At 31.7% G+C, this 50,484-nt stretch overlaps 4 protein-coding genes across 7 annotated transcripts in view; 2 read left to right on the top strand and 2 right to left on the bottom strand.

The window, feature by feature from the left end:
• Nucleotides 1–3,896: 3,896 nt before the first annotated feature.
• LOC11436557 (thymidine kinase a) lies at nucleotides 3,897–6,118 on the bottom strand. Its single transcript, XM_003601532.4, has 4 exons — nucleotides 5,757–6,118; nucleotides 5,475–5,619; nucleotides 4,530–4,651; nucleotides 3,897–4,420 (listed from the first exon to the last, which is right to left on the bottom strand). The coding sequence occupies exons 1-4, from the start codon at nucleotides 5,891–5,893 to the stop codon at nucleotides 4,144–4,146; spliced, it is 681 nt and encodes a 226-aa protein (XP_003601580.1). The 5' UTR covers nucleotides 5,894–6,118; the 3' UTR covers nucleotides 3,897–4,143.
• Nucleotides 6,119–15,798: 9,680 nt separating this feature from the next.
• Nucleotides 15,799–20,207, top strand: LOC11436556 (N-acetyltransferase 9-like protein). Its single transcript, XM_003601529.4, has 5 exons — nucleotides 15,799–16,213; nucleotides 16,315–16,402; nucleotides 17,310–17,442; nucleotides 19,179–19,217; nucleotides 19,920–20,207. Exons 1-5 carry the CDS (start codon nucleotides 15,943–15,945, stop codon nucleotides 19,998–20,000), a joined length of 612 nt encoding a protein of 203 aa, XP_003601577.1. The 5' UTR covers nucleotides 15,799–15,942; the 3' UTR covers nucleotides 20,001–20,207.
• Nucleotides 20,208–33,677: 13,470 nt separating this feature from the next.
• LOC11437353 (threonine--tRNA ligase, chloroplastic/mitochondrial 2) lies at nucleotides 33,678–39,273 on the top strand. 2 transcript variants are annotated; one of them, XM_003601527.4, is made up of 8 exons: nucleotides 33,678–34,039; nucleotides 34,900–35,046; nucleotides 35,156–35,303; nucleotides 36,259–36,512; nucleotides 36,698–37,075; nucleotides 37,592–37,900; nucleotides 38,340–38,540; nucleotides 38,631–39,273. In XM_003601527.4, exons 1-8 carry the CDS (start codon nucleotides 33,779–33,781, stop codon nucleotides 38,889–38,891), a joined length of 1,959 nt encoding a protein of 652 aa, XP_003601575.2. In that variant the 5' UTR covers nucleotides 33,678–33,778; the 3' UTR covers nucleotides 38,892–39,273. The 2 variants fall into 2 exon arrangements, with proteins under 2 accessions (XP_003601575.2, XP_024635238.1); XM_024779470.2 differs by having other exon boundaries at nucleotides 33,901–34,039; nucleotides 34,892–35,046.
• Nucleotides 39,274–47,985: 8,712 nt separating this feature from the next.
• LOC11438947 (uncharacterized) overlaps nucleotides 47,986–50,484 on the bottom strand; it is a 7,116-nt gene continuing 4,617 nt past the window's right edge. For 2 of the 3 annotated variants that reach the window (XM_024779471.2, XM_003601524.4), the window contains 2 exons: nucleotides 49,684–49,758; nucleotides 48,889–49,156 (listed from right to left, as the gene is read on the bottom strand). The gene's annotated coding sequence lies outside the window, so the exon portion shown is untranslated. Of the gene's footprint in view, nucleotides 48,201–48,888; nucleotides 49,157–49,683; nucleotides 49,759–50,484 lie in introns of those variants that run through there. The other variant, XR_003010430.2, reaches the window with a different exon arrangement.

Raw genomic sequence — 50,484 nt, 5'->3', positions numbered from 1 at the left:
TTTTATTCAAAAATATGAATTCTATATATGAGTTTACTTTAAAGGATGAACCAAAAATGAAGATGAAAATTTTAGAGGGACTAAAAGTTGAAGGAAAATTTTAGAGGGACTAAAACGAAAAGTTGGTATATTTATAGGGACCAAAATCATATTTAACCCTTAAAATGACTCAAATAAGAATGATAAATTATAAATTAAATGTGTAGGTTTTTTCTCCAAGTCAAAAAAATAATTGTGTAGTTTTTTTAATAATAAATAAACTTTTCTTTTTGAGAAAAAAAAAAAACTATTATTTGTGTACCTGAATTTAAAGTTAGAGAAGGAAATTTATTTAAAGAAAAGTAATAGTTTTCCTTTTATTTGTGTTTATGACTTGGGAAGAAGACTTTCTCCTATGCAAAAGAACTTCTGTTTAATCGAAAGATAGATAAAGTTTGGTTAATAATTGTGTTATCCATAAATTAAATTTTAGTTCTTCGGAACAATTTTTTTTTATAGAATTCTTTAACCACTTGAGTCGCATTGATTCTACGATAATATTGATTTAATTTAAATAAAAAAATTGATGATAAAATCAAATATTTAGACAAAAGAGAGAAATCATAATTATGATTATAATCAAATTGTGATATTTGAATCCTCTCAATTGTGAAAAAACTTAAGAATTATGTAACAATTATACCATTAAAATACATTGGACCTTACTTATTTTACTTTTATAAGTCGTAGCACCCAATGCATTTCAATGGTGAAATCATTGGCATAATCCTCTAAGTTTTTTTCACAATCCAAATCCCAAATTGTGATAGGTGGATTAATGAAATAGATACATATTTATACTAAAAATTAAGAAGAAAAGGGGAACATTTGAAAGATAAGGGGAGCATTTGTAGCATTCAAAGGGAAGGAAGCTATAAGAAAGGGGAACTTCTATGGTACACTCATAATTTTGAGTGTATCGGTACTCTTGTTTCACAAAATATATAAATTAAAGATCACTTTAATGAAATAAAAATGTATTTGTCAATATTTATATTTTAGAAAACATCATTTCATAAGAAAAATCATAATTTCATTGTTTATAAGGATCATATTACAAAATTTATATTTTGTCATAAAAAATAATCAATATTCATTGTTATGAGTAATAAAAATTCTTAAAAATTAAATTTTATTTCGTCAAAGTTTTTGGTATATAAAATTTAATTATCTTAGTTGTCAATGATAGAAAATAATTATTTTTCTTCAAAAAAACAACTCATTTATTATTAATTTTACGACTTGGTGTACCGATACATCCAAATTTATTGGGTGTACCGTAGAATTTGCCATAAGAAAGACGGAGATGTTGGCTGATATGTTGTTCAATTTAAGGCCAATAAGTGTCGATTAATCATTTTCCATATTATGGCGATGTCTTAAAACAATTTAGGTAGCGCCACTCTACTTCAACTGGATTTGAGAGTTTTATTTATCTGTCTTTGTTCTAAGTATTAATGTGATTTTTGTGAGGAACTATTATTGTTGTAGAATTTGTGTATACTAGTACTAGTTAGTTAAGTTAGACAGTTGACACTGACAGTGTGATTTTTTGTAGTTTTTAATATGGAACTCAGTAATGGTTAAGTAATTAGTTCAAAACACAGACCATTGGCTTCTATATGTCTTCACAGTGCTTCAGGACACTGGTTCGCTGCTTATTTTTAAAGAGAAATTAGTGATATCTCTTTATCTTGAACATACGTAAATTTTGTTGTTTCATGGCCTAAGAGGAATACTTCAAAATAAGGATAAACAAAAATTGGGGGATTGAGCAACCAAAGATTTTTTCCCATGGACCAAAAGCCTTTTTTCATAATGTGCCAACAAGGAATTCTTTATTGTTCTAAAAAACAGGAATTCTTTATTGATTTAATTTAAGTAAAGTATAACATGACAAAAAAAGAGCTCAAAGGAACTCCACTATATACCACAAATACACAATTAGAAGTGTGATGATTAAACAAATAGATATGTGAGACCTAATTCAACATGGCTTGTTGGACAAACTTGTTGAATTACATGACAGAACCAAGTAAACATGTTAAGGCTACTTATAAACCAATTCCTCTCAATTATTAAACAACTAGAGCTTCCTCAAGAAGTGAATCACTTTTTAACTTTTTGAGATTCCAACACACTTTTGGCAGCTTCTACAACAACTTGACCATTCACATAATGAGGGCGGCATACGGGCGTTTACAAATCAGCCCCGCCAATTAGTTCAGTTTGTTTCCCTTCCATCTTTCTTAAAGTAAAGAAGGCATGTTTACCGCATAGCTCACAACGAGCCGCCAACTTAGTTACAATATGAGCAATTGGTGTTATGTGAAGCACTGAGCCAAAGCTTCTCCTGAAGAACCAAAACACACAGTTTGAAGGGCAACATCTGAAAAATGTAATTGACATTTCTCCTTGTCGTCTTCCATATTTTTTTTAATTGATTCAGAGGGTAAAATAAAAGATAACAGAAATAAACTACAAAATCATCTTAGTCATGCCACACACATACAATAGAGGCCAAGCAAGGGGGCAACAGTCCCAAAGCTGCAGCCAAGAAGATGATAAGACACCTTCTTAGCAAGTCAATCCGCACCTTTGTTTCTTTTCCCTGTAGTATGATGGAGAGAAATGGTCCACTGTCTAGACATAAGCTATGTAGCACCGGCGCTTCTAATCAATGACGTGCTTAGTGTCTGAAACGTGTGTCAGCGTCTGAATTGATGTATGCGATTGCAGTCAATCATGTCATTTTCAATGTCTGTTTCTATGTCAATACTTCACAAGACATAAGTCTACAATACTGTCAATGAGAGGTACATGGGGATGAAACTAAGGAGTGGTTGCAACGAGAAGATCCAAAAACATTTTGGAGTCGGACTCAATAACCACCGTCTTGTAACTCTTGTCCCAAGTTGTTGATAACCAGTCTTTGCTGAGTACACTGCATCTGCACTAGCATTCTAAATCAAAATATCGATACAAGAGTTATACATAAAATGCTCCAAATCAAAACTAGTTGTTGATGTCTACATAACCAAGCTCAAGTATAGTATTTGGGCTAGTTGGAACATAGAATTTAGTGATAATGCTCCAGCAACATTTTTTTGAGAGATGTAGGTAAGGGGAGTTGATGGAGGTTCCATTCCCACATACATATTTACAAATTAAATACTGTCAACAACTATGGTTCAAAATGAATGCCATAAAGATTGAAAATTTTCTACTATGGTTCAAAATGGTGGTCAATGGATAAACTATGACACAGGCAGACACTAAAATAGAGAAAATAAATGTAATAATACCATAAAGATTGTAAATTGTTCCCCATAATGTATTGCATAAAATTGCTGAAACAGTGATGGAGGCTATGAGAAAGATGGAAATGGTTGCTGATATGGTCAGGTCCTGACAAATGAGCATTGATGAATCACTTTCCATAGTATGGCAATGTCTTAAGACAGTAAAGGCTCAAATCTGTTAAGAGTCTGGCTTATTCTAAACAGTGATGTGCTTTTTGTGAGGAATTTTTTATTGTTGCAAAATTGATGCACTAGGAGGTTTAAGTTAGACAATTGACATGAGAGACATGGTTGACTTGTAGTTGTTATTGTGGATCTCAGTTATGGTTAAGGAACTTGATCAAAACACATGCCAACAATGGCTTCAATAAATATCTTCAGGTTGCTTCAATAGACTGGTTTACCTGCTTCTGTTGGAGGAAATTAGCAGTATCTCTTTAACTTGTACATACATAAACATTTGTTGCTTATTGTTTTCTGACTTCAAAATAAGGGTTACCAATAATGGGGATTGAGCAACCAAATATTTTTCCCATGGACCAAAAGTTTTTGTCATAACTTGTGAACAAGGACTTCTTTATTGATTAGTAAAGTATAGTACATTATGACAAAATAGGAGCTTAAACGAACTCCTGTATATATCACACACATAATCAGAATTCAGAAGACTGAAAAAGGTAAAAAAAGAAAAAGAGATAGATTATGTGAAACGCAATGAATCACACAACACAGATACACACCAGAATCAAGTAAACATGTTAAGGCCACATAAAGACCATTTTATATTCCTATTAATTATTTATTAAACAACTGGGGCTGTCTCAATAAGGGAACCACATCCAACTTTTTGAGATCCGAAGACACTCTTCATGGCAGCTTCTACAACAACTTGACCATTCACATAGTGATGGCGGCAAACAGGCATGTATAAATCAGCCCCACCAATTAGTTCAGTTTGTTTCTCTCCCGTCTTCCTCAAGGTAAAGAAGGCGCGTTTACCGCATAGTTCACAACGAGCTGTTAACTTAGTTACAGTATCAGCAATTGGTATTATGTGAAGCACTGAGCCAAAGCTCCTCCTGAAGAACCAAAACACACCATTAAAAATTTAGAAGGGCGAGTTGTAAAAGAGGAAATTTGAGTAAAACTAAACACTAAAAGCCTTGATAATTTTTCTCCAAATAATACCTCATGTAATCACCATCCAGGCCTGCAACAACAACAATTTTACCATCTTCATCAGCAGCCTTGCAGCAAAAGTCATATAAGTCCTCAAAAAACTGAGCCTCGTCTATACCAATAACATCCAACTGCATCAAAAATAATAACACATTCAGCAAATAGTTTATGAACAAAAGCTATAACTCTACATCAAACCATATATTATGTTATTAATTAACAATTAATGCTACCAAGATTTTAAAAAACCTTACATCAATTTTAACCACAACACCAAATTTCTAATATATCCCCAACCACATCACTGACATAGTAACATTAAGCAGATATTATATGAAAAGCTATAACTCTACTTCAAATCATACATTATGCTATTAATTTACAATCAATGCTATCGTGATTTAAAAAACCTTTAGTGATACCAATTGTAACATCAAGATTTCTTTTCTTATGCAACCACAACCGAATCACAACCATAATAGCAATTGCAACAATAACACTTTACTATAAGCTTTCAGAGTATTATAAATCGCAACATAAACAAAATGACATTGGCAATTGCTTAACATTGAGCCCTACTTTTTTTCTTTTGAAAACTCACTTTCCAGCCTAAGGACCAATTTATCCAAGGGGTCCAATCCAATCGTCCACTTGTGGAGCACAATTTTAAGCCAGAGATATGGACTAGACCACTGAAATTGACAACGAAAGGAATTGAACCCAATACCTTATGGGGATCACACTCCAAAGTCTTAAGTCAACACCACAAGGCCAACCCACAGTGGGGTTACCTTGAACCATATATCGATCACAATTTGAATCATTGTAATTAAAATTTCCACTGAGATATGATTACTCCAACACTTGTAACTACTAAAATTTGTATCTTTACATTGCAAGACAAATCAAAACTGCTAAAAAATCAGTATATGATTGATAGAACATTGAATTTACCTTTTGATAGGCTTCGTGTCCGTATTTATCTTTGAACAACATCAAATCTGGCAATGCCCAACAGGGAAATTTAATCCCATCATGGGTCACAACAGAGTCAACTGCATATCTATTATCTTTGCTCGATTTTAACATCGCCACATTCCTTCACAAAAAATTATAATAATTAACAATTAGAAAAATAGATCAGCCTAATAATCATAACATTTCATCAAAATCGAATAAAAAATTATTTAATCAGGACCAAGAACAAAAAAGAATGAAGGAGTGAACGATGAGTACCTGCCGTTATCAACCTCGGACTTAATACGACGAAGAAGTGATGTCGTTTTGCCAGCGAACATGGGACCCACAAAGAGATGGATCTCGCCGGATGATGAGTGAGAGTGAGAAGAGCCAACACCCAAGGAAGAAGCCATTTGAATTTGAATTTGAATTTGGAGAGAAGAAGGTTTGTGTGTTGATTGGGTTTGTGGTGGAAGAAGATAGCATATATAAAGGAATGGATTTTAGGCTTTGCTTTGGATTTGAATTTGTTTGATTTCAGAGCTAAAAAAGCGTGGAGGGAAAATTGGGATTTTCAAAGAGACGTGCCGTTTGGAGGGAACTGAAAATTTAATGTAAAAGTTGTACAAAAACAAAATAGTGAAATAACCAATTCCGGTGGATCTAGATTTCAATTTTGTATACAGTGTATGTGATCTTGACACGCCTGCAACACATGTCTTACGTGAGAGAATTCAACAATTTTTTTTTTTTTTTTTGGTGGTGAATTCAACAAATTTGTTTATTACTACTATTGTTTATCATTTGAGGGGTGTTCCTTTGTTTATTTTTGTTTTGAAGCAAATGTTATTATTGTGTAATTGTATTTTTATTTTTTTTTACGGCATAATTGATTGTTGTGCTGTGAATGACTCGTTTGATTTTTTTTAGGGAGACTCGTTTGATGATTGAATTAATAAATTTTATTTCATCTCATTTATTTTAAATTAAATATATTTTTTGTCCCTATAAATATGTTAACTTTCGTTTTAATATTTCTTAAAAAAATTCTTTAATGATGAAATGCAAAAACAAATTTGTTTACGATGCAGCACATATTTTATTCGTGTATCATAGCATTATTTTAAAATTGGTTTAGAAGTTCACTATTCACTCATTGTATTAAAAAATTAAGGTGCGTTATTTAAACAACTATTTGCATAACAATTTTTGGGACAATCATGAATTTACAAAGAAAATATATATATTGGTGTTGAGAACCTGTGTTTAAGCGTTTGGAAACTGATAGTAAAGAACACAACAATTGGACTAAATGACTCAATTTTATTAATTGCAATGTTGGCTTAAATAGCCATTCAACACACGATAAAAAACACAACTGAAAGCAACCCACTTAGCTAGAATAAAGGCTAGTGGTGAGTGGCAACTGAAACAAATTAAAACAAATACAAATTAATTTCTTAAAGACCAAGTCCTATCCTATAAACTAGGATTTTATTCTAACAGACAAATACTACTTTAACTCTTTCATTCCCTCCCTTAAACTAAATGTTGTACAGCAACTAGTTTAAATCAGAAATGTCACATACTCCCAGCAGCTTTCTAAGGTTCTGAAAAACTTCAAGCTTCAATGGTTTGGTCATTATGTCTGCAACTTGATCTTGACTCCCACAATGAAGTAGTTCAATTTTACCCTCTTTAGTAAGATTTCTTAAGAAATGAAATCTCACATCAATATGCTTGCTGCGACCATGCATAACCGGATTTTTAGACAGCTTGATTGTTGAGCTATTATCACACATCACATTTATTCCATTTCCACAAGTATGTCCAAGCTCCTCTAAAATTCTCTTCATCCATATTCCTTGACAAACGCATACTGCAGCAGCCACAAACTCAGCTTTCGTAGTCGACAAAGTCAAAATAGGCTGTTTTTTTGAGCACCATGAAACAGCCCCTGAACTCATTAAGAATACATAACCAGATGTACTCTTCCTATCATCCACGTCTCCGGCATAGTCGCTATCTGTGAACGCTAACAGCTTGCCTTCTCCTCCTTTCTTATAATGAAGTCCATAGTTCACAGTCCCTTTTAAATATCGAAGTGCTCTCTTTGCTACTTGCAGATGAATATGCATTGGTTTGGTCATATATCTACTTATGAGACAAGTAACAAACATCATGTCAGGTCTTGTAGCAGTAAGATACATTAAGCTTCCCACCAACTGCTTGTAGTATGTTTCATCAACCTCCTTTCCATCTCCATCTTTGCTTACTTTAAATCCGGGAACTATTGGACTGCTCACTGAATTACTTTCCATCATACCAAACCTTTTCAAAACCTCTGATGCATATTTCCTCTGGCATATATAAATACCATCAGATTTTTGCAACACTTCTATCCCAAGAAAAAACCTCATCTTCCCCAAGTCAGACATGTCAAACTCTCTTAACATAGAGCTTTTAAATTCAGACATCATAATTTCACAATTTCCAGTGAAAATTAAATCATCAACATAAACACTTACAATGATAATTTTTCCTTCTTTGCTTCTCTTTGTGAATAAAGTCTGCTCACTATCACACCTCTGAAATCCTTCATCAATAAAGTGTGCTTCGATTCGACTAAACCAAGCTCGTGGGGCTTGTTTTAATCCATACAAAGCTTTGTGTAACTTGTAAACAAGATGCTCACTGCCCTTTTTTTCATACCCTCTTGGCTGTTCCACATAGACATCTTCATTTAATTCACCATGGAGGAAAGCAGACTTGACATCTAGCTGAAAAATCTGCCAATTCTTGTGTGCAGCTAGAGCAATAATCATTCTTACGGTATCCATCCTTGCCACCGGTGCATAAACTTCCGTGTAGTCCACTCCATGTTTTTGAGAGTACCCTTTAGCAACCAAACGAGCCTTGTACTTGTCAATATTTCCATGCTCATCGTATTTGGTTTTGTAAACCCATTTTACTCCAATTACTTTGGCCCCAACAGGTAGTTCAGTGAGTGTCCATGTCTGATTCTTTTCAATGGATTTGATTTCATTGTCCATGGCTAGTCTCCAATTTGTGCTCTTCACAGCTTCTTCAAAATACAATGGATCAGTTGACACCAATAGAGCCATGTTAGCTTCATCATCAGATAAACCCTCTCCGCTAGCATAATCATCCATCCACCCCGGAGGCCGCCTCTCTCTAGGTTGTATCATTTCTGTCATTCTCTCTTCACCATCACTGCCATCCCCTATTTCTCTAACTTCCTCATTCATAATTTCTTCATTCTCATTTTCACTAACCCTTTCTTTATCCTCGCCATCGTCCCATTCTAAATCTGGTACAGTTTGTTTTTCATCCCAATCCCATTTCTTCTCTTCCTCAAAAATCACATCTCTACTCACAACGACTTTCTTAGCAATTGGATCAAACAACCTGTATCCTTTTGATTCTTCACTAACTCCCAACAAAATACAAGTAGTACTTCTGCTATCAAGTTTAGTCCTCCTAGCTTCTGGAACATGAACATGCGCAATGCATCCAAAGACTCTAAAGTGATCAACTGAGGGTTTCAAACCAGTCCACGCCTCTTGTGGTGTTACATCCTTGACTGCTAATGTAGGACACCTGTTTAGTACATAAATTGTCCAGTTAACCGCCTCTGGCCAAAAATTCTTGGGAATGCTTTTATCAGATAACATGGAACGAACCATGTTCATAACAGTTCTATTTTTCCTTTCGGCAACACCGTTCTGTTGGGGAGTATAAGCGGTGGTTAACTGCCTTTTAATACCACTTTGCTTGCAAAAATCATTAAACTCATTTGAATTAAATTCTCCACCTCTATCAGTGCATAGACACTTAATAGACATCCCAACTTCCTTCTCAACCATAGTTTTAAAGCATTTAAAAGAATTTAAAGCCTCTGACTTCTCTACCAAAAAATACACCCATGCTTTTCTACTATAATCATCAATGAATAATAGAATGTACCTTTTGTTGCTGTTTGATATAGGACTGATAGGACCACATATATCTGAATGAATAAGTTCCAATTTCTGAGTTGCTCTCCAATTGCTCGTCCTTGGAATAGAGTCACGGTGTTGCTTTCCATTTATACAGTCAGTGCATGTCACAGTTGAGACATAGAGTTCAGGAAGTCCACTAACCATATTCTTGTACAACAATGTTCTCAAGCCTTTGTAACTTAGATGCCCATACCTTCGATGCCATAGATGAGACAAATTTTGAGCTTTTGTGTGAAAGCATTGATCAGATTTTGCTTCTGAAGAGGCTTGAGATTGAGGCAGCAAGATAAACATCCTATTAGCACTCATGTTGGTTTGAATTATCAGACCCTTCTCTGGATGAAATATCTTGCAAACCCCTCCCTTGATCAAAATTTCCAAACCTTTTTCTTGTAATTGCCCTATACTTAAGAGATTATTTTTCAATTCTGGAATATAGTATACTTCGGTAACAACGAGATTCATTCCATTCAGCAATAACTTCACACTTCCTTTTCCCATCACATTCATCTTAGTGTTGTTTCCCAATTTTACAGAATGTCGGAATTTTTCATCAAGTACATTGAACATAGTTCGATCACCGCACATGTGATTTGAACATCCTGAATCAAGGAACCATGCATCTTCTCCTTTAGCTTCAGACATCTCCACATAAGACATCAAAAGCATTTCTTCTTCATCAATTTCTGCATAATTAGCTTCTCTGTTCTGAGGACATTCATACCGAAAATGACCAAGTTGATGGCACTGGTAACACTCTATGGTTGCCTTGTTGAAATCTGCTCGACTTCTTCCTCTTCCTCTTCCTCTATATGCACCTCGACCACGACCTCTTCCTCCTTCATATGTCACTTTCAAGGCCTGTTCCTCACTACCGCGTCTTTTGAACTTCTGTTCGTGCACTATTAATGAGCTTTGCAACTCATCAATAGAAAGAGAATCAATGTCTTTTGACTCTTCAATAGAACATACAATATAAGTAAACTTCTCTGTTAAAAAGCGTAGAATCTTTTCCACCACTTTAACGTCTGACATCTCCTCTCCATAAATTCGCATTTTGTTAGCCACTGTCATGACCCTAGAGAAGTATTCTGTTACTCCTTCACCAGACCTCATTTCAAGAGTTTCAAAATCTCTACGAAGAGCTTGAAGATGAGACCTTTTCACCCTTGCATTTCCTTCAAACTTTTTCTTCATAGAATCCCATATTTCCTTAGAAGTATCCTTCTTAAGGATGGTATCAAGCACGGTTCGATCAATCGCCTGAAAGAGGTAGTTTTTTGTTTTGAGATCCTTCAACTTCATCTCTTCATTCTTTTTTCGTTGTGCATCTGTCTGTACAGCTCCGCTTTCTGGCTGAACATAGCCAGGCTCAATCAACTCCCAATATTCCTTAGATTTGAGAAAATTTTCCATTAGCATGCTCCAATGATCATAATGACCATCAAAACGTGGAATTGCTGGTTGTACAAAACTCCCTTCTGTAGTCATTTTCTTGGTTGCTGCAAGAATGTCAAAGGTTGCTGCTTTGATATATCAGGCCCAGTGGGGGCTCTGATACCAAATTGTTGAGAACCTGTGTTTAAGCGTTTGGAAACTGATAGCAAAGAACACAACAATTGGACTAAATGACTCAATTTTATTAATTGCAATGTTGGCTTAAATAGCCATTCAACACACGATAAAAAACACAACTGAAAGCAACCCACTTAGCTAGAATAAAGGCTAGTGGTGAGTGGCAACTGAAACAAATTAAAACAAATACAAATTAATTTCTTAAAGACCAAGTCCTCTCCTATAAACTAGGATTTTATTCTAACAGACAAATACTACTTTAACTCTTTCAATTGGCACGGAAATTAAAATAATAGAGAAAGAAAGTAAAAATACAATATGAAAGAAAAAATTGTTATAAATTGATTGTAAAAATATAATATAATTTTTCTAAAAAATTATAGCTCTTTCTTTATCAAAGTTATATTTAATAGAAACCAAAACAATTGAGCTCGCGTGATAAATGAGTTTTACCAAAGACGAATCATTTAGAAGAACTCGAGTTTGAATTATGGATAGAACATTTCTTGATTAGACTATCTTTATCTCACGGTCGAACTCTATGACCTATTTTCCCTAGAATCGAATGGTCAACGTAAAAAAATAAAAGTTATATCTAATGTTTTTTTTGTGTAATGTATGTAATGGTTTCTACCAACATTAACATTAGTACAAGTGGAGATCTCGTAAGTGTGCGCATATGTGTATATATATATATATGGAGTGTATATGGTGAGAACTCGTACCTATTGTAAGAAATGAGAACTATTAATTAAAACCACATGATTTAATTTAACGGTGAGGATTAAAAATGTATCTACTGCGTTTGTGTCCACCTAATCACCCCTCGTTCCTTCACTTTCCCAAATTCATCATCATCATTCATTAAAACCATTTAATTCCTTTTACTTTTTTAATAAATTAAAAAGTAGCAATTTCCCACCATAAACATACCATGACCACCCTATAAATGCATCACATAAATCAAATTTATATGTATGTATGCATGCGCACACGCGCACATCCTTACCTACACTGGCGTTCACACTTACACGCATATTTTGTATGTATGTGTGCGCGCAATGCTACAAATTAATATAAATGTTTCCCTCACAACTCAAATTTTATGGGTTTGACATTTGTTAAAAGAATAAACATAGATTGATGTATGTAATTAGTTAAGTTAGGACATATATAGCTTATACGAGATCCACTTTAACATATAATATGCACTAAACTCAAGTTTAGGGGCACGTTATTTTCTTTGATTTAGGAGCGTGACAAGTATATTGATATCTATGACATACAAAAAAAAAAAAAAAAATACTTGCATAGAAGCGCACCTAACACCTCATTTTTGCACACATCCAATAAAAAGATTCTAGCACACTAAATAAATAAAATTTAATTAAAATTTAAAAAACAATAAATAAAAAGTGATTAAAATTTGAAAAAAGTCATTTCGTCTTTCTTCCTTTTCATAGAAATTTTTCCTTCTCTCTTAGAAGAACACGACCACCATGGTCCCTACGTCGGAGCCTCCGTGATGCTGCCCAATGAATATCGAGCAACCACCGCTCTAGAATCGTGGTTCAGCCACGCTTGAAATTGAATGTCGACAACCTTATAAAATAATGCAGATTGCAGAATCGAAATCACCGTCCACAAGGGTGTTAAATAAATAACACGTGTTTATATTCATATTATTTAGAATCATATTGGAGATAAATTGTTGAAACAAGAAGATGGCTTCAACCGTATAATGGGAACTTGAAATACACGATATGTAACAATATGGAGAAGAACGATGACCGTTTCCATTTCTCATATTAATTAATTTTCTAAAAATAATAATAATGACGTGTCATGTTATTATCTGTTGTTTTTAAAGTCTACCTGTTATGTTCGATCCCAGGCAAGTATTTCTCCAAAAAAAAAAAATATTAGAGACGAAATACATAAGTCAATATTAAAAAACAAGTCAAATACCTTTTATAGTTCTTTAAGTTTAACATTTTTCTCGAGTTAGTTTTTTAAGTTTTAAATCGATCTTTGAAGTCACACAAAGCTTGCACCGTTACCCTTTTCCGTCCAACCATGTTAAATTAGGCTTATGTGGTTGTTAGACGTGACAAGAATAATTCATTAAAAAATATTGTCCTGGGTTTTCTATGATCATCATCTTCTTCCTCTTCGTATAAATTACAGACATTATCGTCATCTCACCTTTTTCAAACTCAAGCTCGTTTTCTAAAGTGAAATTGTTTGTGGCCTTGCGCGTAACGATTGAACAGAGAAAGAACCATCAAATGACGCTTTTTCCTTCTTTCTTTTCTTTAAATAATAACATAGGAAGAGACAAATACTTATAGCAGTTACATATTCAAATATTGCCACTCCAACCAATATAGCTATTGTTTTGAATCCATTGGAGTTACTCGCTTGAGGATTTGATGGCAATGGAAGCATGACTCATCCGGGTTTAATTATCCAAAAGTAGGTTACCTTCAATGATAACTTCAACACTGTCATGAAACTTGGGCAATGGAGGTTGAAAACTGTTATCATTCAAATCCAACAACCACGATCAAATATTTTAATTTGGTAAAACTGCCTGAAATTTTACCAGTTAAGTTGTTTCTTGACACTATATAATTGCATGTAGTGAATTTAACTTACCAAGTGAATGACTCAATGTGCCATTGAGACCTTCTCTAGGCAAATTGATTCTCAATAACTGTGTTATTGTAGATCACCCCATGCCATGCTTCTCCACAAAGATTGTTACTAACCCACGTAGCAAGAAGAGATGGTGGATAGTTCAAATGATGGAGAAAGATCAAAGAAAATGATGAATGTTGATATATATGAAGAGGAAGAAAATGAAGATCATAACAAACCCATAAAATTTGAGTTGCGAGGGAAACATTTATATTAATTTGTTGAATTGCGCGCACACATGCATACAAATATATGTGTAAGTGCGCGCTCGCGAGCGCGTAAGGGAGGAAGTGCGCGCGCGCGTGCACATACATATAAATTTGATTTATGCCGTTTTTCATATTTTAAAAATATTGAATTATTTTATCATTTTAAATGTTAAACATTGACAATTTCAAAAGGGACATGAATTAAAATTTAATCCTCCTCTGTGTGGTGTTCGTATATTATTTATCAACTTCAACAATAAAAATAATTGTTGGGGCCAACTTTGTCGCTAATAAAAACAGAGCTCGAACGTTCTTTTCACTTTGTTCGAACAACATTCCACTAATGATGGACGAAGATACATTGATGAAGCTTGTCCCATCTTCGTTTGCAAACTGCCTTTGCAGACATCATTTTCCCCGTACCGGGAGGTCCGATCAATACACCTTTACATGACTTCCAAAATCCATCACCTTTTAATAGATCTAACCTTTTAAGGGAAATTAAGCATAACCGTTCCTTGAAGTGATTCTCTGCCATCATTCAAGGAACCAATATTTGGAAAATTCACTCATGTATCCTTTGCCTTAATTTCATAGTAAGTTTTAATCGATCTCCACTGGAACGTGTACTAGTGGGTTAGATGTTGCCTGCATGTTTTACTCTTGGTTTGTTAAAATGTATGGGTTTGTAGTTCATAAGAGCTAAGTGGTGAGGGATCGCAATGATCAAGTTATCCGGCAAACCTTTGCATGTTCGTGTCAAGGATAGTGGGAGGATATGGGGCTAACTATGGACACCCAAAAGCACCAGCAAAACATGAAACAAGACGTGGGTGCAATGCAAAATTTCAAGTCCATTTAGATATTTTGTCAAGGCATTGGTATGTTACTGTATTTAAATTTGATCACAAACAAGATGTCGATCTAACGCAAAATTTTGAGTCCTTTTAAATATTTAGCCAGATATATTATAGAGTATTGAACCACTCTTCTTCTTTATCTTGTAAAATAAATCTTACTTGTCTTTGGAGTTTTTTTTGGTTTAGCAAAAACAATCCTTATATTTTTCTCAAAAAAATAATAATTAAGAGTCATTATCATCATTAAAAATTTATGTCAAAAAATAAAAAATCATTGATGATCTATCTATACATCGTTATGTAATAAAAAAAAGTACATTATGATCACGACCATAAAAAAAGAATACATCATTATAAATATAAAGTTTATTTGTTGAATTATTTTTTATTTTAAATAAATACATGGATGCCCCCAAAAATACGTAAAATAAATACATTTTGCAGGGGAGATTCTAAACGAATACATGATAATTATTTTTTTTTATATAAAAAACAATGTTTTTTTTAATAAAGGTTTATATACAAACTTTTCGTTTTAAGCCCTCTTAAATTTTCTTTAAACTTTTAGTTTTTATAAAATTTTTAATCACTAATTTTGATCCCTATTTTTAAGTTAATTTTTGTACTTTTTAATGAAATTGTGCAGAAATACGTAGAATATTGTAAAAATCATTTTAAAAAAAAAAATTAGAAATTTTTAACAAAAAGTTCATATAATAATTCATGTTTTGTTAAAAAATTCTATTTTTTATAAATATTCTTATACTATCATAAGTTTTTTTTATAAAAAGTTTTGAAAGACTAAAAATTGTTGAAATTTTTTAAAAGGATTAAAACGAATTTATAGGGACCAAAAATATAGTTAATCCTTTTAATAATAAGAAATATTCGCTAGAAAATATCGAACTCTTTTTTGGTAGAAAGTAAGTATCGAATTTTATCAGCTCAAATCAAAAGTTTTAAATTTTTATTTAAAAATCCAACAAGAAGGTAGCGTAAATTTATTTACTCCAAAAAACATAATCTAGCAAAAATTACAGAAAAAATAATCAATCAGTCCGAGAGAGGCGAGAGCAAAGCGCAGTGGCGGAGTTCGATGGCGGCGGCGGCGTGGAAGAAAGGAAGTGTGAGTTTAGAAGGAAAGAAGGTAATACTGGTCCCTTACATGGAACCTCACGTTCCCAAATATCATGAATGGATGCAAGACCCTTCTCTTCTTCAAGCCACTGCTTCCGAACCCCTTTCTCTCGAACAAGAGTATCAGATGCAACTCTCATGGTCACGTGATCTCAACAAGGAAACTTTCATTGTCTTGGATAAGGACTTGCTTTTTGGAACCTTCTCTCATGGTCAACCCCACGTTGAAGGTCAATAATGTTTTTTTGTTTGTTTTTGTTTTCTTTTATTATTTTGTTCATTTTTTTAATTATTTGATTTTTTAGTAGTAACAATGTGACGCTATTTGCAGCTATGGTTGGTGATGTAAATATTTTCATGAATGACATCAATAATCCTCAAATAGCAGAGGTTGAAATTATGATAGCTGAACAAACCAGGTACCTACTTATAAATTCATCTAATACATAAACTAGTTGCTGACTTAACGCCAACATTTCTTATTGAAGGTGTGTTGGTGTCGGACATATGATTACATTTACATTCCATTATGTTATTTTTATTCAAATAATTACCGGTGTCAACGTGTCAGTGTCCTGTACGTATCTGCGTTAGTGTTTCATAGTATTGTCATGATTGTAACCGATTGAGGATGTATGTGTTGGGGATTGACTTAGAAATGAATACCATGTCCAATTAAAAGCTAATTTGGTGTTGTTTAATAGCAGTAGCACTACCTATGTATAATTTTTAATCGATGTTTTAGTAGATACCCCAGATAAAAATTAGAGGCGTAAAAAATAGGAGAATATAGATGAAAATGACTTTAACTCAGGCCTTTATAATTCAAGTAGAGTATGTCATTTAGTTCACTCGTCTCTGTTTATGTCAACTTTATGTTCTGTTTGTAACTTGTCATCTCTAAAACATAAAAGGAAATGCTCAAAATTTGTATTTGGTCTCAATTGGTTCAAAGCCTTAGTCTCATATTCTTGCATATGTATACTTCTTAACTGGTGTATTTTCGTGTTTCCTTCACAATTCTAAAGATTCAATCATTTGCACTATGATGAACTGAGTTTATAAACCATTCCACAGACCATGGACAAAGTTTTGGAGAACTTGTATTCGTTGTTAGTTCTGTACTGTACCATCTATGTTCTAAATTTAAAATACCATCTATGTTCTAAATTTAAAATCTCTTGATTATGCACGTTCTAGATATAAAAGCTTTTCCCGAGTCCTTCATCTAGAAGTCTTAGGTTTTGGGTTGATTTAGTCTTTGACTGCAAAGTATTAAATCTCCTTGATCTCACTTTTGATCACTTTGTTTTTTTGTTAGCATAGCCGTGGCAAAGGACTTGGAAAGGAGTCTGTTTTGATAATGATGGCCTTTGCTATTGAGAAGTTGGGGATCAGAACTTTTCAGGTTAAAATTGGAGAATCAAATGTAGAGTCCATCAACCTGTTCAAAAAACTGGTCTGTCCGCTGCTTCTTTATTTTTTTTATTTTTTTTCATATTAAAGGCATGAGGTGTCTTACGACTGTAACACCCTAAATAGATAATCTAGAATATCACTTATGATACTAGATAACTGAAATAGAGTCGAAATACAAGGAGGAAAAAAAAACCGTCTTAATTCATAAGACAAAAGTACATTAAACAGGGAAATACATGAATCGGGCCAAAATGTAACACCCCAAATAGATAATCTAGAATATCATTTAGAATATCAATTCTGATACTGGATAACTGGAATATAGAATCGAAATACAAGGATAAATAAAAACCTGTCTTAATACATAAGACAAAGGTACATTATATAGGGAAATACATGAATTGGAATTCATAAGTATTCATAACTATACGAAGTATGTGTCTAATTTTCAACAGCTAAGCATTGAATTCTCGCCTTTTATATCTGTTTATCTGAAAAATAGAAATTGAATGGGGTGAGATATATTATCTCAGTGATTTCTTAACTAATCCATAAGCATAATCATAACCGCTAAACCGTTATGCACATGTTTCCTTGGTTAATGTGTATGCTACACTAAGGTTCAACTTGCACTTGGCAATTTCTCACTTTATCCTTAGTTATAAAAGCCAAGTTCTATAATAACCTTGACACACATTATAAATGGTAAACTTAATCTCGTGAGGACCATGGTAAATGAGCATTACTTCTTAATCTAATAGCTGGATGTTACAACAACTGTGCATTTAACATACTGTAAGTTGTTGTCAAACAAGTTTATCCATTTGATGGACAAGATTTTCAGTATTGCATGTAGTTCAAGGCACATATGCATTGTATCTAAGTCTGCTTGTCAAAAATATTAACACAGTGTTCATTTCGAAGGCTGTGGTCCAAAGTCATTGAATTGATCAATCATTTTACAATATTTATTGAAAAGAAAGTGTGTAGTATACATTAGACTCCCTTTTTGTAGTTTATGAAACATTTTATTATGAAGAATATTCTTGGAACCCTGGCTTCATATGAATTGATTTCTTGTATTCTAGAATCGAGAAGTGTCTTTCTCTGTCTTTGTTAGGAACCCAAGAATGGAATGGAATAGAAAGAACACTTTATTTAAGAAATATGATAGAATAGGAGATAATCTCTCCTCCAAGAGTTTCCCCTTCACAATAGAGAATACTCTATTCACAATTGCGTAATTCAAAGATGCTCTCTGCCCTTTGTGTTCTCCTATTTATACAAATTGCACTTTAACTAACCACCTCAACTAATCAACAACTCTTGACTACTTTAACTGCTCTAGTTAGCCATTATTCTAAATCTTAAGTTCCTAACAGTCTCTTGCTTCAAGTGGTTTCTATTCTACTTGTTAAATTCTCTCTGGTTGACTTAGCTTGCGGATGTAGAGGTTTGTGTTGAAAATACTAACACAGTGTTCTTGTATATTACCTCTGTCCCTCTTTCATTTTAAAGGCTTTGGTCTAAAATCATTGAATTAATCTATGAAGTTACAGTTCTTTTATTGGAAATGAAAGTGTAACATGATATTCTTTTTGTTGTATTTTATGAAAGATTTTGTTTTGAAAATATTCTCTTAGAACCATGGCTTTTATAGAATTGATTTCATGCACTCTAGAATTAAGAAGCATCTTTCTCTCTCCCTCTCTCTTCTCAAGTGGTTTCTACTTATTAAATTCTCTCCTGTTGACTTATCTTGTGGATTTGACGCAGGGGTTTGTGCAAACTTCACATAGCAACATTTTCAAAGAGGTGAGCATGTTTAATTTCAAATTTTCAACAGAGGTGCTCTAACTTGTTTGTTAAAGTTCATCTGCTTTGTTCTCTTTTAGTACGAATTACTAGCAAGTTGTTATCGTAATTTTGTTTTGACAAAAAGTTGTTATTGTAATTTTTAACTAAGGAATATAACTTCTCTGAATTTAATCCCAGCCTCAATTGTTTTGGCTATAAGTACGTGCTTTGTACTTATATTTAGTAAGAGTTACAAGCTAAGTGATTAAGGAAAATTGAAATCTGGAATGTCAAGTTTCCTTTTTAAAAATCAAACTTTTTGGTTTATCTTATGTACTTTGAAAAAAATGAGCACTTTACTTCAAGTCCTGTTGATTTCACAAACTGTTAACTGCAAATATTGTTGTGCTTTATTGAATGCGCGTCTATGATGTTATTCATTTTTGTTTTATAAATCATGTAATATAGCTAAAGTAGAATTTGCAGTTGTTGTGGTGATTTTGAGAAATGAAATATTTCTTGCGTTCCCTAAGTTTTTGTTTTAACCATTATTTAGAACATAACAAACGTTGTATCTTCTTTCTAAGTTGATTCAATAGAGTTGAAAAGATTTCACACATTTATGTGATTGATCATGTGTTTTAGCAGTTATATGCAGGTTTCTTCTTTCTGTTCTGTAGACAACGTTTGTTAATGTTTTGTTCCTAATTTGTTTGACAGGTGACTTTGGAGTTGCAAATAACACAAGCCAAGAGTGAGGAGATGCTTGGTTTGATGGGTACTGTGATTAAACACACATAAGCAACATCATATTATTTATTAGTAGTAGAATAATCTCTTTTGAATAGATTCCTTGTTCATGATGTGCGTATTTCAAGCTGTCTTACCATTACCAATACAAGATTATGACATTATTCATCCAACTGCTATTACCTTTCAAGTGTAAGAATTTGACATTAAAATTATCACTAGATTGCTAATTGCAATGCTCCATTTTATCCTTGTTAAGATGGGTTCACACGAAGTTAGCATATTTGTTGATGTGAGTTGCTAGGCAATAAGTTAAATGTGGTGGGAAACAAAAAGTCTACAGCGGGAAATTTATCTACATTGAAATCTTAATCACTCATTTATTCATATACTGGTGAGGATTTCGATTGAACTCCTTCTGGTGATAATTCCACGGTCCCAGTGTTGTAAACAATAACAAATTGAATTTTTGTATGAAAATAATACTTTTAAAATTTGGTAAAAAAAATTATATATTGATACAAACTTTAACCTTTTGAAGAGAGACAGGGATACAATATAAAGAAGGTAGAGAGGAGAGGGAAAGATAGGAAGAAGAAATACATGAAGGAAGAGAAGAATAAATGAGAAAATTAAAAATTAAATCTTGTTTTTGAAATGATCATTGAAAATGCAGTGTTGTTGTCACGTGCTCTTTGGTTGATGTCGTCATTATGCTCCTTTGATTGTTTGCCGTCGTTGTCTCAATTCATATTCCTTAGCTTGCATCACTTCCGTTATTTCTTTCAAACCAAATGGAGGATATGATAAAATCAAATAGGACCAACTAACATTCACATCCATTACCCGATCGCAATCAATATTATACGAAATCCAACTCCCAAGTTTACACAACATTCTCGCAGTCTCGAAGTGCATGTAACGTAGTTTTGGGTAATATACTAGAGATATAGGACACAAACTGGAGGATGCACAATATATGTTAAGCCTAAATTCATTTTTAATTTTTAAGAATATTCCACAAGAGGAACATGCTTCTAAATTGGATCACCTCCATTTGGTACCTTTTAAGAAAATTTCATAATATTATATAGAGTAAGTTCTACCTTCAAACCTCTGAATAATTGAATGTAGAACTTACTTTAAGTATGAGTGTGGTAGATATATTATAATGATCAGAATATTATATAGAGTAAGTTCTACCTTCAAACCTCATACTTACTTAGGAAAGACCTGGACCTAAAGAACATTAGGCTTAGTCCCCCCACTCCCCATCCCAACTTCTTGATGAAATATTTATTAAAGTTGTGATCCCTTAACCCTATCAACTTAGGTTGGATGAAGTTGTTCCAATAGATATTATGTAGTTTCTGCGCCCATCCGCACAAATCACTTTTCATTTTTTCTAGCTAACTACAAACGTGCATTGGGAGAATAATTGTTTGCATAGTGTACGTAAGAAGAGAAACCACCACTTATTGAGCCATTGCAACTCCACCGACAAAAGAAAGTGCACATGCATGCCAGTTACTAAGGCGATGTTGAGTGTTTTCCAACAAATGATCATATAACTCCTTTTCCCCCCTCATATAAACAGGGAACACTGAGTTATTTCCCTAAATCTTGAGTTAGCCGAAACCATTCATCCTACTCAACTCCGAGGCCCGCTGTGAACATTTTTTTGAGATCAAGAGTATTTAAGCATCACATAATAACCTCTATTTGATCATTGGAAAAAAGAGATACAGAGATAGGGGACATCATTGCCTTACTCCGCCCGCGAGAAGGGCTGAAATATTATTTTTGACGCATTAAAAAGCAAACTCATATGGGAAGTAGATATACAAGCCTTCAAAATCTCAATATAGTAGGTTTTCACCAAACTCAGCCTCATGCTGAGTGTCTAATAGAAAACCCACCTTACTCGATCATAGTAGGTTTTCTCTATATCCACTTTGATAGCAACATACCTCTTTGATAACCCACAAATATGTTGGTTAATACCTTTACTTTTTTCCCTAAATATTCTTTGAGTGATTGCACGACCTATTTTCCCTCTTCTATGTCTATTTAGGTGTTTATGAATTTAATTATTTACCTTTTCTTATTATTTTGTCATTGGAACAATATTTGATTGTTAGTATTTGGTTGAATGAACATGTTACGCATTTTGCTAAACGTGAGACCAAAGTAATAGTGTTGAAACGAAAGTTGTACAACCAAGATCGTAATAGTGTTGAAACGAAAGTTGTACAACCAAGATCGTCAAGTGTGAAAGTACAAAAATGGGTCCAACATGGATGATGGCTTAGAGTTAAAGTTTATGGAGTCTCGAATAACTGGAGTATGTAAGAAATATGCTGATTTATAATGGATAAGGATATCATCTTCCATGGAGATTACAAAGGACACAAAAAGAAATGACAAGAACGTGTGCCAAACTTGTACTATAAAAAGGATCATTTCTTTGTTGAGCCAAGGTTTCGATTTCTAATCCATTTTCAACATGGTTGCTAACTCTTGATCTCAACCCATATACTATACCACTTGAAGGCGTGATAGTCAAGTCTTAGAAATTTAGAGCCTCGAGGAATGCAAAGAGCTCACTTCTATGAATCCTCACTAGATTGTAATTGCTCTCATGTAAACTCCACTTCTTTCTATAGACTTAAGCAATTATGTTTATATTTATCATTTTTTTTCTTCTATTTCAATGTTTGTGTTTAAGCTCATTATAAGATAAACCACAATTGTGGTTGAGGAATTAATAGGTTATAAATATGTTTGCATATTAATAGTGGCCATGTGATGGTTGTTTTAATCATATATGTGCGGTACATTTAACTAATAGATTGACTTTAAATAAAAGATGGCCTAATGTAGTGGCAAATACAAGAAGAGAAAAGACATATAGAAGTAAACAATTGCATAAAAGTATCAAGAACACGAAAGGAAAATCTTTTCATTAATTCGAGTATGTTTTCTTACTCTCTTGTAGAAATTCATGGTATAGTGAAAATCATAATATCAAGATCTCAAATTAATTTTTCTAACAGTTAGTATCATATCATGGTGACTGATTTTATGATTTTCCATTAACAACGCTAATTGATATGAACCATAATATTATTTTTATTTTTTTTTATTATTTTGAGGGGAATACAAATGCTTATGGTATTTGCGATGAAACTGATTCATGAATGTTTGCATACCTTGTGGTTTTGAACATTAAAATGGTTTTCAAATTATATGTTAGTTTTTTAGAGAATGATAAATTAATTTTTATCATTATTATATTTTAAATTTTAAGAATTTTATAGCAACATATATTATATTTGAATAATTCATATAAACCCTCCAAACTCCTAAACAAAACCTAAATATATTAATATCAATTAACCAGTACATTAAGATAAATAAGATTGTTACAGTGTTATGCCAGTTTCGAAAATACTTGGCATACACATTTGATTATCATATTATCAAATTCCACACAAACATACCATTTTATTTAGAGTTTTTACTTGTGAAAACAATAATAAGATTGTGATTGATTTGGCTAAAAATGTTTTTGGAACTTCACATGCATCATTTATAAACAAAAAACTCAAAATACTGACAATATTAAAAGTTTACACGTATCATATATAAAATAGACAAAAAAAAACTAAAAAAATAAAATTGAAACTTCATAAACCTTAAAATAATTTAGGCACGTATATTTTTGCATCTTAAGAGTATTATTAATTTTGTTTTTCTCTTTATTACAAACTTACATATATATATATATATATATATATATATATATATATATATATATATATATATATATATATATATATATATATATATATATATCATCACAAACATTGCATGCATGTCATGAGTTATCATCATATTGTTTAAATATTGTGATTGATTATGTATAAGATAGTGTTATCGCTAGACCATGAAATTACTGCTTAAATTAGTGTTATATAAACACCATATTGTTCAAAGGTTATGATTGATTATGGAGAGGGTTGTGATTGCTTAAATTATTGTTTAATAAGCGTTGATCACACTTATTTTAGAGTTCCGTTGTTTTATTTAATTTAATATCTTCTCCTTTTCTCTTTTTTCATGTTGTATACTATTTTTCGAAATTTGTTTCGGTTTTTGTTTTTACTTGAGAATAATTGTTTTACTTTTTCCAACGGCTGAGCAGAGTAGTTGGTAAAAGTACAAGTTAGATATTCAAAATTCACGTGACTTAGAATTTATGTGTACTTATTTTTATCTTTTTCATATTTTAAAATAGACAAAAAAAAACTTTTTTTTTTTTGAAACTTTAAAAACCTTAAAATCTTAAAATAGGATTTGTGTTTTTGCATTTTGATTAAATGTGAGAATATAAATATTGAAAGTTTTAGCAGTAAAATAAGAAGAAAAAATAAATATTTGAATATGCAAGCAAAAAAGATAAAGATTAAAACTTCACATCCATTTATTACAAACAAAGAATCTCAAAACACAATAATATTTAAATTTTACACTTATAATATAAAAGAAAATCGACAAAGGAAATCAAAACAAAAAAAAATTGCAACTTTTTATAGAACTTAACATAACATTTGATTTAATTTGTGTACATTGTAACTGCAGAACGCCGATAGTTAACTATCGTTAGCGACAAAAACATATTTTATATGTTTTTTAAGCAAATTCTTATTTGAGAAAAACAATTTTCTCAATCACTATAATGAACGTTCAGAGTTTAGGGCCCTCCAAATAACTTTCAGATTTTAAGATTCATCCATTTTATAACTCCCTTTTGTAGTAAGTACATTGTTCTCCACTCCACTATTCCAAAACAACGTTTATTTTTTTTTCAAATAATCACTCTGTAACCCACATTTCTTCTCACTTTAAGGGTGTGTTTGGTTTAAAAGAAGGACCAAGATTGATTGTGGAAGGAGAGAAAACTCACAAACCAAGATTCCTTCTTTAGTTTGGTTCTCTAAGAAAGTGGAAGGACCGATTACTTTTTGCTGGGTCCAACAGGAAAAAACTTTCCTCGCCAGATTGTGAAGAAAATTGGAGGAAAGCATCAAAAGTGTTTGAAAGTACTAATGTAGCCTTGCCTTAGTTCAAAAATCTCAATTTAACCAATCCTGAAAGGCTATGCAACTTTTCATATACCATTCATTTTATACTATTATTGCTATCACCAATGCACAAGAAATGAAATGTGACCCAACTTTTATTTTTATTTTTTCTATTTATTTACATGATTTATTTTATGGATGAAATTATAGTGTCTATTTTTTTTTTATTCTTTTTATCACATAAAATTTGTGTATAAGGATATTTTTTTCCTTTTAAAAATACACATTTATGAACTTTTATCTTTATTTCCTTCTACTATCTCTCAAACCAAACTACTATAACAATGCTTTCACTTTCCACTCTCAATCTTTCCTTTTACAATCTTTCCTTCTACTATCTGTTTTTTCTTTTCTTTCTTTCTTGATTGTTCCTTTATTCTTCATTTTTTCTATTTTGAGTTTTAAAAGATCATAAAGTTTCAATCTTCTTTTTCTTATTTTTTTAAGAAAGATGCTATCTTAATATGATTATATGACGAACGTAGATTTTTCAATATTTTCTTTTTGAGACTATTTGCTTGTATGCAGGGAATATTAAGTGTCCATCTTTACTTATTCCACTATTAAAGCCTCTACACTCTTGGGTTGATAAAGTTGAAAAAGTTTCAATTTCTTGTTTTGTTTTGTGATGCTTTGTATATTTTTTTTGTATAATGAGTATAATTTTTTAATATTTTTACGATTTGAGTTTCTTTATTTATATAGAATGGATGTGAAGTTTCAACAACCACATTTGAAGCTCAATCTTACACCATTTTAGTTTTGTTTTTCACAGTCAAACATCAGATAATATGATGTGTGTTTGTTGTGTGTTCTGATAAAATAAAAGAAAAAACTTTGATAAATGCTTTTTTCTACTAAGTGTTTTTTTTTTCTTTCTACAAAGTGAAATTAGAGTTTTATTGATAAATTTGTTTGTGTTTTTACAATAGCTTCGTAAAATTGTCTCATCAGCTTTCATTTTCTTCCAAAAATTTGATTTTGTTGTCGTGTTATTGTTTTATATATCCCAGTTTTGTTGTATAAAACCATTTCAATTGTTTTTATTTATCTTCTGTGTTCGTATAAGTCAATGACATGATATGGAAATACTTATGCGTGGAGATTGGATTATGAGTATTGATATTTTAACATACTAAACTAGACAAATTATGGAACACTTGTAAAACCACACAAAAAACAGGAACAATTTATGAGAATTTTATATAATGTTTTCCCCCTCTCTCATCAAATTAATACTTGGTTTTATAAGTTGTCCAACTTTTTAGTTTAAACATCAATACTCTTGGAATATAAAGAAAGCTGCAAAATCTATTGTTATTTTATGTTTTTTTGTTGAATTTGTGAACTTAACAAAAGTGATAACATGATCTAACAAAACTTTGAAAAAATTATTGATTTAAAGAAATCATGAATAATTTATTTAAGAACAATATGAAAAGTACCTAAGAAAATGCACTGAGTTCCGTCAAATATCATTATGTGAATGATCACACATCTTGTTGTTTTGTTGCTGCTAGTTGTTATTGGAAAAATTCAAGTCCCACATCGGATAGATAAAACTCTTGATAAGAATCAGAAGATAGTTGTGAGTTCATCGTATTCTAGTGTTGACTTATATAAGCATCAAAAGATAGTGAGATATTGAGTATGCGTGCATACAATGTGTATCAATATATTAACTAAAACAGAAATTACAAACATCATACTTAATCATACGAAACTCCATCTTTACTTGAGTAGGCGGATTTTCAACGCTTGTCAACCATCGTTAATTAATATTTTTGTACGATTAAACTTGGGGTATCTCTTATGCTCACGTGGAGTCGTAAAACTTACAAGTTATTCAATAACGGATCAATTGATATTTCTTCATTTTTGTTCTGAACCCTACAACTAACACTTTGTGCTTTGTTATAAAAACGAACTAGATTTCTCTTTGAAATTTAAAATTCATGAGGAATTATAAAAAAAAAATTAAAACAGTTAATTCTGTTTTTCAACTTCTCTCAGATCAAAGAGACCCCAAATTCGAGATACCTTTACTAATTATATATAGTTTGAAACAAATACATCATCACATCTGTTAGCACATTCACATCTCTTAAGTTTAGTTTCTTTAGTTTGAAACAGATTATATCGATTATATATCAATTTTTTTACTCATTGTTTTCTTCTCTTCAAACTGTTGTTTTGCGTTTCCCATTTGTTGTGTGCTTGAGGCATTACACAACATTAAAAAAAGGGAGACTCTATACTTTTATCTACACAAGATATTTATAACAATTTGATAAAAGACAAAGAACAAAACGATAATGGGCGTACTCTTGTTGACGCAATTGATTGGGTGAGATATAATGAGTGTATTTTAGACACATTGGTTATTATGTGAGGAATTTCAACCGAGTTGACTATGAGCGCAAGGTACACTAATTTTCTCATTAGTATTTTTACATTTATTATTATCACATTATTTTAATTTGTTTTCTTCACTATTCTATTTAGGCATATTCAAGCTTCCATACTTTATTAACGATAAATCCTAATGACGACATGCTCTTCAAAAAAGAGAAAGATAAAATTGAAGGAGTGAAATTAAAAGGGATGATCAGGAAAGCACTAGTTACGACACATATGTTGTTGGTTGAAGCGTTGAATAGTTACAAAGGGGCGAGTGAAATTCAAACTATTTATTCAAATCTTAATTAAATTTGTGGTTTAATTTTATTTTATTAATTGTAGGGCATATATTCCGAAAGATCCAAAAGATTTTTAAAATAAAGATGAAAAGGAAGAGAACCATGCAATTACGATTATAGGTGTTGGACAGGAAATGAAAAAAAATGAAAAAGGAGAAATTGGTCAAATACTGGATAATCCAAACTCTCATGGAGATGAATGAGGGAAGGATACGCCAAGATCGACCAAGCACCATGTCATGACAGACTTTTGATTGATATGACATAGGCTCTTAAAGGTCTAACATATTATGACAAATACGGTTCATTGCATGAAGATGAAGATTAAGTTCTTACTTTAATATTTATATTATAAATGTTATGTATGACTATTAAGACATGAAAATTCCGAACACTTTTTTTTTTCCCTTTTCAATTTATATTAAACTAATTTTATACTGAATATATAATTGAATGAATCTATCCAATTTTATACTCCCTAATTTTCTTTTAAACTAATTTAAATCTATCCAATCTATATTCCTACATTTGTAGGATGAGCAAATTTGAATTTTCTGAAAATTTTTATATACTTATATCATTTTATAAGTTGCATATATTCAATACAAGATGCAATTTTATCCTAGTAAAAAAGATACACAAATATTTCGATTGATTTAAGATAAATTGTGTAAATGGTGCAACATTTCTCATTATCTTTGTTTTCCTGATTGTTACTCATTAAATTGTTCCATAAGTCCTGAGAAGATCATATTGTCCTTTTTTCCTCAAATGTGTTTGTTGTACAAAGTTTCTACAACGATACTTATAGTAAATTCAAAATATAGAATTATGCAAGTTTTAATATATGGTAACTTTTTTTTGTAAAATAAATTGTATAAGTTTAATTATATTAAATTATAATGATGTAATATGTAGATAAAAGTTTGTAAATATTAAGAAATATACCTTTGTCTACCTATGTTCTGACATGGTTTACATAGTCATTGATTATCTTCAAACTTTTCATGTGTTATGGATTCAACTTGAAATCACATTATGCAACAATAAATTACAATTTGGACGAACATTATTCTAACTTTATATTCATTATTACAAATATTAAAATAAACAAAACAGAAAAAAAAATTGTTGTACATTACACAACAATTTTTATAGTACCAACATAAATTCTTCTGAAAGGCAAAAGACTAACCAAAGCAACAAGCAAATCAAAATCACTACAGAGCTCCACCTCAATAAAACAAGGGTAATAACCATCACCTAACTAAAACCTCTGGTGTTTAAGTTGCAGAAAAAACATTTAGGAAAAAAGCATTTATACGAAGTTTATCTTTTGTAGAATCAAAACTGACACAAGCACATCATATTATTTTAGGTATTTTATTGTGAAAACAGGAATACGATTGTGGTATTGAAACATGTTGAAACTTCACATTCATTGTGCAGAGATATTTTTAAACACAAAAATGTGTTTCAGATGATATTAGAAAGTGGAGAACAATACTTACAAAGGTAAAACAAAAACAAATGTTTTTTACTACAGTCGAAAACTTAATTATCCGAATAAGATCCAATAACTTGGTGACTTGGAAGGGGCTTTAGCTTAGGCTCTAATTTTTTTCTATTTTCTTATTAGTTTATGGATAACACAAATTAATTAAATAAAATATTTTATCGATCATTAAAATATTATAAAATTATTTCATATATAAGTATCATTCTCTTATAATATGTAACATATCATATGAGAAAAATACCTTTATATATGAGAATGATGAGAATGATTATGAACCATTAGATTAAAAAGAATGGTTGAGATTAAAAAGAAAATACTCAGATTTAAACATCCATGAAAATAATCACGTGAGACTCTACTATTTTTCTCTTCTCCAAGATAAGGCGGAGATTCAACTATTCATCTTTAAGAGAAGAAAAAAACGTTTGATTGCTCTTCTATTACTAATTTATGCTATTTTGAAATTGAAATTGATTTAATTCAACTCAAAAGAGAGATAGGAGATTAAGAGTCGGTGGTTGGTTTGAAAGACTGAGGAGATGTAAATGTCATGTGAGAGAGATGGTTGCAAGGAAGTGAGGGAAGAGTGGTATGTGATGATGGGGGAGAGAGAATGTTGATGTCATCCCAAACGACATCTTCATTAATTTCAGTGTTGAAGCCTCTTAATAGCACCGTATATGTTGATGCTATCCCAAATGTTTCTTCATTGACCGGTATATGATGTCCTCCAATTACAGTTAATAAAGATTAAATTAAATGTTATGTTAAGTTTTCATTGAAAAAATGTATATGTTATAAATTTTACCCCATTTAGGTTCTTAAACTCTTTAGGCCATTTGATCTCTACCATGACATGTCCATTATACTTGACATAGCTCTCCATTTTAGCAAGTGGTACCAGTGTGATAGTCTGATTCTCATTTTAACCTACAATGTTATGAATCTAATTAAAAGAGATATTTTGATAAACTCAGCTTCAAATAAATTAAAATACACATTATTTAATTTTATTTAAAAATAAATGTGATTTAATTCTTTATACTTCTACTTTATTTTTGTTTTTCAAAGATTAAAATATTATTGAGCTAGAGATTTAAATCAAAAAAAAAAAAATAGTGTACCTGACGCTCAACAAGAGGTATAGGTGGTTCAAGCACCCTTTGTATGGACAATTTGCTTCTAAGACACAAAAATTCTCATTGATCCAGCTTAAAGTTTTGAAAATGCTACACCGTCCCTCATCATCTTTTTCTTTGTGGACACTCTCTAAATTGTTCCATAAGTCCCGTGGTACAAGATTACCTTTTGTACGGCCCCACTTGTTTTTATGTTTGTGGTGCAAAATTCAACGACGGCACATGCAGCACATGCATAGTAGCATTGTGAAAGTATTAGCACATGATATAAACTTAACTATTTTAAACCATGATAATGGTCACATGTAGACAAAAGTTTAGAGATCAAGAAAAGTACCTCCATATCCCTGTGATCTAACAAGGTTTAGGTATTCATTGTATTTTTAGTCTTCAAAGGATTCCTCGTCCATAGGTTCAATCTAAAACCTTATAATACAACAAAAAGAAGTTCCAGCTTGGATAAGCCAATTTTAAAAAACTTTACTGCACTGATTCTATAAAGAACATAATAAACCAATAAATATACCAGAAAACATTTACCATATAACACACTAACATGGCGCAAAACACCAAAAAAATATAAAAGAAAAATTGGGAAATCGGCAGCAAACAAGCACAAACAATCAACATCCTAACCTAAAATAGAGCTAAGACTATCAATACCGTCACTCATGTAGCAGCAACCAAACAACAAGATGTGGACAAAATCAAGGAAATCGTTATTAGAGGTTATTTGGTTTGCAACAATGTGAAAATTATGGAAAGAAAGAAACAACAGAATGTTTAATACTATAAAAAGTCCCATCTCCCAGGTGGTGGACAAGATTAAGGTTGTAACCTTTAGGTGGTTGAAGGTGAAGTTCGCTTCTCTTCCCTTTACTTATCATGGTTGGTGGCTTAACCCGTTTTCCATACTCGGTATAGGCTAATTGGTTCTTTCTTTTATTTTTTGTGTTTTTGGCGCTTGGTGTCGCCTTGTAAATATTACTGATACTTTTTATGTATTTCTTGGTGTTACTTCCTAGTACGTCTTGTTCTAGGAGGGCCAATTGTCGTGGTAATATATTTCATTTTAGCCTCTTAAAAAAAAAAATGTGGACAAAATTGTGGTGCATTTCCTTAAATACTTTTTGTATGGTTCTTAACTAAATTATTTATAATTTCCTCTAATCCATAATTTTCTCAAAGTTTGTTATAACAAAAAAATATGTAATTTTAGATAAGAACCATATGAAAAGCATCAAAGGAACCAACCTAAGTTTTATCCGAAGATATTATCCCATTTGTTAAGTTTACAAATTTAGCAAAAAGCATAAAATAAAATAAATTGTTCAGCTTTCTTAATTGTTATAAAGATTATATTACAAGAGTATTGATATTTGAACTAAAAAGTTGGACAACTTATAATTATAAAATCAAGTATTAATTTGGTTGAGAGAGGGGGAAACATTGTTATAAAATTCTCACAAGTTGTATTAGATATGGTTTTATAAGTTATCCCATAAATTGTCTAATTTTTTATGTTAAAATATCAATACTCATAATCCAATATCCATGCAGAAGTACTTATATATCATGTCATTGACTTATACAAACATAGAAGATAAGTAAAAACAATTGAAATAATTTTATACAAAAAAAAGGGATATACGAAACAACCAACACGACAACTAAATCAACTTTTTGGAAGAAAATGAAAGCTGACGAGACAATTTCATGAAGTTATTATAAAAACACCAACAATTTAGCAAACAAACTCTAGATCTCATTTGTAGAAAGAAAAAAAACCATTTAGCAGAAAAAAAAAACATTAATATTAATATTAAGTTTTACTTTTATATTATATTATCACAACCCCCCACACTATATTATTTGAAGTATTGCATTTGACGGTCAAAACAAGAATAAGATTGTGAAAGATTGAGCTACAAATGTTGTTCTTGAAATTTCACATCTCCCATTCTATACAAATAAAGAAACTCACATATAACAACATTATAGATTTGACCACATAATATAAAAAAAATACAAAGAATCACAAAACAAAAACAAAATACTTTTTGAATCTTTTGAATAAGAAAAATAAAGATTGAAACTTGCATAAGTAAAAAAGATAAAGACTGAAACATCATATTTATTTACACTCATCATGTAATCATATAAAAGATCGAAACTTTTTTCAAAACTTTCTTCAAAAAATCCTAATTCATGAAATTGATTTAATTCAACTCAAAAGAGGGATGAGAGATTAAGAGTTGATGGTTGGTATGGAAGATTGAGGAGAGGTAGATGCCATGGGAGAGAGATGGTTGCAAGGAAGTGAGGGGAGAGGGAGAAGGCGTACATGTGATGATGGGGGAGAGAGAATGTTGGATGAGAATTACAAGTGACATTAACACAAGACTAGCTTAATCTATGTTTTAATATGAACCATTCTTTTTAATTAAATGATTCATATTTATTTTCATATATCAATGTCATTCTTTTGTTGTTGAATTGTATGATCGGTCGATCATAAATTGTTGAATCGTGAATAGTAATTTTTTTTTTTTTTTTTTTTATCATTCTTGTTATTGTTCTTACTTAACGATCTCTAATGTTGAGTTTATTAGGAGACACACGAACGAGGTTGTCTATGCGTTTGTCAAAACAGCCGAATCCTTACCCATCTTCCCTCTCTTTGATGAAATTCTGACACATATTACCGATTTGATTAATAATTAATTTTTTTTACAAGGCTAATAATGAAATGCTATAACCTTTTCTAAAAAAAAGAAGTCTAACCTTATTGCTTATAATGCCACACACAGTTCTCTCAAACCAATCCCAAAAATCAAAATTTTCAATCGTTAGACCTCAACTTTGATCATTTAATTAAAATATCAAACGATATTCCGTTTGAGCAAATAAACATTCTCCGAAAAGGTTACAAAGCCTAAATTTTAGAATTTAAATAAGTATTCAATCGGTTCAATTTTACTAAAGAACGTGCATATGTACAAAAACATGATATGAACTTTTATCCAATCTTCTTAAAAAAAATAAAAAAAAAACTTGTATCTAACCTGTAATCAGGATCTCTCCTTAATGAAATTAAGTAGATAATTTTGTCTAATTTTTAACCGTTCAAGTTTTACTTCTAAATAAACGATCTCCATAACAAAATAAAAAACATAATTGCAAGTTGACATAGTCCAAAAATACATGAAACAACATATTATTATCCTGTGGATACAATAGAGATGAGGGTGGTGGACTTGGAAGTTCCACGGGTTAAGTCCTTCTTCTCTACAGACGATACTACTACTACTACTACTCGTCCAAGATGGCTTCTACTCTTTTCACCGTTCCCATGGCTACAACACTCTCATCTTCCATTCATTTCCTTAAACTCCATACCCCTTTTTCTTTTCCTTTTCGTTCTCTTCATTCTCCAACTCCAACCTTCTTCACCAGGAAATTCTCCACTCTCGCCGTCGCCACGAGCCCTTCCCAACCCGCCACGGTTTCCGATTCCAATCGCCAAGACCGAATTGTTCTCCCTACTAATGAATCATCCAACACCCTTCTCAGAATTCGTCATACGGTACTGTTTTCAATTCACATTCAATGAAACTTTTGTTATGTTTAGTTGCATTTTTTGTCGTTGACGAGCACCGATAGTAGAAAAGATGGTGGAAAATAGGCTTACCTGGTTTGGGCATGTACGTAGAGAGAGACCCGTAGATAGATTCAGTTGTAAGAAAAGTAATTTTGATAGAGGATAGTTAGATTATTAGAGTTGGATGAAAACTTAGAAAAACTTGAGAAACTATTAAGAAAGATCTTGAGATTAATGAATTTGATTGAAATATAGTTTATGATTGAACATTTGTCGTAATTTGATCTATGTAGCTGACCCTTCTTAGTGGGATATGACTTGGTTGTTGTTGTTGTCTTTCTGGAAAACAAGAATAATAGTATGTAATATGTTTTTATTTCAGGCATTATGATAATCTAGTTATTTATTATAGATGTTGTTAACTAAGCCAGCCACATTGCTCTCAGAAAGGAAAAAAAACTAAGCATGTCACATTGCATAGCAATATAATGTTTCACTTTTGTTATTTTGACTTTTTCTTTTGATGTTTAATTCAGTTCATTTAAGTATCATAGTTTAACTTAACCTGTAGTATATCGTTAGCATTACAAATTTCTATCATGAAGCTTTATTTAACAATTAGCATGGGTGATTTTAGTAGTTTAATACCCTTGATAAAAAACAAGTATCTCTGGGGTACTCAAATTGAAAAAAAGAGACTATTATCTTGCCTTTCTCTATGACATGAAATACTGAAACATATTTCTGGGGAATTATTTTTGTGGGGGTGTTGGTTTACATAAGTATATACTAGTTATTGAATGATTTTATATCTTTAGTTTCACTAATAAGTTGCAGGGTTGCAGTGTGCGCATGTGATGGCAATGGCCGTTCAAAAGCTTTACCCTCAAGCAAAAGTCACAATCGGGCCTTGGATAGAAAATGGGTTTTATTATGACTTTGATATGGAGCCTTTGACAGATAAGGATTTGAAGAGAATCAAGAAAGAGATGGTAAGTCCTTTATACTTGGTAGTTATGTACTTGTTTGTGTGCTTCGTGAATTCTGAATTATGCTACATATTTATGGTACACAGTTATTTATATCTTATATTGTCTGTAGGACCGAATTATTAGCAAAAATTTACCCCTTGTAAGAGAAGAAGTTTCAAGAGATGAAGCTCATAGAAGAATAGTGGCTTTGAATGAACCATACAAGATGGAGATTTTGGAAGGCATTAAGGAAGAACCCATCACAATTTATCATATTGGTAACCTTCTATCTCTTATCAGTTTTCACTTGTTTAATTCCTGCATGTTGAAGTTTAAAAGCTAGTGGGTGAAGGCTATGGAGGGAAAAAGAAATGGGTGCTTGCGTACTCTAAGTTCATGATTGTTCTGCTCCATGCATGTGTATAATAGTCATTCTGGTATAGAGAGATAATCGTTATTGTATGGATCTACTAACTATGTGGTTCTTAGGCTCTGTTTTTGTGTGTATGTATATCAGTCATTCTGCTGTATATTATAATATTCTCCCTCAAGAATAGGCATGTATGTTATCATGTGCAGCTTGTTACTGATATATTCTACCTTTCTCTAACAAAGTGCCTTGATCAAAATAAATTTGTTAACCGGTCCTCTCTAAGTCCTTGCTGGCGTTGCTCTTGGATAAAAGTGAGAATCTTCCTCAGTTTGTTTACAACAAAATTTGCCTAGACCTAAGTACTCCCTAAGCCAATCTCACCGTCATCCCCACAAGTTCACAAATAGTTTGGGCCATGGCATAATTCTTTGGTTCTCATTTTGTCCATGCCCCACTGCATTTTGCTTCTATCCTTGTTTTAATATGGCAAGATTATGTTTCTTGTTACCATAGTTTTAAAGTCAGTAATGGTGTTATGAGGTTTGCATGATCACCTTCAAACTAGTATGGAAGTTATATTTTTAAATGTCCACTAAGCCCAAGTATTTAGAGCATTGAACTTCTTTTTCATCTTTAACTGGATCAATTGCCATGCTTCAGCAGAATGAAAATGGACCATGTAGTGTGTCTGAAATTGGAAACTGTGAAGATGGAAGTATAAAGTAGAATAACAATGAAGAAGCAAAGATGTGCTCAGAAAGAGTACTTTTCAGGTCTTGCATTGCATTGAAAGAAAAAGTTATTGCCTGAGGTGTTTCATCTGTTTTTTTACCTGAACTTATGTTCCTTTTTCCTTGAAGGTGGGGAGTGGTGGGACCTATGTGCTGGACCTCATGTTGAATCTACTGGAAATATCAAAAGAAATGCTGTTGAACTTGAGTCTATTGCTGGGGCTTACTGGAGAGGAGATGAAAAGAAACCAATGCTGCAAAGGATATATGGTACTGCATGGGAGACTGAAGAGCAGTTGAAAGCGTATCTTCATTTCAAAGAAGAAGCTAAACGTCGGGATCATAGGCGCCTAGGACAAGATCTTGATTTGTTTTCTATACAGGTACAATTAAAAGTCCTGTCTATATTGTTCTGCAAGTTGATTGTGTTTCTATTTTGATTGTATTTATGAATCAAATGAGTTAGCATGTTTTGTGATTCCTAATTTTGTAGGTACATAAATGTTGACTCAACACAACATCTTGCATGTAATGTATTGAACTTTTGTCTTCTATGAAATTTATGCAGGAGGATGCTGGTGGGGGTTTAGTTTTCTGGCACCCAAAGGGTGCTATTGTGAGACACATAATTGAAGATTTTTGGAAAAAAGTTCACATAGACCGTGGTTATGATCTATTGTACACACCACATGTGGCAAAAGCTGATCTTTGGAAGATCAGTGGTCATTTGGACTTCTACAAGGAAAATATGTATGATCAGATGAGCATTGAAGATGAGCGTTATCAACTTCGGCCAATGAATTGTCCTTATCATATTTTGGTATACAAAAGGAAGCGTCATTCCTATCGGGATTTTCCTGTTAGGGTAGCAGAATTAGGTACTGTTTATAGATATGAACTGTCTGGAAGTTTACACGGCCTTTTCCGCGTTAGAGGTTTCACACAGGTTTGCTGTTTTACTTAGCTCGTTATCTTGTGAACTACAAAGATCACAATAAAAAAAATTGTCGATTCAGTTATGTTGATGTTAATTTTGTATGCTTTCCACGACTCTTACATAATAGATGGCGAGCTTGCCAAGACTAGTAAGGTTGCATGACTCCTGGAGCCGTTGATTGTTGATCCCATTAGTTTTTTATTTTAAACAAATTTGGAAAAGGGGGATTCTTTTTATTTTATTTTATTAATTCAAGTAGCACAAATGCCCATTTCACAACTGTTGCATAGGAGATTTGAACTTTATACTTTGAGGTTACAAGGCTAAACTCTTACCACTGAGCTAGCACCTCAAGTGTATGTTGATCCCATTACTTATTTTCTTTTGAAATCAATGGCCTATGATACCTTAATGTGTAATACTGCATAGCCTTTTCAAAGCTTCTGCATTTAGTTTTTAATTCATTTCTTTGAGATGCATGCTCATAAGTTGGGTCTTGTTTTGACTTCAATATCTTTGGTACAGGATGATGCACACATATTCTGTTTAGAGGACCAGATTAAAGATGAGATCAGGGGTGTCCTGGATCTTACCGAAGAAACATTATCGCAATTTGGTTTTGATAAATATGAGATAAATTTATCTACACGGCCTGAAAAATCTGTTGGAGAAGATGATATATGGGAGAAAGCTACCTCAGCTTTAAAAGATGCTTTGGATGATAAAGGCTGGACCTATCAAATTGATGACGGGGGAGGTGCCTTCTATGGGCCAAAGATAGATGTCAAGATTGAGGATGCTCTTGGGAGAAAGTGGCAGTGTTCAACCATACAGGCAATTCCTAACTTCAAAATTCATTGAAATATTAAAGCAATACTTTTTAAAAGTGTTAAAGCAATAATTTTCCTCTACCTGATAGCTTCTCATATAAAGAGATCTGGTCTGATGTTTGAAAGAGCTTATATTGAGTGCATATGAAGTATTATTGTCCTGTTTTGATTAATTGAAAATAGCTTGCAAAACCCATATAAGAGGCTAGTTTCCAACCCATATAACATTTTTATTTTTCTAATATGATAGGTTGTTTTGATTATCCTTGCTTCCCATCAGATTTAAAAAATGGTCTTTTCTTCGTCTTAAATCTATTACTTTTGTTAGGGGTTGCAGCTATTCTGTTATTGCTTGATTCTGTTTTACTTAGCTCATTATCTTGTGAACTGCATGCAACTATTTGTCTATTTTGCTTGACTTAATTCCTTTTCAACTTAAACAGGTTGATTTTAATTTACCACAGCGTTTTGACATCACATATGTTGACTCAAACTCTGAAAAAAAGAGACCTATAATGATCCACAGAGCAGTCCTTGGATCCTTGGAAAGATTCTTCGGTGTTCTTATAGAGCATTATGCTGGTGATTTTCCGTTATGGCTTTCTCCAATACAAGCTCGTATTTTACCTGTCACTGATGCCCAGGTAACGTTTGACTACTTAAGAATTATTTGTATATTTGTTTTGTATGATGGGCAGTCAATTAATAGGAAATATTTCTGCATTTGCAAATAGCTTGAATACTGCAAGGATGTGACCAACAAATTGAAAAAATATGGCATCCGAGCTGAGGTTTGTCACGGAGAGCGCCTGCCAAAGCTCATAAGAAATGCAGAAAAGCAGAAAATTCCTTTGATGGCTGTTGTAGGCTCAAAGGAAATTGAAACACAAACAGTTACTGTTAGATCTAGGTTTGGTGGGGAGCTAGGAACCATGTCAGTTGATGACTTTATTAGTAGAATTAAGTTGGCTATAGAAAATCCAACATCACTATGATACTCATTCAGAATCTTATTGACACGAGTGTTAGTTTGGAAAAGAATGCAAGGGCAAATGATTGAAACATTATATGCAGTACATTGAACAACAATTATTACATCGCCGTGTCAAAGGCCTAAGTTCTCCTATTGGTGATGATTGCCGTGACTTCATATGGAAACTGTTCGTTGAAGAACAAAGCAGAATGGATTCACAATAGAAGCATGATTATTTAAATTTGTATCAAAGCATATTTCTTTTTTGTTATAGTTAGACTAAGATAGAATCATTTTCTTATAAGCCACATTTATGGCGTTGTTTTTTTAACCCTTGTATGGTTATCCTAGATATCATTTTATGTTTCTGAATACTTTTAAAGCTGGATCGAAAGTTGGTTAAACATTAATTTTCTATCATAATATTTTATATTTATAGAAATTTTAATTACAGCCCATTTTTAAAAAAATAAATAAATTAAAAGGTTAAACTTAATTAAATAGGTCCTTTAACAATCTTCTTATTAAAAAATGAACTTTATATAGAAATATATAGTCAAGCTATTATAGAAGTGTAATAAGATTCTGTTGGATCATCAATTCAATTCAATGGTTTCTGAGTTAGTATACCGGTTGGTGTTACTTAATAGAAGTAATACTAACAGCACATTCTCCCCTACACCTTCAATATATATATATATCTTCTTAAATATGTCATTAGTCTATGCACTTTCATCATATTTTGACATTGATCTCTGCATTTTTTTTGTTTGGCATTAGTCTCAACATTTTGTTGATTAAAGAAAACTAAGGGTCTGTTTGGGAAACCCAAAAAAAAAGCTTTTAACTTTTAGCTTATAGCTTATAAGCTCGTTTGACAAAAAAAGCTCTGTTTGGTAACACTTTTTCACCATGAGCTTATAGCTTATTTCACGAGCTTATAAGCTATTTTTCAGAAGCTATTCCAAGTAGCGTTTGAGCTTATAGCTTATAGCTTCTCACTTTTTCTTCCAATTTTACCCTTATTATTTCATTTAAATTGTATTTTTATCCATTATAATTTTTATAATAAGCTACGTAATAAAGACTACTATCCCTTTATTTCAATTTTTGTATATATAGCAGCTGGCCTTTTTCTTTCTTTTTTTTTTGAAAAAATATATACCTTCGTTTTTTTTTTACGAAACAAAATATTATTATTCTATTAGCGTTACTTTTTTTTTTTTTTGAGGTAAGTGTTATTTTCTTTATTCTCTGTTATTAGTATTACTCTATTAGTGCTACGTTTTTTTTTTTTTTTGAGGTAAATGTTATTTTCTTTATAAAGTGGTAACACTTAAATGATAATAAATATAAGATAAAATTTTAGTGAATAAAATTTAATTTAATTTATAATACATAGGATATATTAAATTAATAAATTTAAAGTATTTTTTGAAAGAAAAATTAGTTTACAAAATTACAAATACTTAAATTAATGATATAATTTTTATTATGAATTAAGAATACCCTTTATGTCATTTTACATTTATCAGCTAGTTGAACCACTATTTTTACCAAACACTTCAGTTAGCTTATCAGCTAAAAGCTATCAGCTAGCTTATCAGCTATCCGCTATTTTTACCAAACAGAGCCTAATCCTCTGGACCAATAATTATAAAATCATTTTTGTACATTTAAAAAAGTTGGAATATTTTGTTTTTTAGTGTGTCATGTGACACAAAATGATTGGTCCACGTGGCACATCGTTAATTTTGTTTTGTTTTAACTTGAATTTAACAGAAGCACCAATAACAAAACTTTTACAAAGTGTACGGATCAATACTAAACAAATAAAAAGTGTAAGGATCAATGTTAAAATATGGAGAAAGTTCATGACCGATGTCCTATTTAAACCTATATCTTATTAAATTTTAATGGAACTGATGGAAGAGAATTTTTTGGTAAGAACGTGTTTGAGAAAATATTGTTCTTTTACACTTAAAATAACGTATGCGCATATATACTCCAATTATAAGGTAGGGGGTACTGAACATTACTAAAATAATTAATATTTGTGAAGTGTTATCCATGTAGGACAAAAAAATGTATCGATGGACCATTCAAAAAACTCAAGTTTGTCTAGTTCCAAAATATTTGAGACAAAAAGTTTTTTTAAGGTAACCTACTAACATGTGACAAATAGTTGCTACAGAGATATGTGCATACTATCTAAAATACACATTCCTTCAGAAAAAAATAATCTAAAATACACATAGTAATTTATGAGTATATGTTATTTCTCTGGTAATAATCCAACATTGCTAAATTGCCTATGAAATTATTAAATAATAAATTTAATCTTTTTAGCCAAAATAAAATTGAGGTGCCTTGTGTTCTGGTATGTAACTAAAAATTAAAATGTCCAACTTTCTATTTTCTTGATTATTTTAAAATATTAGCTAAGATAAATAAAATTTCACATTTATTTAACAAAAGAATAGTTGCATGGGCAAGGATGTTCTAATATTTCTTTTGCTAACTAAATCTCGTTTGTAAGCAACCGCAGAGGCTAATATTTCGATTCAGATAAAATTATATTCAATGATAAAGCTCTCTCTTAAGATTCAATGCCATCTTATCCAAATGTTATTGAGTAAGAGATGTTCTAATTTTTTACTATACAAGAGTATCTCTAACACGGGTTCTTTTACTTAACAAAAACGTCTCTATGTTAAGGACCTCCATTGGAGGAATAAAAAATGAGTATCTATTTGGTAACAAGCAACTATAAATGAGTCTCACATTTAAAATAAGTAATAAAATACATACGAATTGGTCTCACTTTCAAAAGAAGTAATATTTTATGAGGTAATTTATAATTTGATAAATAAATTATTTTATATAATGATGTAAAGTTAGTAAAATATATTTAAGTATTTTTCATTGAAGTCTCTATTAGTTTATTGTCATTGAGTCAATAGATAATTTTATTAAAAAATTACAAATAAATAATGTATATATGTAGAGTTCATTTAAGAAGTCATTGTTAATATAATACCACTGTGGATATGCTAAAAAAGGAACAAGATTTTGCTTTGTAATTTAAAGTTAAGGACAAATTAAAAAAAAAATTAAAACACTTAATTTCATATTCCAACTTCTCCGTACACCAAAAAAAATATATTCCAACTTCTCTCAAAGAGACGCGTACTATTTGTTCATACCCAAATTTAATAACCCTGAAAAATTGCTTTTCTCACATGTTTTTTTCCTAAAAATACATAGAAAATATGTTTTTGCCCCGGTGGTATCTAACTATCGTTGACTCCAGATGCAGGCTGGCTTAGCTGCACTTAAGTGAAATTACTGACAGAAAATCAATTCTGATTTTACGTGTTTCGGTCGAAAAATCAAAATAAATCAAGGCTTATTCGGGTATTTTTATAGAGATGTCCGTAAAAAACCAGCTCAAAATTTGATTTTTAGGTCGATGTTTTAAGGCTTTGGTTTCTTGCGTTTTTGGCGCATTAAAAATTCATATTTAATCAATCCGTTGTCGGAAAATTCTAATTTTTTGTGGGAAATGTTTTTTTTTTATTTCTTTAACATATGTGCAGAAAAATAATGAAAAAAATCAACCTCTATGTAACTTTTCCGGACGCGCATTTGAGAAAAATTGTGATTTTACGCGTTTCGGTTAAAAATCAAAATAAATTGAAGCTTAGTCAAAATACTATGGAAATTTTCAGATCCTCAGTATGTATATTCATAGAGGTGTCTACGAAAAAACAACTCAAAATTCGATTTCTAGATCGATGTTTTGAGGTTTTGGTATCTTGAGTTTTAGGCGCATTAAAAATTCATATTTAATCAATCAATTGCCAGAAAATTCTAATTTTTTGTGGAAAATGTTTTTTTATGTCATTAACATGTGTGCAAGAAATAATGAAAAAATTCAACATCTATGTAACTTTTCCGGACTTGAACTTGGGAAAAAAATTACGATTTTACGCATTTTGGTAAAAAATCAAAATAAATCGAGACTTAGTCGAAATACTACGGAAATTTTCAGATCCTCTATATGTATTTTTATAGAGGTGTCTGCAAAAAAAAACTCAAAATTCGATTTCTATGTCGATATTTTGATGTCTTGAATTTTAGGTGCGTTAAAAATTCATATTTAATTCATCTCTTGTCGAAAAATTCAATTTTTTTTAAGAGATATTGTTTTTTTGTCCAAAATATGCGTGAAAAAAATCGTGAAAAAATTCAACCTCTAGGCCACTTTTCCGAACACACACTTTGAAAAAAAATTGCGATTTTACGCGATTCGATCGAAAAAATCACAATAAATCGATACTTAGTTGCAATGCTACGAAACTCTACAACATTTCTATAAAAATACATATAAAGGATTTGCAAAATCATTTTGAATGAGTTTCGATTATTTTTTTTTTCCTTCAACCGAAACGCGCAAAATCAAAATTGATTCTCTGCTTGGAACCACACTTAAGTGCATATGAGTAACTGTTATCTCGTTTGTGAGCAGATATGCCCATTCTTTTCTGATTCACTTCTCACCTTAACAAATTAGACAATAAAAGGAAGAAGAAAATCGTATTATGCAAAACTTTGGTTCTGTCTTTTCTTCTTCTATATTCTAATAAGTTAAAAATGAAAATGTTATTGTTAGGCAACATGCCAGCTGGCACTGCACCATTGGGTGAGTGCAATGTTCACACAAACGAGAAACGCAGACGGTAAGAGAGTGCGCGCGCCAAGGTAGTGGTGCAGTGCAGTGGCAAGAATAAGCAAATGTTACTATATAGGGATGATTTGGATAGTGAGTGAAAATGAGAGGAGTTCTTACCTGTTACATTGAAGGTAGTCATGTCCAATGCAGGAGAATCTTCAGCTAAGGTTCTGTTCTGTTTTCTTTTTTTCTTTCAAAATTCTTCATCTTCACTATCAAGATGTCATTTTTTTCTTCTTTTCAAAACTCTGTTCTCATAATAATTTTTGTTGATGTGACTGGATTAAAGAACGAAGTTTTATTGTTTATGATTAGTTGTGTCGTGTGACTTAATATTTGTTTCTGTTATTAGTATTCCTTTGTTTCTTATAGCATCTTTTCTTTTCAAGTGTAGAAGAAAGTGACGAGTTTTGATTGGAGAAACAAGGGTAAGTTGAGCCCAGTGGAACATCAAGGCAATGCGAGTACGTGTTTTTTTTTCTTTCTTTCTCTTTAACAATTTCTTATTTGTATTTTTATAGTTTCTTAAAAAGATTAATGTATATAACTTTTGTGTGTAGACTCTTGCTTTGCCTTTGTGGTATGTTATATAATTGAAGCACTATATCGTATAAAAAACGAGGGAAAAGATGTCATTCTCTCTCGTCAAGACATTTTTAATCAAATGATTAAAAATGAAAAAGACCCGGATCCGAAGAAAGTAGTTCGATTCCAGCAACATTGAGGTGGATAACAGAGCACGGTTGTATTTTGGCGGAACTCTGTCCATATGAAGAAATTTTTAACCCAAATGATTACATGCGTAAGGTATGCTACTTTTCTATCTCTCTTTTCTTTAAAAAACAAAACTTTCTATCCATCTTTTAATTATTTATTTTATTAATTTTTGATTGACATTGTTTTATTTATTTTCTATCTCAAGCCTTGCATGTGGATCGAGACTTTTATGGGGTTTGACCTTACAGAGGAAATCTCCCTACAACACAATAAGAAAAAGATTGAAAAACGAATAGAGAGTGAAATTCAAGAGGGACCGGTAGCTGCAGAAATGTTATGGCTTCCAGGGATGGAACATATTAAAGGAGTGAGTTTTAAGTTGTTTTAATAAACTTATTTCATTTAATTTTGTTTGTTTGAGGAAATCTAATTTTTATTAAGTTGTGATTTAATTTTGCTCCTCTATATAATTGCAGGAGATTTATTCTGGTCCAGAAGTTGCAAAAGATTTTGATAAAGCGGAAGCTCACGGCGTATCATTGGTTGGTTTTGGGGAAGAAAAGAAAGATGGCAAGTTAATTAGATTTTGGGTGATTCAAAATTCACATGGATCGCAATGGGGCGAGAATGGGTTTGGGAGAATTGATAGATCACCATCCCACGGTAGGTTACTTATTCACAAAGTCTGGATTGTCCGATGGGTGAAAGATAAGAAATGAAATGGTGATCTATATTGACATTAGACTACTTTAGACTGTTTTATGGTGTGGTTTTAGTCTAAGAATCATACGTGACTTAAGATATTGAATATGAAACTTATATCTTGAAACATAAGAAATTCAAGTCTCGTATTACCATAAATTTCAGTTTTGTTTCTTTAGGTGAAAGCAATATACATATGCTATGAAATAATATAATGCTGTGTAAATTTTATGTCAACTTATGCAATACGAGTGTTTCTCGTATTTAAATGTAACTGAAAATCACCAAAAGGCATTTATAACCACCTATAAAAAATAATAACATTATGATTAAAAAAATTACTAAAAGAAAATACGGGAAATGCTAACTTGAATAATGAACTAATGAAGTATTATATTAAAGTTGAATATTGTTGAAAATAACTCGTTTAAATGACATTTAATGTTGTCTATGTATATTACATTTTAATTGGTTGATATCATGAGAGGATAAATTACCCCATAAACAAAAGAGAGTAACGTAGACCTCTCCTAAATAATAGTATTTGCTTATGTAGGGATATCCCCCTTTTCAATTCAGTAAAGTAATTGATTTGTAATAAATTTAGTTAATTATTTGGAGCTGTCAACTTGTCATGTTTGTCAAACAGTGAAGAATATTATATTAAAAAACTCACAAAGTGATTAATCAACTATTATCTTTGTAATTTCTACAGTGCAAGACTATGAAATACTAATACCTTGTTGCAACAACTTAAACCCGCTTGAAAATTTAACTTTGGCAACGGACCTCCATCCCAAAAATGGAGTAAGTTAGCAACCCTTCTTCCATTCCATTAGTCTTTGACCAAAACACCCATTAGTTTCTATTTCAAAATAGTTTTAAGTGAAGGATAATTGAATAATTTTGTTTTTAAACCAAAATAAAATAGTAACCACTTCCGAGATTTGCGTGTGTTTCTCAATTCTGTGTTCCATTCAATTTATTTTTTTCTGATAAAGCAACATCTTCTTCTTTTTTTTTTTTTTTTTTTTTTTTTTTTTTTTTTATAAAAAAAAAGTTCCGAACAAAGAATACGCTAATTCCCCTAAAAAAAAAAAAAGAATCAACAGATTAGTTACACAGTGCTTCCAACGAACTTTTTTATTTTTTTTGGAGAAGCTTACATATAAATAATGCATGTTGTTCAGTAATTTTTTTTTGTTAAGAAAAGAAAAAAAAAACACCAACATTTGTACTTGGAAAATGCTAGATATCAAGAATGATTTTATAAGAAAAATTTAAGAATGACATGGCATAATAATCACCTTTAGATTTCAGTCTCATTTATTAATCTTTCATAAAAAAAAGATACATAACACCCACCACCCCATAATTTCCGGCCAGGTTGAGATTTTATTGGTTAACATTAATTTCATGACTATTTCTTTATAAAATCTTAGGGTGATTATTCTGTCATGTCATTCTTAAAATTTTCTTGAAAAAATCTTTCTTGATATATAGTATTGCTCTTTGTACTTTGTACGAGGTGTGCCATGCTGTCACGTTAAAAAAATTATTGTTAAAAAAAGGACTTCAAGGCAAATTACGGTAATGTCCATTCATTAAATAGAGTTTGTTAATAACACAATGGGGTTTTTAGTAAAATACAAGTGGGAGTAGGTTGCTAACTTACTCCTTCATGTTTTTGGGTGGGAGTAAGTTAGCAGCCCCATATATATATATATATGGCAAATTATATGGTGCATCCAATATATTTGAGTGTATCAGTACACTCACTCTTCAAATTAATGATTAAATGAGTTGTATTTTGAAGAAAAATATTATTTTCTATCATTTATATTTATAATAACCAAATCTTATTCGTCAGAAATATTAACAAAATAAAATTAATTTTTTTTGAATTTTTAGCACTCATAATTGAGAATATTGATTATATTTTACGATAAGAGAGATGCTAGCAACAGATGCTCAAACACTATCTCTTAGTCACACGCTTTGTGATTGGGCCACGTCATCCATATTTTAAACAATTTATTTGGCCTCCGGTTAATCAAGTTTTGCTTGTGTCTTCTCTGTCCAAACACCACCACCACTATCTACCATTCTTTCTGCTTAAAACCATCGTCAACAACTATGCGTGTTCAAATTTGCAACGTATGACCAAATAATCATAAAATTAAAGGTTGCACAAAACTAATATTAAGCTAATCTGCGTCAATTTCAAAAGTTCCGTAAATTGAAAATCCAAACTTTGAGAGGCATAAGAGTCCAAGGACCTGCTGAAAAACATCCTCTGTTACTTCCTCAATGGAAACCATTATTTTTTGGAATTTCTTAGATGGGTTTTGTATTATAGCCATCTGGGTCTTTATTTCTGCCATCAAAACTAGAACTTGGTAAGGTTTGAAGATGGGTGTTTCAAATAGGATTTCTTTCATGGATTTCTCTTCTAGTGATGGAGGGGCTTCTTCATGGGTTTGATTTGGATAGCGAGGATCTTAGGTGGGATTGGTTGATTTTGAATGAGTTATGGTTATGGGTTTGTGACTACTGAAGCAATAACAAAGTTGGATTTTTTTTTTCGTTTTCTTCTTTATTAGAAGGGGCAAGATATTGAATCTAGAAAGGTGGGGTATGAGCAATGCTAATAACAAACGCTTGGACAATCGCTTTTTAAACAATTATTATGATTCTTATAAACAATGAACTGATGTTTTTTTTTTTTATGAAATGATGTTCTATAAAATATAAATATTGATAAATAGTTATTTATTTCATAAAAAATGATCGTTAATTTATAAAATTATGAAGAAAGAGTACCGGTACACCTCATTTTGTGAGTGTACCGTAGAAGTTCCCTATATATATATATATATATATATATATATATATATATATATATATATATATATATATATATATATATATATATCTGTGTGTGTGTGTCAGGATCCGTTGATACCAGGTGTCAACGAATTCGTTGACACCAAATCTCAACCATCAATCTTATTTAATCTAAAGGCTCTCATTAACTCACTTAAAATGTGCACGTGAACCCTCGCCCTCTTCATTCTATCGTTCTATCTGCAATATCAGTATCGGTGTATCATCTCCTTCTCCATTGTGTATACCTACCTGCACTGTCATCTCCTTCATCAATCTAATGCGACACTCCTGAAAATTAAAAGCCCACTATTCAATTAGTGGCGTAGATGAATTCAAACAAAGATTAAAGTAGAAATATGCTTAACCTAATTTCCTTTTGCAATTACAAATCAATTCCACACATTATTTTGATCCATTTTTCATCCATGATCGGTTCTCATGGTCACCGATAAAACTTGAATAAATTAATTCATTGAATCAAAATAGTGGAATCCCATCTCATATCATAATTTTTTCATCAACGGACTGTTCAATTGATTATGTCTACAAAATAATATGAATTGTTGTTGTTGGTGGATACACTTGATAGGGAAATACGAATTACGATTTTTTTTTGCTTACACCGTGTCTTGTGGGATTTATTTAAGTATACATATATGAGCATGCTGCTTCAGATTCACTTTTATTGCCCTTTGCAAGAAACTGCAATACATGGTGACAAAAATCCCCCTATGTAGTGTCAAGAAACAAAATTTCAATTGAAATCAATTAGGGACTAAATTAAGTTTCAAAGGCTTAATGTTGTGGTCCTTACTTCATTCTTTATTCTTGTGCGGTCAATAACAATAGACCGACAGGGAAGACGTTTAGGGATTAAGCGTTTTGTTTTTGTTGGAGTAATTTCAGGGTTTAATTAAAACAACAAATTATTATCACTTGTATATATATATATATATATATATCCAATGAAGGTTCTTTTGATACCAAAATGTGAACGATATTGCATGGAATGAAATGTGTCAATGAAAATAATTAAACCAAGAGTATTATGTAGGTAGTATAAGTAAACTATTATCCACTGTTATATGCTTGTTATCATAAGACATCAAAGACTTCTGCTCACACTTGTATGTTCATTTCCGTCTTGCCAAAACCTCACCATCCGAATATATGATCCCTTCATTCTCTTGGTACTGGGTGTGTGGACCACTGGACCATGTTCCGGCTGGGCTGAAAGCATTCATCTGTAATTTATTGCAAGATACATAAATTAGCCAACTTTTGTTATGCAAACAACCCAATGCATAGACACTTTAAAAACTCAAAGTAACTGCTCCAAAAAGTATTGCACAAGACATCAGGAAATCAGACATTCAAAATATGTGGCATAGGCCATGGAGATATTTCACATGAGAAAGGTAATGTTTTTTAAACCTGAATTTAACATCAGGTGGTGCCATTGTGTATTCAGCTCCCCCCCCCCCCTTAGGTCCTTGACATAGTTGTCAATAGCGAATTGCAGAAAGAAAAAAACAAAGTGATTTGATAAAATTCCGCTGTGCAGTAGTGACACAGCACAGCTACTTGATAATACGGTGCACTAAATATCATATCATGGAACAATAGTGATTTGTTCAAATTCCGGTGCACTATAACACTGTTATTTAACAACACATGAGACTGGTATGTATCTTGACATCAGAAAAAATTCAGATATTATTCAACAAATGTCATTTCCAAGTTTAATGAACTTCAAAAACAGTCAAGTTACCTCATAAGCCAAAAGAACCAAACCTTCTTGCTAGCAAAACTCTACTATATCCCGTTAATTTTCCGCAGCAAGAACCTACAGACATGGCAGAAATTCCATATTATCAAATATAACCAACTACTCTTATTATTCTGCATGAGATATTTTTAATTCTGTATGCCACTTTTAAAAATATGTTGCCACTTATAGAGATTTGTTCACTCACTTTACATACAATATGTTAAAATTTTAAGAAAGATGATAATAATCATCTAATTCCATTGATTCAGACCATAATTAAAGACTCTGTCATGATGCAATTATTTCCATGGAAAGATAGAACTTTTGACAAATTGACGCCCAAAGAAATACACATTATATATAAATAAAATTAAACATCGCATATAATTAAAATTTTGAGATTGTAGTCCTTTTTTCCTTTTCTTTTTTCATTTGCTTTCATTTACTAATTGCACCAACAAAAAAATATAGCATAAATAAATAACTCTAATAAATGTAGACGTTTGCGCCTTAAACAACCCACAATTCTAGACTTCTGGGAAAACAAGAAAGTTCCAATGCTATAGGTTTGGTGGATCCTGGTTTAATTCCCTTGAGAGTCTCATACTCGATAATGTAGCACACAACAATCGCTGCATGAAAAAGCTGAGGACTCGAGAACTAGAGTTGGAGTATGAGAACAATCTCATGTGGGGACAGTTGAAGATGTTCAGAGCCAAGCAGCAGAAAACTGTAATAGAGTGATGTAAACTAACATTTAGAAAGAGCTTATAATGCTCTATAGGAATACAAATACGTCAA

Source organism: Medicago truncatula, chromosome 3 (genome assembly GCF_003473485.1).
Source record: "Medicago truncatula cultivar Jemalong A17 chromosome 3, MtrunA17r5.0-ANR, whole genome shotgun sequence".
Lineage (NCBI taxonomy): Eukaryota > Viridiplantae > Streptophyta > Magnoliopsida > Fabales > Fabaceae > Medicago > Medicago truncatula.
Note: the sequence above shows the minus strand (reverse complement) of the source record. Positions and strands in the feature narration are given on the sequence as shown.

Coding starts and splice junctions, on each gene's coding strand:
- LOC11436557 (XM_003601532.4), bottom strand. CDS start 5,893: ATGGCTTCTTCCTTGGGTGTTGGCTCTTCTCACTCTCACTCATCATCC. Junction 5,620..5,756: donor TCCGAGGTTGATAACGGCAG/GTACTCATCGTT, acceptor TTTTTTGTGAAG/GAATGTGGCGATGTTAAAAT. Junction 4,421..4,529: donor CTGGATGGTGATTACATGAG/GTATTATTTGGA, acceptor TTGGTTCTTCAG/GAGGAGCTTTGGCTCAGTGC.
- LOC11436556 (XM_003601529.4), top strand. CDS start 15,943: ATGGCGGCGGCGGCGTGGAAGAAAGGAAGTGTGAGTTTAGAAGGAAAG. Junction 16,403..17,309: donor ATGATAGCTGAACAAACCAG/GTACCTACTTAT, acceptor TTGTTAGCATAG/CCGTGGCAAAGGACTTGGAA. Junction 17,443..19,178: donor TCAACCTGTTCAAAAAACTG/GTCTGTCCGCTG, acceptor GATTTGACGCAG/GGGTTTGTGCAAACTTCACA.
- LOC11437353 (XM_003601527.4), top strand. CDS start 33,779: ATGGCTTCTACTCTTTTCACCGTTCCCATGGCTACAACACTCTCATCT. Junction 35,047..35,155: donor AGAGAATCAAGAAAGAGATG/GTAAGTCCTTTA, acceptor TATTGTCTGTAG/GACCGAATTATTAGCAAAAA. Junction 38,541..38,630: donor TACCTGTCACTGATGCCCAG/GTAACGTTTGAC, acceptor ATTTGCAAATAG/CTTGAATACTGCAAGGATGT.